The sequence below is a fragment of the Populus alba genome, chromosome 5 (genome assembly GCF_005239225.2).
Source record: "Populus alba chromosome 5, ASM523922v2, whole genome shotgun sequence".
NCBI classification, from domain to species: domain Eukaryota; kingdom Viridiplantae; phylum Streptophyta; class Magnoliopsida; order Malpighiales; family Salicaceae; genus Populus; species Populus alba.
Window position 1 is genome coordinate 13,378,533 of NC_133288.1, and position 70,237 is coordinate 13,448,769.

General features: G+C 34.0%; 2 protein-coding genes and 2 pseudogenes across 2 annotated transcripts; 3 read left to right on the forward strand and 1 right to left on the reverse strand.

Annotated features, from left to right (window-relative positions):
- Positions 1–18,017: 18,017 nt before the first annotated feature.
- On the forward strand, positions 18,018–23,817 carry LOC118042938 (GATA transcription factor 25). Its single transcript, XM_035050709.2, has 7 exons — positions 18,018–18,605; positions 18,814–18,888; positions 18,968–19,101; positions 21,068–21,175; positions 21,269–21,374; positions 23,095–23,151; positions 23,239–23,817. The coding sequence occupies exons 1-7, from the start codon at positions 18,327–18,329 to the stop codon at positions 23,344–23,346; spliced, it is 867 nt and encodes a 288-aa protein (XP_034906600.1). The 5' UTR covers positions 18,018–18,326; the 3' UTR covers positions 23,347–23,817.
- A 13,518-nt stretch (positions 23,818–37,335) lies between these two features.
- LOC140955630 (uncharacterized) lies at positions 37,336–49,196 on the forward strand (annotated as a pseudogene).
- Positions 49,197–55,187: 5,991 nt separating this feature from the next.
- Positions 55,188–70,237, forward strand: part of LOC140955631 (uncharacterized) — a 51,296-nt pseudogene continuing 36,246 nt past the window's right edge.
- LOC140955578 (uncharacterized) lies at positions 60,583–64,482 on the reverse strand. Its single transcript, XM_073409161.1, has 2 exons — positions 61,543–64,482; positions 60,583–60,633 (listed from the first exon to the last, which is right to left on the reverse strand). The coding sequence occupies exons 1-2, from the start codon at positions 64,060–64,062 to the stop codon at positions 60,583–60,585; spliced, it is 2,571 nt and encodes an 856-aa protein (XP_073265262.1). The 5' UTR covers positions 64,063–64,482.

The window sequence follows — 70,237 nt, forward strand, 5'->3', positions numbered from 1 at the left end:
ATCTGACATCGAGTATGAAAGATGTTCTCGCGTTGCTCATCAACAGTAGTGTTAGTGAAAAAGACATACCACTATTGGAGACTTTATGTGGATTATAGGGCATTTAACCAACTCACTATTAAAGACAAATACCTTATACCTTTAATAGTGAACTGAAAAAAAGAGTTAGGTCAGTCGGCCCAGTAAAAGAACAAGTTATCAAATAAGGATAATATATATGTGTGTGTGTGTGTGTGTTTTTGTGTGTGTGTGTGTGTGTGTGTGTAATATTGAATATCTAAAAAGCAAGCCTAGTAAATATCCTTGTGAGTTAGTTGCAGGTCTTAGGCCAAGTAAACATATCCATAAAAAAAGGAAGGGTAAAAGCAAATGAGTTGAAGAAACTTTACTTTATAAGTATGAGTGTCTGTAAGGGTCAATACAGGCCATCTAGTTTGAGTGTAAGTTCCCATAAGAGTGTCCTTTCCAATGGTGGCATTCCATATTTATTGGAGTTAGCTTTGTATGACTTCTCTTTTGTTTCATGTCGAATGAAAAAGCTTAATAAAAAAATAAGTCTTGAATGAAGAAGTAGTGGGCCTTTCACCCTCTTTCTTTCGTCTGACTCGGGGAGCTGATTTGATAAATGCACTTCAAAAGAAGGGAAGCTAGGTTTCCTATATTGGTATGGTGAAGCATAAAAGATTTGGAAGTTAGGTAAAAAAAAAAGTAAAGAGAGAAGAGAATTAGAAGAGTTAGTTGGTGCTACTATCTTCTCAAAGATAGACCTGAGGTCAGGCTCTCATCAAATCAGAATGGTACCAGAAGACATCTACAAGACAACCTTTGAAACCCATGATGGTCATTATGAGTTTATAGTGATGCCTTTTAGCCTAACAAATGCACCAACCACATTTCAAAGCTTAATGAATGAGGTTTTTAAACCTAATCTCAAAAGATTCATCTAGTTTTCTTTTATGATATACTGGTATATAGTCAATCAATAGATGACCATTTAAAACATCTCAAGGTAGTGTTTGCATTATTACTAAGCCATCAACTAGTTGCTAAAATTAGTAATTATGTTTTCTACAGTAATAAGATGGAATACCCAGGTCATATAATTTATGGGGAAGGAATGGTCATAAATCCATAGAAAAGAATGGGCTTCTTAGGATTAATGGGGTATTACAGGAAGTTTGTTCAGGGTATGGTTCGATCTATAAATCATTATCATAGTTGCTTAAGAAGGATGCTTATCAATGAAATGAAATAACCACAACAACTTTTTATCACCTCAAGAAGGCTATGTCATAATCACTAGTATTAGCATTGCCTAACCTTAACAAATTATTTGTTGTTGAAACAGATGCTTTTGGTGTAAGAATTGAGGTAGTCTTAATGTAGAAGGGTCATCCAATTGTATTTATTAGTAGAACCTTAGGTCTTAAACATTAAGCCCCATCCACTTATGAAAGAGAAATGCTGATAGCACTACATGCAGTGAGTAAATGGCGTTACTACTTATAGGGTAGACATTTCAAAATCAAAATAGGTCATATTGGCCTCAAATATTTACTCGATTAGAAAGTAGGTTATCTATCCCATCACTTATGGCTAAATAAATTGTTAGGGTTTGATTATGAAATTGATTATAAAAAGAGGAAGGAAATTGTTGTTGATGATGTTTTATCAAGGGTTACTAGTGGTTAGATTTGTGCCTTAGCCATGTCCATTGTTTCAACTAACATCATGAATAAGATCAGAGACTTTTGAAAGAAAGATCTTCCCTTGCAAATTATCATACAAAACTTAAAGACAAACCTTACATCCCAATCACATTACAAGTGGGTGAATGAACTCATAAAAAAGAAAGGCAGGATAGTGGTGGGATAGAATCCAAACCTATATGCTAAACTAATTGTCATTCATCATGCCTCTGCAATAAGGGGTCATTCAGTTACAATAATTGCTTCTAAAAGAATTGGTATCCTTTTTATTGGAAGAGAAAACAAAAACACTTTAGATAATTTGTGTAAGAATGTCAAGTTTATCAAAAAAATAAGCCAGAGAGTATCCCTACTTTAGGTTTGCTACAACCCTTACCAATCCCTAAAGATCCTTTTACTAACATAAGCATAGATTTCATTTGTTGTAACCCCATTTTGGCCTATTGGCTTTTAATTTAATTTTACAGGGTTTAAAATGTAAAATTAAAATATCAAAGATTTATTTCGATGAAAAGTGTGATTTGTCAACTTGCGCGAAAACTAGGGATTGCAATGTGCTTTTTTCATTGTATCCTTATTTTCAAGATAATGATAGTTATCTGCTTTCGAATTTGATTTTTAATCAAATTCAATATTCAAAGAAGAGAATGAGTTTGATTGAAACTTTATTTTCCACATGCGATGAGACTCTTGCATTACAAATATAGATCTCAGTTCATGCAAAAAGGAGGGTAAAACCATTACAAGAAACCCTAAAGGGGGAGAAAAAGAAGGGGAAAGAAAAGAAAAACTAGAAACGATACTCGGTTAATCTCAACCTCCTTTAGCAGCCTCGGTTGGTACTCAAACCAACAACCCGCAGTCACACGATCCCTCCAAAGCCATTACCACCATCTCCCAAACCAACCATTTTTCAGCCTCTCCCTATTAGCAACTCTCTTTCTTCCTCAATCGTTTACCAAGAGCAACGGAGAAGTAGCACTTGAAGACCCAATGGTTCCAGCCACAAAACATAGACAAGTTTTCATCTGAACTCAGTTGCAACATCAACCCCTTCTTTTTGGTCCAGCATTTAAAGCAACACCAATATCGCAATGCAATAATAATAAACAGCATCGCCTCCAAAGTCTTGTGGTGTAGTTTCTTCTCCTCCAGCGGTGCAACTTTTTATTCCATAGGCACAATGAGCTATAGAAAGTAATAGCAACACCTCCTTCTGTATCAGCGCGTCCTCACTAGTAGACCAGCGGTGTAACTTCTTTTTTGCTAGAAGGAACCTCACATCTTTGTCTCCAGTAGGTAAGCCTTCGCTCCCATTCCTGCATTATAGTTATGAATTATAATTCACGCTACAATAGCCGTGGATTATAATTCACTTACTATTGTGAAGAAAGGTCATCTTTGTTATTCCTTTCCCATTCTAAAATAAATATATCCCTTGCAGTTCCTTTTTGAGCCTGAATTATTTTTCTTTCATGAAAATATCTCGACTAGGATCATACCTCATATTGGGGGCAAAAGAAAATTTCAACGAGAAAAGATGAAAAAGTCATGAGAAAACCAAAAGGCATAAGAGCCCAAGACACTCAAAGGCTAAGGGGCATGCCCAAATCTCAAGTAAGAGTGATAACCAAGATAAAGTGAGTATGCCCTAGAAAAGTAGTAGAAAAAGGGTGAATAAAAGAAAAATGACAAAATAAAAGATGAAAGACATAAAGAGTTGAACTAATAGTGATCCTAGTTTTTGAAATCTTGAAACACTTTTTGAGCCTTACAAATCCTTTTCTTTCATAGCCAAAAACCTCAACTTATGTTACGTGCCTATAGAAGTCCTTTCTAATCAAGCAAGCAAGCAACAAATCTAGAATAATAAGTAATGCTCTCAAAATATAAATAGTACTTTTTCATAGGAGTTATGACATTGAGAACAAGCTACTCATTATTATTCATGCTAATAAAATAAGTATTCAAAAATAGACAATTTTTTCCGAAACAAAAACCTCAAGCTTTTTCTCGAGCCTTTCACTTTAAAAACCATAAAAATAGAAGGTCACCTCATGACTTACCTTCACCAATGACAATATCACCAACACAAGAAAAAATTATCTCTTTTCCAAGAAAGAAATAATCAAGGAGTTGCAAGATTTTAAAAGCAAATTGTTTTAAACCCACATTGAAAACAAATCTTGTTTTCAAGATGCAAGATCAAGATTTCAAGATTCAAACTGAAAAGAAGAGAAATGAGAGAATGGTCTCTTAAAACCATTATTTGTCTAAGTCACTGACAAAGTACATTTAAGGGCAATGACCAGTACAAAGGGGCAACATTGTGTTTAGAAGGAAAATCGATCCTTTCTAGAAAAAAAAAAAAAAAAAAGAGAGTGACATTTCCTCCAACAAGACAAGGGGGCATTTTGGTTTACAAAAGACAGCTTGATCCTTTTAGCAAGTGACACTGAATGTTTTTAACTGTGAGACGGGGGTAATGAATGATCCTCTCAAATTATATAACAAGACATAAAATCTCTAGCAAGCAAGTGGGTCATGATGAGAACCATTAAGGTTGAGTTGTGTAAACAAATCTAGGAAAAGACTTATATAGGCCAACTCGAGTGGGCTGGAAGCCAAATGATAAAGATAACTCAAATCAGAGATAACAGTGCTCATCAATAAAACAACAAGAAGATTAAGAAGAAATAGGGGCCTATATTTCAAATCAGGAAAAGATTCATGCATATCATCTAGACTGAGACATTGGACAATGAGTTTTGCAAATTTCAAAATAGAAATTTCTGACGGGATCCATCAAATTGAAGGTCATCTTGAAATGGCCAAGATTGAAATTGTTTTTGAAAATTTTTCACTTTTAAAAAAATTTCAACCTGGACAGGTTGCCCATAAGAATTAGGCCACCCAAAAAATCTATGTATTTTTCCACCACCTTTCATTTTCCATCCCTAAGAGAGTGTGTTTTCTAACCTTATCTCCTTTTGAGCGCACCTTGGAGCCCTCGACCATCCAAGGAAGTACGTTTCCTAACCCAACCTCCTTTTGAACATGCCTTCAAGCCTTCACCTTCTTTTGAGTGCGCCTTTGAGTCCTTATTTTCCTTTTAAGTGCTCATTTGAGCTACCATCTTAGGGATAGGGCACTTTTTAGCCCTATCATGTCAACCCTTTCTTTGTTTTCTTCCACTTGGATAGGTCACCCATTACAATGAGCAATTTTATTTGTATTTTCCCACTTGGGTAGGTCACCCTTTATAATGAGACCACTTCTAAAAACAATGAGATATTTCTCTGTATTTTTTACCATCAGGTACGTCACTTGGAATAATGAGACCACTCGTAACATCCTTCACGTTTCTTCTTACCATTGGATAGGTCGCCTAAAAAAATTAGACCACTCGCGAAATCCTTATCGTGTTTTATTCTTCATTGGGCAAGTCACTTGAAAAAATAAGAACACTCGCGAAATCCCTACACGTTTCTTCTTCCTATCAGGCAGGTCGCCTGGAACAATTAGATCACTTACAAAACCCTTTTTGCATTTTATTCTTCATCGGGCAGGTCGCCTGGAAAAATGAGACCACTCGTGTAATCCTTCGCATTTCTTCTTCCTATCGAGTAGGTTGCCTTAAACAATTAGACCACTTGCGAAATCCTGTTCTCGTATTATTTTTCATCGGGCAGGTCGCCTAGAACAATTAGACCACTCACAAAATGCTTATCGTGTTTTATTCTTCATCGGGCAAGTCACTTGGGAAAATGGGACCACTTGCGAAATCCTTCGTGTTTCTTCTTCCTATCGGGCAGGTTGCCTAGAACAATTGGACCACTCATAAAATCCTCTTCGCGTTTTATTCTTTATCAGGCAGGTCGCCTGGAAAAATAAGACTACTCGCGAAATCCTTTGCGGTACTTCTTCCTATCAGACAGGTCACCTAGAACAATTAGACCACTTGCGAAATCCTCTTCGTGTTTTATTCTTTATCGGGTAGGTCGCCTAGAACAATTAGATCATTTAAAAAAACAAAAAAATCAAGGAAAAAAAAAGAAAGAAAGAAAAAAGAGGAAGGGTTTTCACAATTATTATTCCTTACAAAACTTACTATACAAAGTCAAAAGAAAATAAATTTTCTAATGCCTTTGCACCGTAAGCATTGTAAAGAGGGGGAAACGGTTGTAACCCAATTTTGTCCTATTGGCTTTTAATTTAATTTTATGAGGTTTAAAATGAAAATTAAAAGATCAAAGATTTATTTTGATGAAAAGTGTGATTTGTTAGCTTGCGCGAAAACTAGAATTGCAATGTGCTTTTATCATTTTATTCTTATCTTTAAGATAATGATAGTTATCTGCTTTCGAATTTGATTTTTAATCATTCAAAATTCAAAGAAGAGAATGAGTTTGATTGAAACTTTATTTTCCACGTGCGATGAGACTCTTGCATTAGAAATATAGATCTCAGTTCATGCAAAAGAGGTGGCGGGACCATTACAAGAAACCCTAGAGGGGGAGAAAAAGAAGGGGAAAGAAAAGAAAAACTAGAAACGATTCTCGATTCATCTCAGCCTCCCCCAGCAACCCAAGTTGGTACTCAAACCAGCAACCCACCTTCACATGATCTCTCCGAAGCCATTACCACCATCTCCTAAATCAACCCTCTCTTTGCCTCCCCCTATCAATAGCTCTTTTTCTTCCTTAATTGTTTGCCAAGAGCAACAGAGAAGCAACACCCGAAGACCCAATGGTTCCAGCCACAAGCAACCGCAAAACATAGACAAGTTTTCCTCTAAACTTAACTGCAACATCAACCCCTTCTCTTCGGTCCAACATTTAAAGGAGCACCAATATCGCAATGCAATAATAATAAACAGGGTCGCCTCCTCCTCTCATCATTTAGCTTTCCCCTCACGACCAGCCACCACACCAAAGTCTTGTGGTGTAGTTTCTTCTCCTCCAACGGTGCAGCTTTTTCTTCCATAGGCACGATGAGCTCTATAAAGTAATAACAACACCTCCTCCTTATGTATTAGGGGCATCCTCACTACTAAACCAACGGTGCAACTTCTTCTTTACTAGAAGGAACCTCACAGCTTTGTCTCTAGTAGGTAAGCCTTCGTTCTCCCTCATGCATTATAGCTATGAATTATAATTCACGCTATAGTAGCTATGAATTATAATTCACTTATTTATGTAGCAGGTGTGTGTTGTCACGCAAGCGTGCTACTCAACTAGGTTGCTAGATAAGGCCAGTGACCAGAACGAGGAAAATAAATAATGAATTAAAAAATTAAAAATTAAAAAATTCAATTTTTACGGATTTATTTATTGGCGTCAGAGTTAGGAATACTGTACTTTATAGGTTACACAATATTTACCAATACTAGAGTTGGAAATACTCGTAGGCGAATATTCACTGACGATAGAGTCGGGAATATGGTAGGATGGCCAATAAAAATGGAACACATAGACACCTTTAGCAATTTAAAACAAAACCAGCAATGCAACTCGCCTCTGGTAGGACACTTAAGGGGTGATAGTATCTTCCCTTTCACGTAACCAATCTTGTACCATAGAATCTGTGTTGACCAATTAGGGTTCTTAGTGACCATAATATTAGGCAATGACTCCTTGAACTAGACCTTTTCCCATCAAAGAAGAAGATGTCAAATATTTGTTCTTTTTCCCACAAGATTAAAATTTTTAAATGGTCATCGTGATGTCCAGGTGTGACTGATGCAACCATATTATTCGATAGTTTCACCCACATTTAACTAGTGTTTTGCCTATGTTTTATATATAAAATGCCTTGATATTCTTTGTTTTTATGTTTTGAAGGCACTTTTGGATGAAAGATGCAAAAAGGAGTAAATTGAAGGTAATTGGCAGATTTGACGTTTAGTCGATGTTTTGTGCAGAACGTGAGGTCTAAAGGTCGAAATGAAGTAATTCCAGTGGCATTAAAAATCTAACATCCATACCTTTCTGGACATCTTAGGCAAGACAATAAAATAAGGAAGAGCATGGAAATCGCAGCTTTCAAAGTCAAATCTCGCAATCTGCCAATGTTGACCTTCAGTCATTCCGACTTGAATATCTAGAGCTAAAAAAGTCCAATTGATGCAAACTCAATTTTTTTGGATTCCTGACTCAAAGGCCTATAAACCCTCCAAATTTCAGCCAAAAAAGATGTCATATAAGGGAGATACGATTTTTCAAAGATGACAACTAAATTCTGCCAGCAAACAGGTTTCGTGAAGAAACGAGTCCAGATTACGTTCCGAAGCATCTAAACTGACATCCAAGTTTTTATTTCAGCAATGTAGCTCCTCTAAGTCAAAGCTTGAAGATTTCATGTAAAGCTATTTCTCTTTTTTTAGGAAAATAGTTATTGAACTACTTAAATGTAAATTGTCTACTTAAGGGAGGACTATTTTGTAAAATAGAGATTAGGGTTTCCTAGCATATAAAAAGAATAAGAGAAGAGAAGGGGGGTAGCCACCCAAGAGGAGAAAAACGCCCCCCTACTCTAAGAAACCCTAAATCATGCATTCTTCCATCTTTTTGATTAGTTGTTCAACAAACATGCAAGGCTAAACTTATTTTCTTGGTTGCAAGGACACGAAAACCTTCAGATTTCAAGAACTGTGAGATCTATTTTACCTTTTCTTTTCAGTTTATATGATGAATATGTTTGTTCTCCTATGCTTATTTTTCCTATGATTGTTTATTTTAATTGCTAGAGCGGACTCTAAGTTATTATTATAGACAATTTATTGCTAAGTTTGATATCAAGACCGGAGTTGTGGTATATGAACTTGTGAAGCAACTGAGTTTAATAATTGTAGCGGATCTATGTTATTAATCTTAGGGAGAACATTCGATCAAAGCAACATAAGCAAACAACTTAGTTGTTAAGATAATGAATTTATCTAGATTTTAAGGCTGCCATTGGATTAAATCATTAGTGCGGACACTGTGATTATTTGTTGGTTAGGGTTAGTTATACGGCGGATCCGTTAATTAACCAACGTTAAGAAAAGATAAAAATTCAGAATATAAACTGGAATTTCGTTTCAAGGATCAGTTCTGATTTCTATAGGTGGATGTGTGATTGCGACCAAGGTTTGTTCTCTTGATAATTTTCTGATTTTATTAAATTTTGTTTGATAGTTTTCTGTTTTATTTTTCTTTAGCCTATATAACATCCAACCCCCCCCCCAAATTGCATAACGTATAGCATAAAAATCTGAACTAAATCTTCCTCGTGGGATCGACCCCTTGCTTGCTTTATACTATCTTGTGTGTTGTGTTTGAAGCTAGGGTAATTAATTTGTGCGACCGCGACATCGTAACAGTGACATCATTGATGGGTTACCTAAAGTTGAGGGAAAAGATGTTATTTTTGTAGTGGTAGACCATTTCAGTAAATATGCACATTTCCTAGCATTATCACACCTTTACACAGCTTCCTCAGTAACTAAAACATTCATGGATAACATATATAAGTCACATGACATGCCAATAATTGTAGTCAATGACAGGGATCTTGTCTTTCTCAATCAATTTTGGAAACATTTATTCTCTCATCAAGAGGTGGATCTTCATTACTCTACAACTTACCACCCTCAATCAGATGGCCAAACATAAGTGGTCAATAAGTGTGTAGAGAATTATCTCACATGCATGACTGAACATTCTCCAAACCAGTAGGTGAAATGGTTGTCACTTCTAGAATAATGGTATAACATCAATTTCCATTCCTCTACTAAAACTACCCCCACTAGGCTTGTTTAGTTCACCATTTCATATTCCTTATTTCCTTAGAGATTCTATAGTAGAGGCTATAGATCAATTACCATCTAAAAAGGAAGTAATGTTTAAGCTAATTTAGAGTAATCTTCTAACAGCTCAACACATAATAATGTAATTAGCTAATAAAAAGAGAATTGAGAGAAAATTTGAGTTAGTTTATCTCACGCTATAACCTTACAAGTAACAGTCAATAGCAAAACGACAATCCCAAAAGTTAGTAACAAGGTTTTATAGCCCGCCCATGTCTAATTTTGAAGAAAATAGGCACAATGGCTTATCATTTAGACCTTTCTTCCTTAGCCATAACCCACCATGTATTTCATGTTTCTCAACTGAAAAAACATATTGACAACAAGGTGATGCAAACTCAGTAGCCCAATCTTTCTATGAAACCTTTATTATAACCTCAAGAGGTACTGGACAGAAGGATTGCAAAAAGGGAAACACAATTACTGCATAGGTACTGATTCACCAATAAAATATGTCACCTTTTAAAGCTACATGGGAGTTTACAAATAAGGTGGGGTTGAGGAATCAAACTTTTCCCATTGTTGTCATACTACAACCATGAGGAAAACGGAGACAACAATGTTGATTAAAGAAATGACCATTGGAAGATTGAATCCAATAAGTTATTGTTTTATAAAACGTCGTGTTTCATTTAGTATGTCTTGCAACTAATTAAAAAACTGCATTTCAAAAATTATTTTAATGCATTTTCAAGTGAAAAGCACTTTGAAAAGCAAATGTTACCACATTTTTAAAACCCCCACCTAAGTACACATGATTTTGCGAGCGAGGCATATGTAATGGACTCTATAAATTCACTTGAGCATTTCTATAAATTCACTTGAGCATTTCTATAAATTCACTTATACATGTCTACCAATCTGTACATGCATGTGTAAACTCTCATAACATAATTGTGATGCCTATAATTGTGCTGTCATTTTTATTTTTTTTGGTAATCCAAGTTATATTGTTTAAATTTGGAGTAAAGAGGTATACTTGACTTAGTGATTTCCATTTTCATGGAAACATAATATCGAGCTTGTAAGAAGGGAAAGCCTGGATTGACCATCTCAATCTTTTTTTTTTTTAATTATGAAGTTTTGATTTTTTTTTTTTTTATATATGTATATTAGGAAGCATGAACATCATTAAGGGTGTGGCTGATCTCATTCGAAGGACATCCAATGGTCAAACTAGAGAATCCATTCAGCCAGGAGGTTTTCTCTTCCTTCTTCAAAGATCTGCTTTAGGTACTTACAACTAGTCTAAATCTTTCCAAGCTTATCATGATTTCCATTTTTCTTTTTCTTCTACCATTGTTAAAGTCTGGAAATTAGTTAATGAAAGAACCAAGGGAATACTACAGATTTATGAAGCAGGCTACCAATCACCCCTTATTTAATATGCACATCGTATAAATTAAATTTAGAACAATAAGAGAACTTCATTAGCAAAAACTCTCTACTATCCCATAAGTATACCAAAAAATAGTTTGAAGCTTTGAGACATAGATTCTTTGCCCTAAAATACTTTTTGTTTCTATTCTTTTCCTAAAATATTGAGGTATGCAATTTTGTGTCTTCATGATTATAACAATTGTTCTTGTATAAAATTCATTACCTCTACAGGCATAAAGCTCTAAAACTATTAAATCTTCCATAACCTAGGGGATACCTGCAATTATGTACATCATCATCCACAAGCTTCTATTCTTTTTAATATTATTTAAACATGTATCACGTTGAAATTATAACTGATTGTGATAGGTTAATATGCTAATTGAATGATTTAGATCTCAATAAAGTAGTTTCGCAATGACTTAAAGTCTTGGACAAAGGGAGAAGAAGCATCTAAATGCCTATTTCTCTGCATGATAATAAAAGTTTGCTAGAGAATACTGAGAAGTCAACAAAAAAAGGTGAAAATTGGTAGAGGTTTTATGTTAGTCAAGAAATGAGACATTAAGCTTCAATTAGGGTTGTTTTCATAATATGGGTGAAACCATTATTGCAAGTAGAGAATGTGGAATTGTCAAGATATATTATGAAGTTGAATGAGGAGTTCTTAGATGTATTGCCAATAAAGTTACCTATGAGCTTACCCCCTATTTATGGAATTGAGCATTGATAAGTGCAAAATATACATATAATTTTATTTCTTTTAAATTGTGTTTTTTAATTTGTTTTAAGCTTATTTGAGCTTATTGGAAGTTATTTTATAAGTTTGACATACCTAAAAGACTTTGTGAATTAATTGCTAAAAGATAAAAAAAATTTGTATTTTATGTTTTGGACCTTACTTCTTGTGACAGGTTTTTCACCAAGTTAGAGTTTCAGAATATAAACATGGGCTTAATTTGAGTTGAATTACACATATTAAGCTTTCCAGTAAGGTGTTATGAGTATAAATATGAGTTTGTTTAGACCTCTAAATAAACTTGCAAAAATGGGCTAGAACCATACTTGTAGTTGGATTCTCTATTTTTCACACTTAACATTCAAATAGGCATATCTTAAGGCTCAGATATTGAAATTAAACAATTAAAAAGCCCAAATCCATTTACACATTCAGGATTACAACCTTTATAAAGGATTCAAGTAAAAAAAAATCGTTTTCAAGATGAAACTCCTTATGCAAAATGGATGATGGGGTTTATTTCTTTATTTGATGGGAAACTAAAAGTTGGAGTCTTATCATTAAGAAGAAATCTAATGGGATTAGATAGATTTTCTCTACAACTTGTAACCTTCTAGTCTTTAAACTTAATATCTTATCATGAGGGTTGCCTATTGGGATACAATAATACAGGAGATCAACGTGGCAGGGTTTTTTTTAAATGTCTTGGTTGCTAGAATTTTCCTATAGGACTTCGTTGCTGGAATTTCCTAGACCATGAGAACTAATTCTTAAGTTCAATTCAAGAGGAATAGACTCCATATCCATTAGCAGTTGTGAGAAGTAATGTTGTCATTATAATTCTTTTATATTCAAGTACTTATTTATCTTTATTTTTGAATTATGCTATTGATTTATGTTCATGTTTGTTGAATTATTTTGAGATTATATATATATGCTTTCTAGTTTTTTCAATCTGTAATTGGTGTTAGGGACTAGAATAGGAAGCAAAGTAATTAACTTGATTACTACAACTATCACTTTAATCTGTTAGGGAGGAATAAACTAAGTTAAATTACTCAAGCTTTTGAAAGGTTTCTTAAAATAGATTTTACAGACTTTGCTCCTAAGATTACTGCCAAGTAAATAAAAATTGCTTTTCGATATTAAATTCACTTAATGGTAAGAAATTAATTAGAAATCTTTGTCTAATTAATTTACTTATAATCTCCTCAATTTCCCTTAGCTTTAAAAGATATCGAATTTATTTGCTTGACTTGTAAGGATATTTATTTTACTTCAATGATTAACAAATTTTTAGAAATGGATGTATAGACCCTTAAACTAAATTAATGACATATTGATTTATCATTTTTATTTTCAAAACTATATTTCTTTAATTTTTTTTATTCAAATCACACCCTGTTCTTCTTAATTTTGGTATATTGTAGGAAGATTAAACAAAATTTTCTTTGGGTTCAACCTGATCTTTATGATTATACTACAAAATTATTTTATTTGTGATAGTAAAGTCAAAATTATATTTTGAAGGTTCCAACGACCGATCAAATTTTGGTGTCGTTGTTAGGGAGGTTTTATCTAATTTTTCTTTAATAGTGAACTGATTTATGCAAAGATCTTCTTGTACATGTGGACTAGTTTTTTATCTGAAAGTTGAGAAAACCACATGAGCAAATAAAAAGGCAAAGGGACGAGAAGAAAGCCTATAAAATTTAATGCTTTCCACCAGCAATTCTGAAAGCAAAAAAAAAAAAAAAAAGATGAAGTTTTCAAAAACATGGCAAAAAAGAGGACATTGAGCAAATGAGGACCCCCATAAGGATTTAAAGAAATTTCATGTGGTTTGCTCAACCATGAAGCCGCAATGAGTAATAAAGGAACAAATTAAATTGAGAGCTTTCCCATTCTCTTTGGTAGACAAAGCAAAGGATTGGCTCTATTACCTTCCTTTAAGGTCAATAATAACATGGAATGATTTGAAGAGAAAGTTCTTAGAAAAATTCTTTTCGGCCTTAAGGGTTGGAACAATTTATAAAGAAATTCGTGGAATTCTCCAAAACAATGGGGAAACTTTATATGAGTATTGGGAACATTTTGATTAATTGTGCGTGACTTGCCCACATTACCAAATTTCTAACCAATTATTGTTGTAATATCTTTATGAAGGATTGTTTCCCATGGATCGAAGCATAATAGACATTACAAGTAGAGGTGTACTTGTAGAAAAGATTCATATGAAAAAAAGAGATTTAATCTCTAAAATGGCAACAAACTCATAGTAGTTTGGAATCAGAGCATACCACTCCCCTAAAAAGGTAAATGAGGTTATGCATTTTAATATTGAGGCACAACTTTCAAAACTAACTTTTCTTGTCATATAGGTAATGTTGGGCAGGTTAGACAATTTATAGTGTGTGGAATTTATACAGTCCTATAACATTCTACTAATATGTGCCTAGAACTTTAAAAAGATGCAACCCCTTAGGTGAATACGATAGGTGGGTTTGGTAGTCAATCAAGAAAATATAACCCATATTCAAACCATTACAACCTTGGTTAGAGGGACCACCCGAACATGAGATATAAACAACCAAGTAATCAACCATAATATCAAGCTTTTTGCTATAATAAACCAGCTACTCTAACTAACCAAACATTAAGCTCAGGTATGTCCTTAGAAGAAATTGTGAAATCTTTAGCCACTAAACACTTAAATGTTCCAACAGGAAACAAGAGTTAACATCTAGAATCTAGAAACTTAAACTTAACAACTTGCATCGTTTGTGAAGGGTATTGAGTCTAATAAAAAGAAGTTGCCATCACAAACAGAGATTAACCCAAGAGAGAATGCTAGTGTTATAACTTTTAGAAGTGGAAAGGAGGTACAAACCTTCCTATCAGATTCAATAATAATCGAAAACAACAAGTAACCAAGAACAATGATTGATAACAACAAGAAAGGAAAAAAAAAACAAATATTATTAGATGCATCAGCTAGTGAGGTAAGTAGTAAACCCTTTTTTTTCATTACTAAAAATCTTGTTGCACATTCATTTCCTAGAAGATTATCGAAAGCAAAGAAAAAAGAGAAAAAGGAAGAGATTTTGGAAGATTGAAGTTAATATTTCACTATTGGATGCGATCAAGCAAATTTTATGATATGCAAAATTTCTCAGGGAGTTGTGCGCTAATAACAAAAAGTTGAACACTGATGAGAAAATAAGGGTTGGAGAGAATGTGTTTGCAATCATACAAAAGAAATTGCCTCAGAAATGCAAGGATCCAGGTATGTTTACTATATCATGTGTGATTAAAAATCATAAGGTAGAAAGAGTTATGCTTGATTTAGAAGCATCGATCAAAGTTATGTCACTTTCAATTTATAAGGTTTTGAATCCAAGGCCTTTAAAGGAGACAAGGGTAATAATTCAATTAGTAGATATGTTTAATTCATACCCTGAAGACGTTGTTGAGGAAGTTTTAATTAGAGTACATGAATTGATTTTTCCCATGGATTTTTACATCATCGACATGGATGATGAATTTGCTTCAAACTCAACTCATATATTGTTAGGTAAGCCATTTATGAAAACAACAAGAACTAAGATTGATGTGCATAAGGGAATTTTATCTTTTGAGTTTGATGGAAAAATGGTAACATATAATATTTTTATTGCTATGAAATATCCTGACAACTCTGAATCTATTTTTCATGTTGATACGATTGACCCTATTATGCAAAATGATTTTAAGTAGAATTTCTTGCAAGATGAGTTGAACTTTGTAGTACAGTATAGCAAGACAGATAAGGATGCAAGGCTAAAGAATAATGAAGACATAGAAGAAGCAATTGTGTCTTTGCATTTACTTTTAAAAATGTCAAACAATTTGGTTAACTCTCCTTTACAACTCTCTAATTCTTATGAAAGAGTTTTACCTTCTGTTAAATAGGCCTAGAAGTTAGAATTGAGTCTTTGCCCAAACATTTGAAGTATGTGTACTTAGGAAAGGATGAAACCCTTCTGGTAATTATTGTAAATGATTTGATCGAAGTCTGAAAATAAAAGCTATTGAGAGTATTGTGGACATTGGCGGACATAAAAAATATTAGCCCTGCAATTTGTATACACCAGATTTTGCTAAAAAAATGACCCAAAACCAGTGAGAGTGCCTTAACACAAATTAAATATAGCCATGAAGGAGGTTGTTATGAATGAGATTTTGAAGTTATTGGACCAAGGGATCATCTATCCCATATCCAACCATCAATGGGTAAGTTCGATGCATGTGGTTCTCAAGAAGACAAGTTTGACTTTTGCTCTCAATGAAAAAAAAATGAACTTGTTCCTATGAGAGTTCAGAATGGGTAGAGGATGTGCATCGACTTCAGGAAGTTGAATGTTACCACAAGAAAAGATCATTTCTCAATCTTTTTCATCAATGAAATGCCAGAAAGACTGATAGGCAATTCATTTTTTTTAGATGGGTGTTCTGGTTATTATCAAATTATTATAGCTTAAATTTATCAAGAAAAAACAACTTTCACCTTTCCATTTGGAACTCTCGTTTACAAAACTATGCCTTTTAGGTTGTGTAATGCCCCATGTACGTTCAGAGATATATGATGAGCATTTTTTTTTAACTTGAAAATTGCATTGAGATTTACTAAGATTGCTAATATGTTTTCTAATATTGATTTGATGAGTGGTTATTATTGGATTAGGGTGAAAAAGAAGGATGAGTGGAAAATAACATTTTAAACTAAACACAAGTTATATGAACAAATGATAATGCCATTTAGGCTATCCAACGCACCTACTACATTTATACGACTTACGAATCATGTCTCAAGGAAGCATATTGGATTGTTTGTTGTTGTATTTTTTGAGGATTTTTTGGTGTATAATAGAATTTTTGATGATCATGTGGAGCATTTTAGGGCTTTATTTAAAACTTTGTGTAATACTAAATTGTATGAGAAACTAAAGAAGTGTCATTTTTTTCAAGAAAGTGTGTTTCTTGGTTATATCATTTCTAGTAATGGGATTAAGGTTGACGAAGCAAAGAGAAAAGTAATTAAAGATTGGTCAAAACCTACTAGTATTGTTGATGTGAGGAGTTTCCATGGTTTAGCTTCATTTTATTGGCGATTTGTAAAGAACTTCAGCTTTATAGTTGAACCTTTGATCGAATGTTTGAAAAAAAAAAAAAAGGTTGGAATTGGGGCTGTGTTATTGTAAGAAAGAAGACTTATTACATACTTTAATGAAAAGTTAAATGGTATACAATCGAACCATTTAATTTATGACAAAGAGTTCTTTGTTTTAATTCTAGCTCTAAGGGTATGACAACACTACTTATTACCAAAGGAGTTTGTTGTACATACTAACCATGGATATTTGAAGTATATTAAGGGTCAAAACAAGCTAAACCAAAGACATGTTAATGTAGTTGAATGCAAGGTTGATGGGTTTATGGAGTCATTTCCATGTGTTATCAAGTATAAGAAAGGACAAGTTAATATAGTTGCTGATGCTCTTTTTAGGAGGTATGCAATGATTTTTATATTGAATGCAAGGTTGATAGGTTTTGAACAAGTGAATGGTCAATATGTTAATGATTCTTACTTTGCTAATGTAGTTGCTGAATGTACTAAGAGAGTTTGTGATGGGTTCTTTATGCATGAAGGTTTCTTGTTCAAGATGGGCATAATATGTATTCCTTCAAATTCTTTTATGAGATTTGCTTGTGCGAGCAGCTCATGATGGTGGGTTTCATGGTTATTTAAGTGAAATAGAAGACTTATGAGCAACTAGAAGAACATTTCTTTTGACTTAGTATGTTGAAGAATGTTCGCAAAATGATTAAGAGATGTATTGTGTGTAAAAAGGCTAAGGGCAAAGAGAATGCATAAAGATTGTATATGTCATTGTTTATTCTAGAGCAGCTGTGAATGGACATTAGCATGGATTTTATACTTGGATTGACTAGAACACAACATAGAAATGATTTAATTATAGTTATGGTTGATAGATTATCTAAAATATCATATTTTATATAAACAAATTATAAATTGCATGGAGTTATAAAATTTAATTTAGTTGGACATGATAAGTTTTTTATTTTTAATTCGTATTGTACAATTCCCTTTCATAACTTATTAAAAAGATATTGTTTTACAAAGAATGCTGAATTATTATTATTTATTATTGGAAAAAAAAATGTTTTGAAAATGGAAACTTCAAATCACAAAGATATAAGGTGGGCTTCAAGTTCAATATAAGATAAGTGCTCATCCTGAAGGCCCTGGCCATGGTCCACTTATAGCAGTTTAACCCTTTTCCCTATCTTGAGTTGGTCTTTGCCCTATAACTTGCTCACCCGCACCGTCCCGTCTCGCGTTGCCCTTCACTCTCCGGTCTCTCTCTCTCCCCTCCCTTCTCGAACGCGCGAAGAAAGAAAACTCTTCCCTGAACAATAACCTGACTCTCTAGCTTACCATTCATTAAACAAAACTATCTCTCTCCGAAGAAGACTAAATTCTTTTCTTCTTTCACTCAGTGACTCATTGACTTAGGGTTAGGGTCTCGTAAATTGCCTGCCCAATTCACTTCTCTGTAATGCTTCAAAGTCCACTCGATATTCGCCAATGTACACTCACTCACAACCTATGAACGTTCACAATCAGATCGCCTCTCCTGGCGTCGACGACGACCGGGCCCCCGCCGATACCATCGACCATCATCATCACATTCACTACGAAGACGGCACCCCAACCGTCGTCGACGATGTCTCTCCCGAATCCGTCTACGTCACCGCCGGTGTCGCTGCGTCGGAACTCGGGATTCAGCCTAGTGATTGCTCCAGTCAGCTCACCTTGACGTTTCGCGGACAAGTTTATGTTTTTGATTCCGTTACTCCCGATAAGGTACGGTTTTTGTTCCTTATTTGTGAAAACAAATTATTTACGTTTTTTATCATGTGAATCCGACACAGTCTAAATTCTGGGGTACAGGGAAATGAGAACAACGTCATCTCTGTGTATCCGAAACTGTGTATCTGAAAAGGACAATTAGGGTTTGGCTTATTGGCTTTTGGGAGATTTTTTGATGTGGTATATTTTATAATCTTTACAGGTTCAAGCGGTGTTATTATTACTGGGAGGATGTGAATTAACTCCTGGTCTGGAAATGACGCCTCAAAACCAAAGGGTATTTTCTCAATCATGAGAGTATTGGATGTTGATAGATTATGAATTGATCTGTTTTATCTGCATTTGTTTTAATCTAGGGTGTGGTGGACTACCCGTCACGGTGTACTCAACCTCAACGAGCAGCTTCATTAAGTAGGTTCAGGCAGAAGAGAAAAGAGCGATGCTTTGATAAGAAAGTTAGATATGGTGTCCGTCAGGAGGTTGCACTCAGGTGTGGCTATTTTCTTATATTCTGCCTTTATGATTGCTTAGTACACTAGCTGCTGCTAAGGATACTGGTTATAACAAAGTGTCAAATTCTCTTCTTGTTTAGAATCAAATCCAAAAAGAAAAAATGTTCACTTTTTGGGCTGTTGGCATTTTTGTAATCTCTTAACATTTCTCAGATGAGTGACAGATTGAGATTTATTCTTTTAACTAGTAGAATGTAATATTGTTGTGTTAGTTATGATTTTCACTTTGGAATATCATCATATTACTTCCATTGCATTAGAATTTACATCTACTGGTTTTTAATGTTTAAATAACTTTGAAAAGAGAAAGGTTCCTGTAATTTCATTAGTAACTATAAAGACTAAATAATATTCAGTTATGATCCAAATGCTGGACATAAGCATCTATTGTTATTGGTCTGATAACAACAAACTGTGTTTGAGTTATTGAAACAACCAAGGTTGATGGACTTAGTGGTCTAAATCTTGCTAAAACACTAGACTTCATATGATATTGTTGCATTCATATATATAGTAAATAGAAGAATGAAAAATGATTTGTTTTTGTAATTTCAAATTTCAAATTTCAAAAAAAAAAAAAAAAGCACCTAACTGTGCATCAATGATTTTTATCCTCTTTTTTAGGTATCTATATGTGTTTGCATTGGCACACTCAAATCATATTTTAGTTATTCATCATAAGCTTTCCTAAATATTTGTGTTCCTCTTTTATGTTTATGCGTAAATTGTAGAAAGTATGATTCAGTGCTCAATCACCACCACTCCTGAGCAACTTATTAAAATTATTAAAAAAAAACTAAGAGCGCTCAGTAAAATATTGTGCCATCTGAGAGGAAACACTTGGATTCACACAATGTTTTTTTGTTTTGTTTTGTTTTTTTTCTGGTTAATTTTGTTCAATGTGATCCTTCCAAATTTAGTTAATTTCAAGGTTATAATTGGTGATTTGTCTTGGCTAACTTCTAACTTCTTGAGGGCTTATCACACATTAAATTCAATATTCTTGATTAAACATAAATAAGGCTTTAAGGACCAAAATTGATTTTTAGAAGATCAGAATGCAGTGGACCAAAATTTATGGAGTTTGATTATTCAGGAAACCTGAACTGTTATCTGGAAATACAATCTGAGAGGAAAAGTTGCAATAGCCTTTGCATGACCACTGCATTCTGATCTTCTAAAAATCTACTTTTGGTGATTTGAGGGGAAACCTGAACTGTTGCTTTTATGGAGTTCGACTTTTCAGGAAACCTGAACTGTCATCTGGAAATACAATCTAAGATGCAAAGTTGCAATAGCCTTTGCAGGACCACTGCATTCTGACCTTCTAAAAATCTATATTTGGAGGTTCTCTTTTGTGATACTTGATAATAGCATGCGCAAATGCAGTTATCATTTCGGTAACCAGCAGGTCCTGGAAATTCCTAAACCATTGATGTAGACTAGCACCTAAAAAGTTGTGTACACTTGGTACACAGTTTAAGATGAAACAATTATTCATCCCTCATGTAAATGGTTGATTAAGGTTGGGTCTATAAGTGTTATTCTGTGCATTGCCAGTATGCCAGGAAGATGACCAGCACACATTGATTGTAGCTTTTTGGCCATCTTCATCTGCTTGCCTTTTTAAATTCAACAGCACAATCAATTTTTTTGGATGATAGATTATCTAGACAATGCTGAACAAAGTGCTTTCATCAATTAATTGTTTCTTTCTTTCTTCCTTTTTTCCTTGGTAATTCGCTTGCCTGATTAACAACTTAAAAAGAAAAAGGTTTCCTGCTTCTTATCTGATTAACTATGGTGGTAAAGAATTCATAATTTTATAGACTGTCTGCTGCTGTTGATGCCTACATGTTAAGGATCTCTCTCTCTCTCTCTCTCTCTCTCTCTCTCTCTCTCTCTCTCGCTCATTTTCTTACTGTATATGTATGACTACATCAGGATGCAACGAAATAAGGGTCAATTTACTTCTGCCAAGAAGTCTGAGGGAGGATATGGCTGGGATGGTGTTCAGGATTCAGGACTAGATGATAGCCAACAAGAAACCTCGTAAGTTGCTATATCCTTAATTAGTCAAATATATACTGGAATGACTTTTATTGCTTACTTGGTTGAGTAATCGTATCTTGTGTCCTCATCTAGGTGTACGCATTGTGGCACTAATTCAAAATCCACCCCAATGATGCGGCGTGGTCCATCTGGTCCAAGGTCACTTTGCAATGCCTGTGGGCTTTTTTGGGCAAACAGGGTATCTATTCTATTGAACTTTATAAAATGTGGACATACGCATGCTTTCATAACTCGTCCCTTTTTATATTGTTATTGCTTTCGTGTAAAGTGTGTTTGTATATTCTCAGTGCAGAGATAAGGGCCAGGCATTTACTATTGTTATGTTTGTCATTTATTATCAAGTCAGTAAAATAGCTTTCAGTTCTGTACATACTGTGTGAAAACTTGCATGTGATTTTTTGATGGATATTGTGTTTGCTTGTTCCTCCCCTCCCTTTCAAATATAGCTTGTCACTGTTGATTATGGTTGGAAGTTTAGGTATATGTTGACACATTGCCATTGATATAAGTGTCAAAACTTTTATTTTTGTGCACATCCTCTTAATTGCATATGATGCAGAATTACAGGAAGGTGTTCAGTTTGATAAATGATGGATTGATAACAATGTCAAGATAATACTTTCATTGTGTAAATCGTGTGTCAAAAAGGAATAGACTTAGAAATGCAAATGGAATGAGTGGAGGAAAGAAAATTTAGAAAGAAAAAAAGAAGATTTAATAACCCAGGAGGAAAAAATCTAGATGTTATAATTCATGAAGTAATATTGGACTATGTAGTAGGTGGAATTAGGGACGAAAAGAAGCCCAGTGGCTGCAAGCTTGCTGTTCAAGACTCTGAGCATGGCAGTGTCGGGCAAATAAAATTTTATGAGCTCAAACTCATTTGAGCTTCCAAAAGCAATGAGATTGTCTGGTGTGACTACCTGGCAAGCTCATGAATCAAGATACAGTGAAGCAAACAAGCCCTCTGATATGAGGCTTTAAAATAAGCTTGTGTTAAAGCCCATGCCATGCTTTAATGTATCTGTAAGGTGGAGGGTGGGAACACTTACAATTGGCTCTTGAATTTGGATTATGTCTAGATCTTCTAGGGTCATCAGCTGGTTTCTGTCAATTCATGGAGGTGGTCATTTTTATGAATTGATGAGGGTTTTATTTTTTTGGTGGGATTTATGCTTAAAAAGAATTTGGTCTACTGAGATTGTTTTTTGGCTTCTCAAGAACTTTGAATTCTAGCCATTGCAATGAAGCATAGTACCAGATAATGGAGATGGTGTAGGTATAGCTTATTGAAGAAGGATAAGGGCATCCTGTTGGGTGATTGGGAAAGTGTGTGGAATATATGAAGCTGGGTTAGTGAGACAAGAAGTATGATCTATGATAGCATGTAAGAGTAAGAGGGGGTCTAGGGCTAGATTAATATCTAGAAATAAGATTCACTGTACTCGCAACAAGGTTTGTCAATTTGGAGTTTGGATACACATTTTGTTATGATGATGAGGATAGAGTGTGGACTATGGAAGTGCATCACTTGTGTGGATATGCATTATTTTGGAATTAGACTCAATTAGATTCCTGATTCAATGGTATTTGGCATTTATGCTTCACTGTTTTAAACCATCTGATTTTAACCATTGCTTTTTGTGTGGAAGTCTGTTCTTGTTTGCTGCACTTTAACTTTTATCTGCATGCTACAATTCACTGGAAATTAGTCTCCGCTGTAATGCTTTCTCAAATAATGTTCACCTCACCAAAGTGCAATCCTTAACTTCATTTCATGCATCCAATTGACTGATGCATCCGTTAGTTGTTGACCTTGAATAAACAGAACATTATGCAACCCGCCATATTTAAACAACAGACATTGAATTCTGTATTTGACTTATAAAACTCTGCAGGGAACTTTGAGAGACCTCTCCAAGAAAACAGATCATTCTGCGACTCTGATTGAGCAGGTATACTCCGTATCTGCATAAAGTTGTATAAGTATCTTCATGCAATGTAAATGCGGTACTTGTCCTCTTCCTTTTCAATTTATTTAGGGTGAAGCTGAAGCCAATGATTCGGACTCTGGAACTGCCATTGATACAGACAACAATCATGTTACTTACGCAAATGGTGGTGATACAGCCTTAATAACAGAGCATTGACTGTGTTTCTGAGTTGCATTTGAAGAATGGCTATAGCAGTCGGCATCAATTAAAGTTGAAGGTTTTCTAGTAATTAATTCCAGCTTGTCCAGTGGAATGTACAGATGTTATAGTGCCATCATCAATACATGAAGTTATATCGTCCTTACCTTTGTAGTGCATGAGATTTACCTCTATAGGATTCTACTCTGGATGTATCACATAGAAGTTTCGATGATCTAGCTTGGTGGTTATATATAGTACCAAATGCTTTAATCAATATGCAAATAACTTCACGGGATCATATGTGGGGCTTTTCCCTTTTCTGGAAATGAAGAAGACCCTCGGGGAAAGAATGAACGAAGGTTTTCATCAATATCCGAGCCCATTCGTATGTCCTCGGAAGAAGTTGTCACCTTAAAAAACAATGTCAGCTTCCACTTTACATGCCATTTCTAAGGTTATGGTTGGTATGAATTTTTAATTTTTGTATTCTAGTTTTTTTATTTTATTTTTACTATTAAAATACGTGAATTTTTTTTTATTTTTTTTTAAGTTCAAGCTTTTAATTATTTATTTGAGAATATTTCAATTGATTTATGCCCCTTACCTTTACTTTCTTTGTTAATCTAAAATCTATTTATTTTTATTTTTTAATTTATTCAATTAAGATTAAAATTAGTATTCCTTAAAAAATAGATTTTAGATTCATTCAATTTCTTTAAGTTGAAAAATTAACAATAGAAGTATAAATCTAGAATATGGTTTATTGTGGTACTCCATCACTATTTAACAGTTTTTTTTTTTTTTAATTCCCATATAAAGTCAGAAAGTGGAAACATCAAATATTAATTAAAAAAAATAAATTATGCGAAGGTAATTTAATTACCTTCAGACTGTTCATGCATGCGTGAAATCACTTCATGCGTGCTTTCTTTGATTTTTGCCCAGCCGGGTCATTGGCTTGAAATCTAGAGATAGATAAATGGTTGAATTGATCTGCAATGAAATTTTTGAAGATAAAGACTTTAATGAAGCAATAAAGTATCTAGAGTCTCTAGCCGAAAATATTTAAAATTAGGACACCACAAGTACTTATGAGACACCAAGTAAAACTCAACCTCGTACATCTAGTGGAGGAATGCATAACCTTAGGGAATATCATGATTTCCAAGCCAAGTTTGCATTTTTAGCTAGAAAAGTTGAAGCACTTGAATTGAAAAAGAGTAGTCAATTAAAATCTGTTCAAGACATTGTGTGTCAAATTTATGAAACCAAGGAACACTCAACAAATGATTGTCCAACTTTGCCTTCTTTTAGGGAATGCCTCCATGAACAAGCTCATGCTTTAAACAGTTTCCAAAGGCCCAATCATAACCCATACTCACAAACGTATAATCCTGGTTAGAGAAATTACCCAAATTTCAGTTGGAAGAGTGATAGCAACAATGCACAAACTTCATAGCCACTGTTTTAAACACACCATGATTTCCAAAATTCTTATGGACATGCACCTTCTTATGCTCCCCCTCCTAAAAGAAATCTTAAAGAAACATTGCATGCATTCATTGAAAATCAGGAGACAATCAACACTCAACTTGCTCAAAGCATGACATATTTTAAAGATACTTCTGTAAAATTAACATTTTCTCTTAGTTTTCAAGAGAAATGTAAGTTTCTATCTCAACCACAGCAACATCCAAAGGGGCAATACAATGCAAATGCAAGTAGTTCTGGAAGCCAACACAAGGATCAAGTCAAATCAGTCATCACTCTTCGTAGTGGTAAGGTTATTGAAAAACCCACTCTTGAACCTTATGAGAAAGATGAAGAGTCTATCTCTGAGGGTAAGGAAGATGTTGAACCTGAACATTGCAAAGAAAAGGTTGATTCCCCGCCAGCACTCCTATTTTCTCATGCCATAACCAAACAAAGGAAAGTCAATCACAACTCTGCAATCTTTGAAACTTTCAAACAGGTATGGATCAATATTCCTTTGTTGGATGCTATTAAACAAGTTCCTTCTTATGCTAAATTTTTGAAAGATTTGTACACCGTGAAGAGAAAACTGAATGTGAAAAAAGAAAGCCTTTTTAGCTGAACAAGTAAGTGTCATTCTTCAAAACAATAATGCTTTGAAATATAAAGACCCTGGTTGTCCTACGATTTCTTGCTTTATTGGAGAACAGAAAATTGAAAGAGCCTTACTTGATCTTGGAGCTAGTGTGAATTTACTTCCATATTCAGTCTTTCAAAGTCTCAATCTAGGTGAGTTAAAACCAACCTCTATAACTCTTTTACTTGCTGATAGATCTGTAAAAGTGCCTAGAGGAATAGTTGAGGATGTGTTAGTACAAGTTGATAAATTCATTTATCTTGTAGATTTTGTTGTCTTGGATACACAACCTGTTGAAGCATGTAATTCAATTCTTGTCATTTTAGGACGTCCATTTCTTGCCACTTTTAATGCATTGATTAGTCGCAGGAATGGACTGATGAAGCTATCATTTGAAAACATGACATTAGAGATGAATATGTTCAACATTTACAAGCAGCCTGGAGATGATAATGATTTACAGGAAATGGACTTTATTGAAAAATTAGTTTAAGATTAATTTCAAACCACTTCTAGTGAAATTGAGATTGATGAATTTGATGATTTGCAAATGGTCTATTTTAAGGAAGAATCAAAGACATGTAATTGGAGACCACAAATTGAAGAATTGCCATCACAATCAATTGAGTCCATAACTTCAAGTGTTCAACCACCAAAACCTGATTTAAAGTCGTTACCATTTAATCTCAAATACTCATTTTTGGGAGAAAATGAAACTTTTCCGGTAATAATCTCTTCCAAACTTAATGCACATCAAGAAGGTAAGTTATTACAGACTCTGAAAATGCACAAAAATGTATTAGGATGGAGCATAGCTGACATATAAGGAATTAGCCCTTTGATTTGTGCACGTAGGATTTATTTGGAGGAAAATGCTAAACCCTCGAGAGAAATGCAATGAAGGCTTAATCCTAATATGAAAGAAGTAGAGAAAAATGAAGTTATTAAGCTTCTAGATAATGGAATCATTTATCCTATTTCTGACAGCAAATGGGTAAGTCCTACCCAAGTTGTACCCAAAAAGTCCGGAGTCACTGTGATAACAAATGAGAAAAATAAGTTAATTCCAACTAGGACTATTATTGGTTAGCGCATGTGCATTGACTATAAAAAACTTAATTCAATGACTAGAAAAGATAATTTCCCTTTACCTTTCATGGATCAAATCCTAGAAAGAGTTGCAGGTCATGAATTTTATTGTTTCCTAGATAGCTATTCAGGTTACAATCAAATTGAAATTGCATTGGAAGATCAAGAGAAGACTACTTTCACATGTCCATTTGGTACTTTTGCATATCGAAGGATGCCTTTTGGATTATGTAGTGCACCAGCCACGTTTCAAAGATGCATGCTTAGCATATTCAGTGATATGATTGAATGTTATGTAGTGCACCAGCCACGTTTCAAAGATGCATGCTTAGCATATTAAGTGATATGGTTGAATGTTTTCTTGAGATTTTTATGGATGATTTTTTTGTTTTTGGTGATTTATTTGATGATTGTTTGACTAACTTAGAAAAGGTTTTGAGCAGGTGTGAAGAGAAAAATCTTGTACTGAATTGGGAAAAATGTCACTTTAGGGTAATAAATGACATTGTACTTGGTCACATTGTTTCATAAAAAAGAATTGAGGTTGACAAATCTAAAATCGAGTTAATTGACAACTTACCAACACCAAAATCTATTAAAGATGTTAGATCATTCTTAGAACATGCTAGTTTTTACAGAAGGTTCATCAAAGATTTTAGTGTAATATCTAAGCCCTTGAGTAACCTTCTAACAAAGGATAATATTTTTGAATGGACTGAACATTGTGAAGAAGCCTTTGTTAAACTTAAGAACTTGCTTATTTTTGCACCTATCATTTAACCTTCTGATTGGTTATTACCTTTTGAAATAATGTGTGACGCTAGTGATTATGTTGTGGGTGTTGTCTTGGGATAAAGAAAAGATAAGAAACCCTATGTGATTTACTATGCAAGTAAAAATTTAAATAATGCTCAAATGAATTACACCACCACTGAAAAAGAATTACTTTCAGTAGTATTTGCATGTGATAAATTTAGGTTTTATCTTGTTGGCTCACCTGTTGTTGTTTTTAGTGATCATGCAACATTGAAATATCTTCTTTCTAAGAAAGATTCTAAGGCTAGATTGGTGCGGTGGATTTTGTTACTTCAAGAATTTGATATCACAATCAAAGACAAGAAAGGCACCGAAAATGTTGTCGCAGATCATTTGTCAAGATTGACAACATATTCAAAATTTGACATTACACCAATCGATGACTACTTTCCTGATGAATCTTTATTTTCTATTTCTACGATGCCTTGGTTTGCTAATATTATTAATTTTCTTGTCTCAGGACAATTGCCAGCTCATTTGAGTACCCAGGACAAAAGAAAGTTCTTGAACGAAGTGAAGAGCTTTTATTGGGATGACCCATATTTATTTAAATATTGTCCTGATCAAATATTTCAAAGACGCATTCCTGACAATGAGGTAAGCAGTGTCATTAGATTTTGTCATTCTGAGGTATGTGGTCATTTCTCGTCAAAAAAGACAACTGCAAAAATCTTACGAAGTGGATTTTACTGGCCCACCATGTTCAAGGACTCACATGCATTCTGCAAGACTTGTGAAAATTGTCAAAAGTTGGGATCTATTTCAAAACGTCACATGATGCCTTTAATGCCTTGTCATTGAGATCTTTGACTGTTGGGGTATAGATTTCATGGGTCCATTTCCTCCATCTTTTGGTTTCGTGTACATATTAGTCACGGTAGATTATGTTTCAAAATGGATAGAGGCAATTCCAAGTCGAAAAAATGATCACAAAATAGTGATAAAGTTTTTAAACGACAATATTTTGAGTCAATTTGGAATCCCTCGAGCCATGATAAGTGATGGTGGAACACATTTCTGCAACAATCCATTTGATTCTTTAATGAAGAAATATGGAATCACAGACAAAGTTGCCACCCCTTATCACCCTCAGACAAGTGGACAAGTAGACCTTGCTAATAGGGAGATCAAACAGATCTTGGAGAAAATAGTGAACCCTAATAGGAAAGACTGGTCTTTAAGACTTAATGATACACTTTGGGCTTATCAAACTGCTTATAAAACACCATTAGGTATGTCACCTTATAGACTAGTCTATGAAAAACCTTGTCACTTGCCTGTGGAAATTGAACATAAAGCTTATTGGACTATTAAAGCTTTCAATTCAAACCTTGATGATGCTAGTCAGTTGCGAAAATTGCAAATAAATGAGCTTGAGGAAATAAGAAATGATGCATATGAAAATTCAAGAATTCATAAAGCAAGAATCAAAGAGTTTCATGACAAGAAAATACTAAGAAAAACATTTAATGTTGGTAAAAAAGTCTTCTTTAATAATTATCGACTCCATTTATTTCCTAGAAAACTAAGATCAAGATGGAGCGGTCCTTTTATTGTGAAACATGTGTATCCATATGGGGCTTGTGATATCGAGAATCCAAAGAATGACAATGCTTTCAAGGTAAATGGGCATCATTTGAAAGTTTATTTTGACAATTTTTTAGTTGAAAATGACTATTGAATTAAGTAATCCTGTATATAAAGATTGATTCTTGTTCTCACATTGTTTTGTGTTTTGTTTTGGTGTAACTTTTGTTTTGCTAGTCTCTCTCTCACCCTGGTCAAATGGCGGATAACGGTACTCCGTAACTTAAGTCGGTTCTTTCAGTTTCTCATAATAATTGATATCGGTGTATATATTTGTACAATTCTTTGCTCTTTCTCCCTTCTTTGAATCTTTTCCCCAATTCTCGTTTGAAAATGAACATCACTCTTGAAAAATTGAAAAGGTATTTTCCCGCTATGCCTCCAAATACGATTATAAAAATTTATCGTGCTAGATGTGCAAGATTGAGGTTGTTAATTCATCATAGAAATCTTGAAGATATTCGCTGGTTAATTGAAGCAAAGGTTCGATTATCAGGTGAGTCCTCTAATTCTTTCATTTCACACATGCATGGAATAGGTAAAAGCACTTTTGCAAAGAAACATCGTGCAAAACAATTGAAAGTCTGTCACAAATGTGCTAGATGGACTTGTAATTCAACATGTTGTTCTTTAGGAATGGTATCTGTAAACCGTAAAGATAAAATACAATTCATTAAGGATGGCCTGAGGAAAGGGTCTTTAGATAATCTTTTGTTGACCCTTGAGACTCATCCTAGTGGAGATGTGCATTGTGCAATTCATGATTTATGGCCACAATTCCATAAAGAACATGCTTGACTTAGTCTTAGGAATCTGACTAAAAAAGACCCTACCCATAGAGGGCGTTTAAGCTGTTTTTGGACATAAAATCAAGGAAAGATGTGAGCCACAATCACAACTACCTGTACATACATCCTTTTTTCAAAATAAATAAATAAAGAGAGAGAGTGTGAGACTACAGTTGTCTTACATATAGGTGGTATGATTGCATTTTCAATTTCTTATCTATAAATTCTTCTCTTCCTTCCCTTATTTCTACTCAACCCATACATTCATCAAATATAGAAGTGTGTAGAAATGGCAAGTTCCTCAAGTCATCATATAAGAAATATTTGTGTTTTTGTGCATCCAGTCTTGGGAAAGAAAAAGAGTTTAAAAGTGTCGAAGTAATTATTATTGTTGTTGTTGTTGTTATTTATAATTTATATAGTTAACCTCCCAATGGTTCAACCCCGGTCTTACCGGGTTATTTATTACTTCGACACTCCTGCACTTGGAAGAAGACATTAATCTTTTGGTCGTGTCAATGTACAAGAAACCAAATGATGAAGGAAATAGACCCATGAAATCTATACCTTAATAGTTAAAGATCTCAATGAAAAAAATAGGATTTAAAGGTATCATGTGACATTTTGAAATAGATCCCAACTTTTGATAATTTTCACAAGTCTTACAGAATGCATGTGAGTCCTTGAACATGTAGGCTAGTAAAATCCACCTTGTAAGATTTTTGCAGTTGTCTTTCTTGATGAGAAATGACCCTTACATACCTCATAATGAAAAAATTTAATGACACTACTTACCTCATTGTCAGGAATGCATCTTTGAAATATTTGAATAAATGAGGGTCATCCTAATAAAAGTTATTCACTTCGTTCAAGAACTTCATTTTTGTCTTGGGTACTCCAATGAGCTGGCAATTATCCTGAAACAAGAAAATTAACAATATTAGTAAATTGACACAATCAAAAGATTGATGTCTTCTCCCAAGTGTAAAAGTGTCGAAGTAATAAATAACTTGACAAGACTGGGATCGAACCATAGGGAGGTTAATTGTATAAATTATAGACAACAATAATACAACAACAATAACAACAACAACAACGACGACAACAATAATAGTAGTTAATAATAATAATAATAATAATAATAAAGATGAAGAAGAAAATGAGAACTTTGAGATGGAAGATTAATGTAAGGATTAAACAATGATAAAAACAAATGTCAAGGTTATAATTTCCACTAATAGTATTTCAAATAAGTATAGTATAAACTCTTATTATTCAACTGGAAACCACACACAAAGAAGGTTCCAATCGGATGATTTGTCATTAATAGCTCATTATAAATTGTTAACATGATCATATTAATTATCTTATTTAAGTAACACCAAACTTTTAAATATTGTCAGGAATTCATGATGCTAACTTATGGTAACAACAAATCAAGTTCATTTCATAGCACAAGTGTAGTTAATACCATACGGTTGGGCTATGAGAGTGCCAACCATTTGTTGTACCAAGTGTTATACAACACAAATCTAGATTAAGCATTTAATAAGCAAGGTATTACGAATTAGTAAGATAAAAAGATAAGACATGTTAATATTAAACATTAAGGTTCATGTTGAGTTTACACCATACTTATTCTTACACCATTAGTGTAGCCTTTTCACTTTGATATAATAGACTTAGCTAAACATAATAAAGAAATGAAACATAAATAAACAAAATAAGAACATAAATAAGATATAAGTTAACTAAGTAAAGGAAAGGAAATGAAAAGCATAAACAAGATATTAATGAAAGCAAAACTTAAGAATTACAAAAAAATATATATAAAGAGAGAGAGCAAGAGCAAGTTCTTGATCTGAACAACCAAGCCCCTAAATACATGGCAAATGCCTCCTTTTATAGGACAACATTTGGAACTATTGATTTGATGACTAATTGTTGAGTGGGTAACCAACTCTTGACTTGGTGAAAATTCTTATCTTCTTGTCTGAATAAAATATCATTTCTAGCATCAGAACTGGAACCACCTGTATGTATGAAAGTTATAGGAAATTGTCTTATCTTTCCAGGAAAAAAAATTCAGGTCATTTGGATTTCTAGAATTCGAGATATGGGCTGAACACTGAACACTGTCTAGGCAGCATGACAGATTCAGACTTTTCCGTTGTTGCTATAATTTGGACTTGAAAAAAATATTTTTAAATCTTGGACTCCACATGAAAGTTGTAGGCCTATGTCTTATCAAATCTTTCCTAAAAACTGAAGTCATTTGGACATCTAGAACTCTAGATATGACCTAATTATTGAATAGTGTTCAAGTTTGGACTGCACCAACATCTCTTTTCTAAGTTTGGTCCTCTCTTTGTCCTTTGAATTTCAATACTGAAACTCATGAATCAATCCTTTCATTTATGTGATAGGCCTGCATTTAAGATTAACATTTATCATAAATTAAAGGTATCTTATATTATTAGGTATGTTATTATAAAACATGCTTTAGTTAAGGAGTTATCGATACTTTGCAAAATGATGATATATAACCTTGATAAAAATGCACTTTTAAGTACTAATCACACCCCCGACCAGATTATTATTAGTCCCTAGTAATCAATGCATTAAAATATAATTTTTTTTTGCAAATTCCACAAAGCAAGGCATTCATCATTTAACTTCCATTAATTTATCCGGATAAACAAACTCTCATTAAATTCATATATCTGCTCAATACCTCTTAAACAAGATATTAGTAAACCTTTTTTTTGTGCTTAAAATATCAACATATAGTTATGGGGCTTTACTTGAAAGAAAGCAAAATTTTTGTTCTAATGTTTAAAGTTAACTTCCTTGGGTTGAGATTATTATCTTTTTTTTTTTAATATATGTACATATAACTTAAAACACAATGCATCTTTAACTCATGTAACGAGTTTTCAGCTAATAACTCCCAAACCAGTTGGTCTTAGGGCATTAGGTGTTGAGACACCCTTACGAGCTTAGTAACTCGGGTTGCAGATACTGATAAGTAGATAGTGCAATGTTTGATTTCCTTAAGCATTTGTCCTTAACACATGTAGCAAGTGTTGGGCCAATAGCTCCCAAGTTAGTTGACTTTAGGGTATTAAGTGTTAAAACACCCCTTCGGGCTTAATTGCTTAGGTTGGGGAGGCCATGAAACTAAAATTATCTACGTTTTTATTTTTATTTTTTTGTTTTTTTTCAAATTATATACTATCCCTTTCCCTTTAGTTGTTACCTTTAACAAAAGAACATAAATAATATAATAATTCAGTGTGCAACCCACAATCATATGTTAAAGTGTGTGTGTGTGTGTGTGAAAATAAAGATTTAAGAATACTTGTTAAATGAGCATATGAGCAGGATCAAGTGATAACAATACGAGAGTTTTATAAACTTGAATATTTAAAGAAGTATTATGATAGACCTTGTTAAGAATGTTTACTAAGATGCGTCTCAAGAGTCACTTTAACAAAAAAAACTCCTGCCATCTTAGTAATAACAATTTTGCAAATAGTTTATGAAATAGAAAACATAGTTTTTTTTTTTTAAAAATATCAACTACTACCCTTTCCCCCCAAACTCAAGATATGGGCTGAACACTGAATAATGTCTAGGCTGCAGGATAGATTCAGACTTCTCCGTTGTTGCTAGAATTTGGACTTGAAAACGGCCTTTTTAAATCTTAAACTGCACATGAAAGTTTTAGGCCTATGTTTTATCTTTCCATCCATATAAAGCAGACCTAAATCCAAGATCTACAGCTCTAGATATGACCCAATTACTAAACAATGTTTCAGTTTGGACTCAACCAACATCACTTTTCTAAGCTTCCTCTCTCTTTATCTTCTCAATTTCAGTAGTTGAATTCATCAATCAATCCTTTGATTTATGTGATAGGCCTGCATTTAAGATGAACATTTACCATACATTAATGTATCTTATAGTATCAGACATGTTATTATAAAACATGTTTTAGTTAAGGAGTTATTGATACTTCAAGTGCAAAATATTGATCTAAAACCTTCATAAGAATGCACTTTTAAGAACTAATCAATTTGTTTTTAAGAATTAACATAGTAAACTCAAAATTTTAACAAATTAAAACATTTTGAAAAATAATTGGTGAAATAGCACAGTTTGTACATGTCATCTATTGAATATTGCAATTTAAAAACACGATAACTTATGATGTTGTGATTGTGAATCGTGACAGGTCATGCAATTTAACCCAACCTCTTTTTCTCCCCCTTACAATTGCAACCCCCCCTTATATATATATATATATATATATATATATATATATATATATATATATAAACCTATCATTTACACCATCTTTCTCTCTTAGAAAACCAGTCAAAATTGCCTCATAGCCTAAAAACACACCAAAAAATCATTGTTTTTAGTGTTAGAATCACCACCTAAAGCATCACCACCACTCCTAAGATATGAGTACCAAACTACCACCACTCTCCAATTGAAAAAAGCAAGGTAAACAACCTACACTTATATTTTGTGTATTTCATATTTAATTTATGTTTAATTTGTGTTTGCTTGAATTAGGGTTTAATTTGAAAATTAGGTTTGTTTGAAATTAGAGTTTCATTGAATTGTGTTAAATTAGCCATTAATTTTTACAATTAGGGTTGATTTCATGCAATTAAACATGAAAATAACATGAATTAAGTTAAATTGTGATCAATTTTCTTTGCATTGATTTTTTTGGTAAGTTGCTGAAATTGAGGATTTTGATTGAATTTTGTTAAATTAGTTATGAATTTATGCAATTATAATTGATTTCAGGCAATTGAGCATGAAAATAACATGAATTAGGTTAAATTTTGATTATTTATGTTTTGCTTTGAGTTTTTAGGTAAGTTGCTAAAATTAAAGATTTTGATTGATTTGTGTTAAATTGACCGGAATTGGTTTTTATTTTTTTTCTACAGAATGTCTTATAATATTTTTATGTTATGTTATTACGGTGTTACTGTTTCTCTTTATATGAACAATAACATCACTTACAATGACGGAAGCAATGTGTTGTTGAATGGTAATTTAGGCATGTCTTTTATGGATGTTAAACAAGATATATGTCACGAACTTGAGTGAAATTATAAAAATATTGAAGTTGATATGACTTGGAGGTGTAAAGTTAGAGAACATTAGTAATATTCTTTACCAATTGCATATGATGTTAGTATTAAGACTGATTGATTTTCTTATATTTAATATGAATTGAACATGATGAAATTGTATATGGGTAGTGAATTTATTGAGGATGGGGATGATGTTACGAAAGATGATGATTTTAAGCATAAAACTATTGGTCATGGAGATGTTTTTTAGCAGTCTAGGATGGGTAGTGAATTTATGGAAATTTTCTTATATTTAATATGAATTGAACATGATGAAATTGTATGTGGGTAGTGAATTTATTGAGGATGGGGATGATGTTACGGGAGATGATGATTTTAAGCATGAAACTATAGGTCATGAAGATGTTTTTTAGCAGTTTAGAGGTTGAAGGAATGATGAGTTTAAATATAGGGGCCAATTCAACTAAAAAGAGGATTTTCCAAATTCTCAAAACTGTGACGATGTGGATGGTGATTTGGACTATATTAAACAAAAATTTATAGTTTTCAAGTTAAAAATGATCTTGAAGCTTATTTGGAGTGGGAAAAGAAGGTGAATGATATTTTTTAATGCCATAATTATTTTGAGAAGAAAAAAGGTGAAGTTTATGGTGATTGAATTTGTTGATTACATAATTATTTGGTGGGATCAACTTGTGACTTCTAGGAGGAGGAACATGGAGAGACCTATTGATTCATAGGATGATATGAAGGCTTTGATGAGAAAACAATTTGTTCCTAATTGTTATTATAAGAAGCTTTATCATAAACCACATGGTTTGAGTCGATGTTCTAAATTTATGGATAGGAAGGCCACCATGACTAGGTTTCTGATTAGTATTTAAAAGTGCAGGTTTATCAAGGTTTTATATCATCATTTTGCACTTGAAGTATCAATAACTCCTTAACTAAAGCATGTTTTATAATAACAAGTTTGATATTATAAGATACCTTAATTTATGGTAAATGCTCATCTTAAATGCAGGCCTATCACATAAATAAAAGGATTGATTGATGAGTTTAAGTATTGAAAGTGAAAGGACAAAGAGATGGTCAAACTTAGAAAAGAGATGCCGGTGCAGTCCAAACCGGAACATTGCTCGGTAATTGGATCATATCTGGAGCTCTAGATCTCGGATTTAGGTCCATTTTATATGGATGGAAAGGTAAGACAAAGGCCTACAACTTTCATGGGAGCCCAAGATTTAAAAAGGTCGTTTTGAAGTCCAAACTGAAGGAACAACAAAGAAGTCCGAAGCTGTCCTGCAGCCCAGACACTATTTAGTGTTCAGCCCATATCTTGAGTTCTAGAAGTCCAAATGACCTCATCTGTTTTTTGTTGGAAAGCTGAGACAATTTCCTAGAACATTCCTGAGGATTTTGGGCAAATTATGATGTTAGCAATGACGTCTTGTTCAGACAAGAAGATAAGGATTGTCACCAAGTCAAGATGTGGCCACCCACTCATCAATTAATTAACAAACCAATAGTTCCAAATTTTGGCCTATAAAAGGAGGCACTTACCATGTATTGAGGCATCTTGGTTTCCAGATCAAGATCATGCTCTTGCTTTCTCTCTTTGTATTGCTTATGTTTTGCTTTCATTAATATCAAGTTTATGCACTTCATTTCCTTTCCTTTACTTAGTTAACTTCTTTCTCATTTATGTTCTTATCTTGTTCATCTATGTTTCTTTCTTTCATTATGTTTAGCTAAGTTAATTATGTCAAGGTGAAAAGGGTACACTAATGGTGTAAGAATAAGTATAATATAAACTTAACATGGACCTTAACGTTGGATACTAACATGTTTATATTTTGTTATCTTGTTCACTTTTAATACTTTGCTTGTTAAATGGTTAATCTAGATTTATGTTGTATAACACTTGGTACAAAAAATACTTGGTACTTTCATAGCCCATACTGTATGGTATAACCGACACTTGAGCTATGAAAGGAACTTGATTTGTTGTTAACATAAGTTATAATCATGAATGCCTGCCAACATTTACAAGTATTAGCTTTATTCAAATAAGATAACTAATGTAATCATGTTAATAATTTATAATCTAATTGGAACCTCCTTTATGTGTGGTTTCCAATTGAGTAATAAGAGTTTATACTATACTTGTTTGAAGTACCATTAGTGGATCCTCTAACCTTGACATTTATTTTTATCGTTGTTTAATCCTTACATTAATCTTTCAACTCAAAGTTCTCATTAATTTCTTCCTTCTCTTCTTTGTTATTGTTATTATTATTATTATTATTATATGTTCATAAACTCAAATATATAGGCTGGAAACCTGTGACCCGATCTTTTAGATCATTCTCATGTATAACAACGCCACATACTGAGTATTATTATTACTATTACTATTACTATTAATACTATTGTTATTATTATCGTTATTATAATTATTGTTGCGTTGTTATTTATAATTTATACAATTAACCTCTCTGTGGTTCGACTCCGGTCTTGCCGGGTTATTTATTACTTCGACACTCCTTCACTTGGGAGAAGACATCAAACTTTTGGTCGTGTCATGTTTTTGGCGCCGTTGCCGGGGAGGTAAATTCTTGTATAAATTATAATATTTAATTTATTTTCTCTTTTCACTTTTCATTTTATCTAACTTTTGTTTTCTTTGTTTTGTTTTGTTTCTTTTTCTTCTATTTTCTTTTCTTCCTTTTCTTCTCTTTTTACACGTGCATGCGAGTTTGGTCACGTACATTAAGTGGTCGACTTTGTAGGGTATCCTCATCATTTTCAGAAAATATGGCCGAAGAAGATAATCAATCGCTTCATAATGAGAATAATGAGAATAACCGTATGAGAACACTTAGAGACCACATGAATCCCACAAGAACAAGTGCACCCTCATGCATAGTTTTCCCTCCAGATGCATCTCATTTTAATTTTAAGCCAGGCATTATTCAACTTTTACCATCTTTTCATGGTTTAGACCTAGAAAATCCATACTTGCATTTAAGGGAATTTGAGGAGGTCTGTAATACATATAATGACTCAAATTGTAGCATGAACACCATTCGATTAAAGCTTTTTCCTTTTTCATTAAAAGATAAAGCTAAAACATGGCTACAAAATTTGAGACCAGGATCCATTCGTGCTTGGGATGAAATGCAACAACAATTTTTAAAGAAGTTTTTTCCGTCTCACAGAACAAACTCTTTCAAAAGACAAATCATTACTTTCACTCAAAAACCAGGAGAAACATTTTACCAATATTGAGATAGGTATCGAGATTTGCTTAATACTTGCCCTCATCATGATTTTGAAACATGGAGATTGATTTCACATTTTTATGAAGGTTTAACACCTAGAGATAGGCAAATGGTTGAATTGATGTGCAATGGAACTTTCAAAGATAAAGACCTTAATGAAGCATTTGCTAGCCGAAAATGCTCAAAATTGGGACACCCAGGTACTTATGAGGCACCAAGTAAAACTCAAGCTCATACATCTAGTGGAGGTACGCACAACCTTAGGGAAGATCATGACCTCCAAGCCAAGTTTGCATCTTTAGCTAGAAAAGTTGAAGCACTTGAATTGAAAAAGAATGGTCAATTAAAATCTATTCAAGACATTGTGTGTCAAATCTGTGAAGCCAAGGAACACTCAACAAATTATTGTCCAACTTTGCCTTCTTTTAGGGAATGCCTCCATGAACAAGCCCATGTTTTAAACAGTTTTCAAAGACCCAACCATAACCCATACTCCCAAACGTATAACCCTGGTTGGAGAAATCACCCAAATTTTAGTTGGAAGAGTGATAGTAACAATGCACAAACTTCACAGCCACCATTTCAAGCACACCATAATTTCCAAAATTCTCATGGATATGCACCTCCTTATGCTCCACCTCCTAGAAGAAATCTTGAGGAAACATTGCATGCATTCATTGAAAAGCAGGAGACAATCAACACTTAACTTGCTCAAAGCATGACAGATTTTAAAGATGCTTTTGCAAAATTAACATCGGCTCTCAGTTTTCAAGAGAAAGGTAAGTTTCCATCTCAACCACAACAAAATCCAAAAGGGCAATACAATGCAAATGCGAGTAGTTCTGGAAGCCAACACATGGATCAAGTCAAATCAGTCATCACTCTTTTTAGTGGTAAGGTTATTGAAAAACCCATTCTTGAACCTTATGACAAAGATGATGAGTCTATCTCTGAGGGTAAGGAAAGGGTTGAACCTGAACATTGCAAAGAAAAGGCTGATTCCCCGCCAGCACTTCCATTTCCTCATATCATGACCAAACAAAGGAAAGTCAATCACAACTCTGAAATCTTTGAAACTTTCAAACAGGTAAGGATCAATATACCTTTGTTGGATGCTATTAAACAGGTTCCTTCCTATGCTAAATTTTTGAAAGATTTGTGCACTGTGAAGAGAAAACTGAATGTGAAAAAGAAAGCCTTTTTGTGGATTTTGTTGTATTGGATACACAACCTGTTAAAGCATGTAATTCAATTCCTGTCATTTTAGGACGTCCATTTCTTGTCACTTCTAATGCATTGATTAATTGTAGGAATGGACTGATGAAGCTATCATTTGGAAACATGACATTGGAGATGAATATTTTCAACATTTACAAGCAACCTGGAGATGATAATGATTTACAGGAAGTGGACTTTATTGAAAAATTAGTTCATGATCAATTTCAAACCACTTCTAGTGAAACTGAGATTGATGAATCTGATGATTTGCAAATAATCTACTTTCAGGAATCAAAGGCATGCAATTGGAGACCACAAATTGAAGAATTGCCACCACGATCAATTGAGCCCATACCTTCAAGTGTTCAACCACCAAAACTTGAATTAAAGTCGTTACCATTTAATCTCAAATACTCATTTTTGGGAGAAAATGAAACTTTTCCGGTAATAATCTCTTCCAAACTTAATGCACATTAAGAAGGTAAGTTATTACAGACTCTGAAAATGCATAAAAATGCATTAGGATGGACCATAGCTGACATAAAAGGAATTAGCCCTTTGATTTGCACACACAGGATTTATTTGGAGAAATCCAACGAAGGCTTAATCCTAATATGAAAGAAGTAGTGAAAAATGAAGTCATTAAGCTTCTAGATAATGGAATCATTTATTCTATTTCTGACAGCAAATGGGTAAGTCCTACCCAAGTTGTACCCAAAAAGTCTAGAGTCACTGTGATAACGAATGAGAAAAATGAGTTAATTCCAACTAGGACTGTTACTAGTTGGTGCATGTGCATTGACTATAGGAAACTTAATTCAATGACTAGGAAAGATCATTTCCCTTTACCTTTCATGGACCAAATCCTAGAAAGAGTTGCAGGTCATGAATTTTATTGTTTCTTAGATGGCTATTCAGGTTACAATCAAATTGAAATTGCATTGGAAGATCAAGAGAAGACTACTTTCACATGTCCATTTGGTACTTTTGCATATCGAAGGATGCCTTTTGGATTATGTAATGCACCAGCCACGTTTCAAAGATGCATGCTTAGCATATTCAGTGATATGGTTGAACGTTTTCTTGAAATTTTTATGGATGATTTTTCTGTTTTTGGTGATTCATTTGATGATTGTTTGACTAACTTAGAAAAGGTTTTGAGTAGGTGTGAAGACAAGAATCTTGTACTAAATTGGAAAAAATGTCACTTTATGGTAACAAACGGCATTGTACTTGGTCACATTGTTTCATCGAAAGGAATTGAGGTTGACAAATCTAAAATCGAGTTAATTGCCAACTTACCAACACCAAAATCTGTTAAAAATGATAGATCATTCTTAGGACATGCTGGTTTTTACAGAAGGTTCATCAAAGATTTTAGTGTAATATCTAAGCCCTTGAGTAACCTTCTAACAAAGGATAATATTTTTGAATGGACTGAACATTGTGAAGAAGCCTTTGTTAAACTTAAAAACTTGCTTACTTCTGCTCCTGTCATTCAACCTCCTGATTGGTCATTACCTTTTGAAATAATGTGTGACCATGGTTGTTAAAAATGCATTTTGACTCGTAAAATCGTACGATTTTACGAGTCAAAATACAAAAAACGTGTAGAATCGGGGTTAAGACTCGAAAACCAGTAAAATCAGGTTGACTCGGTCAAACTTGTAGAAAAACCGGTTGACTCATAAAAAACATTAAAAACGTTACGATTGCCCGAGTTTAGGCAAATGTCCTGCGAAGGCCGAAGTGCAAAATTGCGAATTGTAATCTCTTTTCCACTTAGCCACCAAATAAAGTCAGGGCAGTGAGTAGTACTGTAGTAGTCTCTTTTCTTTCCTAAATTCGCAAATCCCACCCGAGTGCCCGACCAACCGACCTCGTCTTCTTCGTCTTTGTCTTCGTCTTCATCTCCGTCTTCGTCACTGTCTCGCGACTTTGTCACTGTCTCGCGACTTCGTCCCTGTCTCAAGGTCACCCCCTGTGACTTCATTGTCCCTGTCTCAGTCTCACACAGTCACATGGTGTGACTCACACCCTCCCTGACTCCAGAGTCATCCCCTTCGTCCAATCATCCCATCTCTGTCTCACACTCCAGAGCGAGATGAAGGTACGAATTGGGAACCCAAGCTTTGTTTTTTTCTGTCTAATGGTGGTGAATCGGGTGATTAGAGACAAAAAATGATCTGGGTTTGCTGTGAATCTATGTTCATCTTCTGGGTTTGCTGTGAATCGGTGATTAGAGATAAAAAATGATTGGGAATCGAATGCCTTTTGTTGTAAAGATGTACCTATTTGGAATGCCTTTTGAGCTTGAATGTTCAATTGAATCAATTGTATTATCAGTGATGTGGATGGAAAATAAATTGAATTATCTTTTTGCCCATTGATCAGTTCTGCTGAATGTATTTTGTGAATGTATTGACGATTAAGGAGTCAGGGAGGGTGTGAGTCAATTGTATTATCAATGTTCATCTGCTGAATGTATTTTGTGAAAATAAATCTATGTTCATTTTGATCGAAGACTGCGTAGATAGATTAAGGAAGACTTATTGACGATTGATGATAATGGAATGGAAGACTTATTCTGTGAAAGAAACAGACTTCGAATTGATAAAGCTAAAGGAATTAAAAATGGTTGTAAACTTGTAATAATGATTCGTTTTAAGACTTATTAGTTTTAGCATGGATGATTGGATGGTAAAAAAATGGAGGTTGCTTATTCTGTGAACTCTCAAGTTTATTTTCAGAATTGCTAATTAAAAAACAATTATTGGAGCAAAAAATGCTGAGTAATCAAAATTACTAAATAGAAAAACTATGTTTAAATAAAAGTATTTTATAAAAAAACAATTCACGTTTAAACTATCATGATTTACCCATCTAGGATTACAGTTCCAATAAAAAAAATGATGCTGAGTAAACTAGCAAGTTTTGAAAGGCAATGACCTAAAGTGACTCTTCTTTGTTAACATGTGAATGTATTTTTATAGGATACAACATGCATATTTGTAAATTGTAATTCTTAAACAAATGATTGAATTACTTTTATTTGAATTATGTAATTTAATATGTTTGGATATTTGTATTGTTTATAATATTTTACTTGCGATTTTACGATTTTAGTTTAAAAAAATTTACTTCCGATTTTACGATTTTAGTTTAAAAAAATTTACTTCCGATTTTACGATTTTTAGTTAAAAAATTTTACTTCTGATTTTACGATTTTACGATTCGAGTTTACGAGTCGATTTTAAATTGAATGTTCCGTGTCGTGTCAAAAAAGCGTTTTTGACAACCTTGTGTGTGACGCTAGTGATTATGCCGTGGGTGCTGTCTTGGGACAAAGAAAAGATAAGAAGCCTTATGTGATTTACTATGCAAGTAAAACTTTAAATAGTGCTGAAATGAATTACACCACCACTGAAAAAAAATTACTTGCAGTAGTATTTGCTTGTGATAAATTCAGATCTTATCTTGTTGACTCACCTGTTGTTGTTTTTAGTGATCATGCAGCATTGAAATATCTTCTTTCTAAGAAAGATTCTAAGGCTAGATTGGTGCGGTGGATTTTGTTACTTCAAGAATTTGATATCACAATCAAAGACAAGAAAGGCACCGAAAATGTTGTCGCAGATCATTTGTCAAGATTGACAACATATTCAAAATTTGACATCACACCAATCAATGACTACTTTCCTGATGAATCTTTATTTTCTATTTCTACGATGCCTTGGTTTGCTAATATTATTAATTTTCTTGTCTCAGGACAATTGCCAGCTCATTTGAGTACCCAGGACAAAAGAAAGTTCTTGAACGAAGTGAAGAGCTTTTATTGGGATGACCCATATTTATTTAAATATTGTCCTGATCAAATATTTCAAAGACGCATTCCTGACAATGAGGTAAGCAGTGTCATTAGATTTTGTCATTCTGAGGTATGTGGTCATTTCTCGTCAAAAAAGACAACTGCAAAAATCTTACAAAGTGGATTTTACTGGCCCACCATGTTCAAGGACTCACATGCATTCTGCAAGACTTGTGAAAATTGTCAAAAGTTGGGATCTATTTCAAAACGTCACATGATGCCTTTAATGCCTTGTCATTGAGATCTTTGACTGTTGGGGTATAGATTTCATGGGTCCATTTCCTCCATCTTTTGGTTTCGTGTACATATTAGTCACGGTAGATTATGTTTCAAAATGGATAGAGGCAATTCCAAGTCGAAAAAATGATCACAAAATAGTGATAAAGTTTTTAAACGACAATATTTTGAGTCAATTTGGAATCCCTCGAGCCATGATAAGTGATGGTGGAACACATTTCTGCAACAATCCATTTGATTCTTTAATGAAGAAATATGGAATCACATACAAAGTTGCCAGCCCTTATCACCCTCAAACAAGTGGACAAGTAGACCTTGCTAATAGGGAGATCAAACAGATCTTGGAGAAAATAGTGAACCCTAATCGGAAAGACTGGTCTTTAAGACTTAATGATGCACTTTGGGCTTATCGAACTGCATATAAAACATCATTAAGTATGTCATCTTATAGACTAGTCTATGGAAAACCTTGTCACTTGCCTGTGGAAATTGAACATAAAGCTTATTGGGCTATTAAAGCTTTCAATTCAAACATTGATGGTGCTAGTCAGCTGCGAAAATTGCAAATAAATGAGCTTGAGGAAATTAGAAATGATGCATATGACAATTCAAGAATTCATAAAGCAAGAATCAAAGAGTTTCATGACAAGAAAATACTGAGAAAAACATTCAATGTTGGTCAAAAAGTCTTGCTTTATAATTCTCGACTCCATTTATTTCTAGTAAAACTAAGATCAAGATGGAGCGGTCCTTTTATTGTGAAACATGTGTATCCATATGGGGCCTGTGATATTGAGAATCCAAAGAATGGCAATGTTTTCAAGTTTCTCTCACCCGGGTCAAATGGCGGATAACGGTACTCTGTGACTCTTCAGTCGGTTCTTTCAATTTCCCATGATAACTGATATTTGTGTATATAATTGTGCAATTCTCTGCTCTTTCTTCTTTCTTTGAATCTCCCATCAAATTCTCATTTGAAAATGGACACCACTCTTGAAAAAATGAAAAAGTATTTTCCCGCTCTGCCTCAGAATGCGATTACAAAAATTTACCGTGCTAAGTGTGAAAGATTGAGGTTGTTAATGAACCATGGAATTCCTGAAGATATTCGTTGGCTGATTGAAGCAAAGGTCCAATTATCAGGTGAGTCCTCCAATTCTTTCATTTCACACATGCCTGGAACAGGTAAAAGCACTTTTGCAAAGAAACGTCGTGCAAAACGACTGAAAGTCTGTCACAGATGTGCCAGATGGACTTGTAATGCGACATGTCGTTCTTTAGGAATGGTATCTGTAAACCGTGAAGATAAAATACAATTCATTAAGGATGGCCTGAGTAAAGGGTCTTTAGATAATCTTTTGTTAACCCTTGAGACGCATCCTAGTGGAGATGTGCATCGTGTAATTCATGATTTATGGCCACAATTCCATAAAGAACATGATCGACTTAGTCTTGGGAATCTGACTAAAAAGACCCTGTTTGCTAGTTTTTAAGAAAACTGGATAGAAAGCCTATCCCCGACCCATAGAGGGCATTTAAGCCGTTCTTGGACTTAAAACCAAGGGAAGATGTGAGCCACAATCACAACTACTTGTACATACATGCTTTTTCAAAATAAATAAATAAAGAGAAAGAGTGTGAGACTACAGCTGGCCTACATATAGGTGGTATGATTGCATTTTCACTTTTTCATCTATAAATTCTTCTCTTCCTTCCCTTCATTTCTACTCATCCCATACATTCATCAAATATAGAAGTGTGTAGAAATGGCAGGTTCCTCAAGTCATCATATAAGAAATATTTGTGTTTTCGGTGGATTCAGCCCTGGGAAAGAAAAAGAGTTTTTAGAATCAGCAAATCATCTTGGTCACGTACTAGTTGAGAGAAAGATTCATTTAGTGTATGGGGGAGGCAGCCTTTGGTTAATGGGAGGTGTGTCAATGGCTGCATTTTTAGGAGGCAGTCAAGTTTTGGGGGTTGTCCCCAAAGCTTTAGCAAATGGAGACTCATTGGAAAAACAATTGGAGAGGAACTACAGGTCCCAATAATGTCTGATCGACTGAATGCCATGTTTAGCCATGCTGATGCCTACATTGCCTTACCAGGTGGTCTGGGCACATTGGAAGAGATCTTTCATATTTCATCTTGGGCCCAACTGCACATTCACCATAAACCTATAGGTTTGTTAAATGTTAATGGTTTTTATGATAACTTGTTGTCTTTCCTTGATCAAGCTGTGGAACAGGAATTTCTAACATCTTCAGCACGACAAATCATAATCTCTACTGCTACTGCTGAACAATTGATTGACCAACTACAATCTTTCATCCCTGTCATTGATCCTTGCATGAGTCTCCTAGATTGGTCAGCTAAGGAAAGCCGTAAAAAGCTTAGATTAGATTTGAGCCTTCATCTATGAAACCTTGTGTCTTTTGATTTTATTAATAGCATATTATTTTGTTTTGTTACTTCTTATATTTGTTTAAGTGTGTTTCAGGTTTATCATTGTTCGTTGTTTCAGGTGATGTCTTCTATACTCTATCTTTCTACCTTAGGACGTTGAGGACAATGTCTCGTTTTGGTTGGGGGAGAGGGTAGTAGTTTTTTTTTTTAAAAAAAAAAAACTAACCAGCTAACTGTTTTTGTTTTTAAAAAACCATTTGGCAAAACTGTTATTACTAGGATGGCAGAGTAAAGAGGAATTATTCTTGAGACGCATCTTAGTAAAAATTTTCTAATGGTTATTTGCAATATTCATAACAAGGCCTATTAGAATACTTCTTGAAATATTCAAGTTTACAAACTCTCGCATTGTTATCACTTGATTCTACTCATTTACTCATTTAACAAGTATTATTAAACCTTTATTTTCACACACACACTTTAACATATGATTGTGGGTTACACATTGGATTATTACATTATGTTCTTTTATTGAAGGTAACAACTAAGGGAAAGGGATAGTATATAATTTGCAAAAAAAAAAAAATATTGATAATATTGATGATAATAAAAACGTAGATAAGTTTGGTTTCGTAGCCTCTCTAACCTAAGCAATTAAGCCCGAAGGGGTGTTTTAACACCTAATACCCTAAAGTCAACTGACTTGGGAGCTATTGGCCCAAAGCTTGTTACATGGGTTAAGGAGAAAAGCTTAAGGGAATCAAACATTGCACTATCTATGTATTAGTATCTGCAACCCGAGTTGTTAAGCTCGTAGGGGTGTCTCAACACCTAATGCCCTAAGATCAACTGGTCTGGGAGTCATTAGCCTAAAACACGTTACATGGGTTAAAGATACATTGTGTTTTAAGTTGTATGTGTATATAAATATATATAAAAAAAAAGAGAAAAAAAAAGTAATAATAATAATAATCCCAACCCAAGGAAGTTCACCTTAAACATTTGAACATAATATTGTTTTCTTCCAATAAAAGCCCCATCATTTATGTTTTCATATATTGAGCACATAAAAAGAAGGTTTATTAATATCTTGTTTAAGAAGTATGAAGTAGTAATATAAATTTAATGAGAGTTTGTTTATCTGGATAGATTAATAAAAGTTGAATGATGAATGCCTTGCTTTGTGATACTTGCAAATTTTTTCTCTATTTTAACGCTTTAGATTACTAAGGACTAGTAATAAACTGGTTGGGGGGTGTGATTAGTACTTAAAAGTGCATGTTTATCAAGGTTTTATGTCATCATTTTGCACTTGAAGTATCAATAACTCCTTAACTAAAGCATGTTTTATAATAACAAGTTTGATACTATAAGATACCTTAATTTATGGTAAATGCTCATCTTAAATGCAGGCCTATCATATAAATAAAAGGAACTTGATTTGTTGTTAACATAAGTTATAATCATGAATGCCTGCCAACATTTACAAGTATTAGCTTTATTCGAATAAGATAACTAATGTAATCATGTTAATAATTTATAATCTAATTGGAACCTCCTTTATGTGTGGTTTCCAATTGAATAATAAGAGTTTATACTATACTTGTTTGAAGTACCATTAGTGGATCCTCTAACCTTGACATTTATTTTTATCGTTGTTTAATCCTTACATTAATCTTTCAACTCAAAGTTTTCATTAATTTCTTCCTTCTCTTCTTTATTGTTGTTGTTGTTGTTGTTGTTATTGTTGTTGTTGTTGTTATTCTTATTATTATTATATGTTCATAAACTCAATATATAGGCTGGAAACCTGTGACCCGATCTTTTAGATCATTCTCAGGTATAACAATGCCACGTACTGAGTATTATTATTATTATTACTATTACTAGTACTATTATTATTATTATTATCGTTATTATTGTTATTGTTGCGCTGTTATTTATAATTTATACAATTAACCTCTCTGTGGTTCGACCCCGGTCTTGCCGGGTTATTTATTACTTCGACACTCCTGTACTTGGGAGAAGACATCAAGCTTTTGGTCGTGTCAGTTTCTTAATGGGCCAAATATGGATATTGCTAATGTAGTAGAGTTATAGCATTATATGGATTTGGAGGACTTGGTTCATATGACGGCGAGGATGGAGAGATAAATTAAAAGGAGCGCTAACTCATGACCACTATTCAATTTGGCTTCATCTTCCTTTGCTTGAAGGATGAATGTGAAGACAGATGATGTTGCTCAATCTAAGCCCTTTATGCATTCTAAGGTTGAACCATTTAAGGCTAAAAAGGAGATTTATATGGATGCTGAAGGTAAACTCAAAACTTAACCTACTCATAACTGTGATATAAAATGTCTTAGGTGTTTAGGGGTTAGAAACTGATGTGAACCTTATGATCACGTGGTCACGCAACCTATAATAAAATTGAAAATCAACCCAAGAAAGTTGAATACCAGGTTTGAAACCCTGACCTAGAGGTAACCCTGTACATAAGAATCAAATGTATTGGAAAAAAAAACTTGGACCTAAAGATAATCATGTACCAAAAATCCTAAAGTATACCAATGTGATGCTTTTATTAATTCCATGTCTAGGCTCTCTTTTGCTAAGGTGTTGATTGAGGTGGACTTGCTTACCAACTTGCCCAACTCAATCACCATTATCTTGCCTAATAGGGTCCCTTTATTGCAATGGTTGTGTATGAGACCCTCCCGAAGTTCCAAAGCTCTACACATATTGTCATCTTCTTGAGCATCCTACCCTATAGCATGCTCCAAAACTTCTACTACTAAGGGCAAGAAAGTTTCTCAACTAGCTAACCTCCCTGCGAAGGCCTATTAGAGTCGTCATCCCTCTAGTTCTGGTTCTCCTGTGGAGATAGGTGCTGTGGATAGCTAGCAGGGTGATAGGGTAATGTCTCATGGTGAGCAGCCTCCAAGTCCCCAGGGTGCTAATGTTAAGGCTGTGGCTGGGAGAACGGTAGCAATAGGTGGCAGGAAAAAGACCAGAATCACCTTTATCGTTATGGACAAAGATCAAGCTATTGATCCTCTTGCCCCAATTACTATTGTGCAGGCACTTGATGATACTGTACCATTTAAGGATATCACTTCAGCAGAGGGGAAGAAACTTGTCACAGTTAGGAGGCAGTACATTACGCGAAGTAGGAGCCTGCTGGTATATGATACTCTAGCACTGCCTGGTAATCCAAAAGGAAAAGCCTCAATTATAGATACTATTGTTGTTTCCCTTAGAAGACCGAGTCAACCTCGACTGGGCGTGGATAATACCAGTGCTTCAGATAGGGATAAACCCCTTAGGCTTTCCCCTACTTAATGGTTTCTTGTTGGTCTATCAGGCGAACTTGTAACATTCCTTGTTCCGGATAAAAACAACAATCTCTTGTTAACCAAAAAATAGAGTAATTAATTTTTTCTATATATATATATATATATATATATATATATATATATATATATTCATGGTGTTCATATTAAAGTCTATCAAAATTTTGAAGAAGTCTTCCTTATACTAGAAGGTCCCAAGTTATCAACATTTAACATGTTTACACTTCTAATAACCTGCATCTCCTAACTCAATCCCAACCCAATCATCCTGGGTCTCAATCCTAGAAACATCATCATACATATCAACCACAACATTTATGATATACATTATATAACAAATATCATTATGGATAGATAAAAATATAAATACGCATACATGAAACATGGTTTTATGAACTATAAAGGTAAGTTCATTTAATCAAGTTTAAACATTAAGTATACAAATTAAGTTATACAAACATTTATATGTTTACAAAATACAAGAGTATACTCCATAGAACCTATATTACAAGAAGTGAACATAAGCTAGGATCAACTCTTGTCGTGCATGTGATGGTCTTGAAACAAAATACATATTATTGAAACATGAATATCACAATAAATATAACAACACAAAAATTTAATAATAACGGGTAACATGCATTCATATTTTGTTCACTTCTCCCTTCTAGTTTTCATTAAAATATCTTTCTTATTCAACTACTAAAAACCGTTTCCCCTCTCATTATCAACCTTTATTCCCGATTTTATAAGATCAATCATGATTATTTCTACTTAACACATTACCGATACCAATTTCACTAGTATAATCATCACTCCATAAGAGTTAATGCAAGGTGATCCCCTTACCTAGGATCCTGACATACGCTAAATGTATGCTAGCCAAACATGGTGATCCCCTTACCTAGGATCCTAACATACACTAAATGTATGCTAGTTCATGCCCCAAATCACACTTCTCATATTTCCTTTGTCAGCGTAATTTCATCACATGGCAATTTATATAACAACCTTTCATCTTGAATACATATACATTCAGAATACTATCCAAAATATCAACATCATTACGCAAATTTTCCTCCTTTCACCTAATATCCAACATTTAGTAATTAACATTTCACATCGGTAACATATTAAATCATGGAATTTAACAAGAAAGTATAGGTATGATTCACCTACCTGCAATAAAAGCTCTATTTGTGCTCCCTTCCTGCTATTGTTGCACCATGCATGTGGTCCCTCCTGCAAATCACAGATTCTTCTCATAATTTTTTCCTTATTTAAGAATATGTTTTATAATAACCATATCAATAACCAATAAGTCTTTCTTTCAGTCATTTCTTTATATTTTATGTTTTTCTCAATACACCCATTAATATTGTCGTTCTTTGTCCAACCATAGTTATCATTCCTTTCTTTATACTTGAATTGTTACTATTTAAATCTCAAATTATTACTATCTAGACATTGGATTGTTACTGTCTTGACATTAAACTATTAGTGTCTGACATCTCCTAAGATTTTTAACTATATCTAGAGTTATAAAACTTTGTTTCAAGTGAGATTGGTCTCGTTGGAAAGATAAGACACGAGGCTATAAGTTTATGAAGGAAAACCTAATTCTACCCCCAAGACAGTTAACATTGTTCATCAACAAACATTGGACTGTTATTGTCCAACTGTTACTGTTTTGATATCGAGTTGTTATTGTCCAACCTCTTCTCAGATTATTAACTACATCTAGAGTTATAGAACTCCATTTTAAGTGAGATTGGTCTCGTTGGAAAGTTAAGCCACAAGGCTACAAGTTCTTTGAAGGAAGGAGAACCCCCCAAGACAGTCAAAATGGCTTATCAATGAACCAGACCTACTGCCCTATAGGGTCTATCATGACCCAGTCTTAGTTGGTGATCCATAGCTGGAGTTCTATAACTCCAAATTAAGCAAGACTAATTTCTTTAGTTAGTCAACATCCAAAACTATAATTTCTATGAAAGAACATGATCCTAATTCCAATTTCTTTAGTTAGTCAACATCTAAAACTATAATTTCTATGAAAGAACATGATCCTAATTCCTTCATCCTCTTACCCGAAATCTCTTTGAAAGTCATGAGATGAAACTGTCCAGATTCGTCAACCTTTCCATTTAGCAACTAATACTTTTTCCTCAATTCAAGTCTAAGAACCATAATCTATAATTCAACATCCAAGCATCAATTCATAATCAACTTTGAAAAAACTCATAAGACCATGTTTAGAACACCTTACCCGGTAAGAATCAAGGTTTCGATCTTCAACTCCTTTCTTTTGTTTCTAATGACAATTGACCCTCCCCTCTCATCTTCTTGTTAATTGATTAGTACTTAAAAGTGCATGTTTATCAAGGTTTTATATCATCATTTTACACTTGAAGTATCAATAACTCCTTAACTAAAGCATGTTTTATAATAACAAGTCTGATACTATAAAATGCCTTAATATATGGAAAATGTTCATCTTAAATGCAGGCCTATCATATAAATTAAAGGATTGATTGATGAATTCAACTACTGAAATTTTGAAGATAAAGAAGGGTGAAGCTTAGAAAAGAGATGTTGGTGTAGTCCAAACTGGAACATTGTTCGGTAATTGGGTCATATCTCGAGTTCTAGATGTCCAAATGATCTCAACGTTTTACACATATTTGGTAAGACATAGGCCTACAACTTTTATGTGGACACCAAGATCTAAGAAGACCGTTTTCAAGTCCAAATTATAGCAACAACGGAGAAGTTCGAATATGTCCTCCAGCTCAGACACTGTTCAGTGTTCAGCCCATATCTTGAGTGCTAGAAGTCCAAATGACCTCAATTTTTTTTTCCTAGAAAGCTAAGAGAATTTCCTAGAACTTTCATGAGTACATATGGTTCTAATTCTGATGTTAGCAATGACATTTTATTCAGACAAGAAGATAAGGATTTTCACCAAGTCAAGATGTGGCCACCCACTCAATAATTATTCATCAAATCAATAGTTCCAAATTTTGGCTTATAAAAGGAGGCATTTGCCATGCATTTAGGCATCTTGGTGTTCAGATCAAGATCATGCTTTTGCTCTTTTTCTTTGTATTTTGTAATGTTTAAGTTTTATTTGATGTTATATTAATCTCTTGTTTATGCTTTTCATTTCCTTTCCTTTATTTGTATAATTATGTTCTTATCTTGTTTATTTATGTTTCTTTCTTTCATTATGTTTAGCTAAATATATTATGTCAAGGTGAAAAGGTTACACTAATGGTGTAAGAATAAGTATAATATAAACTCAATATGGACTTTAATGCTTGATACTAACATGTTTTATATTTATTATCTTGCTCACTTTTAATACATTGGTTGTTAAATGGTTAATCTAGATTTATGTTGAACAACCCTTGGTACAATAAATGCTTGGCACTTTCATAGCCCAACCGTATGGTATATAACCTACACATGTGCTATGAAAGGAACTTGATTTGTTGTTAACATAAGTTATTACCATGAATATCTGATAATATTTACAAGTATTGGCATTACTTGAACAAGATAATTAATGTAATCATGTTAACAATTATAATCTAATTGGAACCTCCTTTGTGTGTGGTTTCCAGTTGAATAACAAAAGTTTATACTATACTTGTTTGAAATACCATTAGTGGATCCTCTAACCTTGACATTTGTTTTTATCATTTTTTAATCCTTACAGTAATCTTTCATCTCAAAGTTCTCATTAATTTCTTCCTCTTCTCTTTTTTTTTTACTACTACTACTACTACTACTACTACTACTACTATTATTGTTATTTACATTCTTATTATATTTTATGTATGCTAAGTATGCTCTATGTTTGATCAAGGATCCTGACATTGTTGGTCTTCCTTTGTTCATTCGCATCAGAAATCTGTTTATATTATATAATATATCTCTTTGATCTTTTCATAAACTCAGTATTTAGGCTGCAAACCTGTGACCCGATCTTTTAGATCATTCTCAGGTATAACAACATCACGTACTGAGTATTATTATTATTATTACTATTACTATTATTGTTGTTGTTGTTGTTGTTGTATTCTTATTTATAATTTATACAATTAACCTTTTTTTGGTTCAACCTCGGTCTTGCCGGGTTATTTATTACTTCGACACTCCTACACTTAGGAGAAGACATCAATCTTTTGGTCGTGTCAAGTTTTTGGCGCCGTTGTCGGGGAGGTAAATTCTTGTATAAATTTATAATATTATATTTTATTTTCTCTTTTCACTTTTCATTTTATCTAACTTTTGTTTCATATTTGTTTTGTTTCTTTTTTCTTCTCTTTTCTTTTCTTCCTTTTATTCTCTTTTTATAGGTGCATGAGAGTTTGGTTACGTACATTAAGTGGCCGACTTTGTAGGGTATCCTCATCATTTTCAGAAAATATGGCCGAAGAAGATAATCAATCGCTTCATAATTAATGTAATCATGTTAACAATTATAATCTAATTGGAACCTCCTTTGTGTGTGGTTTCCAGTTGAATAACAAGAGTTTATACTATACTTGTTTGAAATACCATTAGTGGATCCTCTAACCTTGACATTTGTTTTTATCATTGTTTAATCCTTACAGTAATCTTTCATCTCAAAGTTCTCATTAATTTCTTCCTCTTCTCTTTTTTTTTTTTTACTACTACTACTACTACTATTAATATTGTTATTTACATTCTTATTATATTTTATGTACGCTAAGTATGCTCTATGTTTGATCAAGGATCCTGACATTATTGGTCTTCCTTTGTTCATTCGCATCAGAAATCTGTTTATATTATATAATATATCTCTTGATCTTTTTCATAAACTCAGTATTTAGGCTGCAAACCTGTGACCCGATCTTTTAGATCATTCTCAGGTATAACAACATCACGTACTGAGTATTATTATTATTATTACTATTACTATTATTGTTGTTGTTGTTGTTGTTGTATTCTTATTATAATTTATACAATTAACCTTTTTTTGGTTCAACCTCGGTCTTGCCGGGTTATTTATTACTTCGACACTCCTGCACTTGGGAGAAGACATCAATCTTTTGGTCGTGTCAAGTTTTTGGCGCCGTTGTCGGGGAGGTAAATTCTTGTATAAATTATAATATTTATTTTATTTTGTCTTTTCACTTTTCATTTTATCTAACTTTTGTTTCCTTTTTGTTTTGTTTCTTTTTTCTTCTCTTTTCTTTTCTTCCTTTTATTCTCTTCTTATAGGTGCATGAGAGTTTGGTTACGTACATTAAGTGGCCGACTTTGTAGGGTATCCTCATCATTTTCAGAAAATATGGCCGAAGAAGATAATCAATCGCTTCATAATGAGAATAATGAGAATAACCGTATGAGAACACTTGAGACCACATGAATCCCATAAGAAAAAGTGCACCCTCATGCATAATTTTCCCTCCTGATGCATCTCATTTTAATTTTAAGCCAGGCATTATTCAACTTTTACCTTCTTTTCATGGCTTTGACCTAGAAAATCCATACTTGCATTTAAGGGAATTTGAGGAGGTCTGTAATACCTATAATGACTCAAATTGTAGCATGAACACCATTAGATTAAAGCTTTTTCCTTTTTCATTAAAAGATAAAGCTAAAACATGGCTATAAAATTTAAGACCAGGATCTATTTGTGCTTGGGATGAAATGTAACAACAATTTTTAAATAAGTTTTTTCCGTCTCACAGAACAAACTCTTTCAAAAGACAAATCATCACTTTCACTTAAAAGTCAGGAGAAACATTTTACCAATGTTGGGATAGGTATCGAGACTTCCTTAATACTTGCCCTCATCATGGTTTTGAAACATGGAGATTGGTTTCACATTTTTATGAAGGTTTAACACCTAGAGATAGGCAAATGGTTGAATTGATGTGCAATGAAACTTTTGAAGATAAAGACCCTAATGAAGCAATGAAGTACCTAGACTTACTAGTCGAAAATGCTCAAAATTAGGACACACAGGTACATATGAGGCACCAAGTAAAACTCAACCTCATACATCTAATGGAGGTATGTATAACCTTAGGGAAGATCGTGACCTCCAAGCCAAGTTTGCAACTTTAGCTAGAAAAGTCGAAGCACTTGAATTGAAAAGGAGTGATCAATTAAAATTTGTTCAAGACATTGTGTGTCAAATCTATGAAACCAAGGATCAATCAACAAATAATTGTCCAACTTTGCCTTCTTTTAGGGAATGCCTCCATGAACAAGCCCATGCTTTAAATAGTTTCCAAAGGCCCAGCCATAACCCATACTCACAAACGTATAACCCTGGTTGGAGAAATCACCAAAATTTTAGTTGGAAGAGTGATAGCAATAATACACAAACTTCACAACCACTGTTTCAGGCACAGCATAATTTCCAAAATTCTCATGGATATGCACCTCCTTATGCTCCACCTTCTAGAAGAAATCTTGACGAAACATTGCATGCATTCATTGAAAAGCAGGAGACAATCAACACTCAACTTGCTTAAAGCATGACAGATTTTAAAGATCCTCTTGAAAAATTAACATCTGCTCTCAGTTTTCAAGAGAAAGGTAAGTTTCCTTCTCAACCACAACAAAATCCAAATGGGCAATACAATGCAAATGCAAGTAGTTCTGAAAGCCAACACAAGGATCAAGTCAAATCAGTCATCACTCTTCATAGTGGTAAGGTTATTGAAAAACCCACTCTTGAACCTTGTGAGAAATATGAAGAGTCTATCTCTGAGGGTAAGGAAGAGGTTGAACCTGAACATTGCAAAGAAAAGGTTGATTCCCCGCCAGCACTCCTATTTCCTCATGCCATGACCAAACAAAGGAAAGTCAATCACAACTCTGAAATCTTTGAAACTTTCAAACAGGTAAGGATCAATATTCCTTTGTTGGATGCTATTAAACAAGTACCTTCCTATGCTAAATTTTTAAAAGATCTATGCACCGTGAAGAGAAAACTGAATGTGAAAAAGAAAGCCTTTTTAGCCGAACAAGTAAGTGCCATTCTTCAAAACAATAATGCTTTGAAATATAAAGACCCTGGTTGTCCTACAATTTCTTGCTTTATTGGAGAACATAAAATTGAAAGAGCCTTACTTGATCTTGGAGCTAGTGTGAATTTACTTCCATATTCAGTCTTTCAAAGTCTCAATCTAGGTGAGTTAAAACCAACCTCTGTAACTCTTTTACTTGATGATAGATTTGTAAAAGTGCCTAGAGGAATAGTTGAAGATGTGTTAGTACAAGTCGATAAATTCATTTACCCTGTAGATTTTGTTGTATTGGATACACAACCTGTTGAAGCATGTAATTCAATTCCTGTCATTTTAGGACGTCCATTTCTTGCCACTTCTAATGCATTGATTAATTATAGGAATGGACTGATGAAGCTATCATTTGGAAACATGACATTGGAGATGAATATTTTCAACATTTACAAGCAACCTGGAGATGATAATGATTTACAGGAAGTGGACTTTATTGAAAAATTAGTTCATGATCAATGTCAAACCACTTCTAGTGAAACTGAGATTGATGAATCTGATGATTTGCAAATGGTCTACTTTCAGGAATCAAAGGCATGCAATTGGAGACCACAAATTGAAGAATTGCCACCACGATCAATTGAGCCCATACCTTCAAGTGTTCAACCACCAAAACCAGAATTGAAGCCGTTACCATTTAATCTCAAATACTCATTTTTGGGAGAAAATGAAACTTGTCCGGTAATAATCTCTTCCAAACTTAATGCACATCAAGAAGGTAAGTTATTACAAATTTTGAAAATGCATAAAAATGCATTAGGATGGACCATAGCTGACATAAAAGGAATTAGCCCTTTGATTTGCACACACAGGATTTATTTCGAGGAAAATGCTAAACCCTCTAGAGAAATGCAACGAAGGCTTAATCCTAATATGAAAGAAGTAGTGAAAAATGAAGTCATTAAGCTTCTAGATAATGGAATCATTTATCCTATTTCTGACAGCAAATGGGTAAGTCCTACCCAAGTTGTACCCAAAAAGTCTGGAGTCACTGTGATAACGAATGAGAAAAATGAGTTAATTCCAACTAGGACTGTTAGTGGTTGGCGCATGTGAATTGACTATAGGAAACTTAATTCAATGACTAGAAAAGATCATTTCCCTTTACCTTTCATGGACCAAATCCTAGAAAGAGTTGCAGGTCATGAATTTTATTGTTTCATAGATGGCTATTCAGGTTACAATCAAATTGAAATTGCATTGGAAGATCAAGAGAAGACTACTTTCACATGTCCATTTGGTACTTTTGCATATCGAAGGATGCCTTTTGGATTATGTAATGCACCAGCCACGTTTCAAAGATGCATGCTTAGCATATTCAGTGATATGGTTGAACGTTTTCTTGAAATTTTTATGGATGATTTTTATGTTTTTGGTGATTCATTTGATGATTGTTTGACTAACTTAGAAAAGGTTTTGAATAGGTGTGAAGAGAAGAATCTTGTATTGAATTGGGAAAAATATCACTTTATGGTAACAAACGGCATTGTACTTGGTCACATTGTTTCATCGAAAGGAATTGAGGTTGACAAATCTAAAATCGAGTTAATTGCCAACTTACCAACACCAAAATCTGTTAAAGATGTTAGATCATTCTTAGGACATGCTGGTTTTTACAGAAGGTTCATCAAAGATTTTAGTGTAATATCTAAGCCCTTGAGTAACCTTCTAACAAAGGATAATATTTTTGAATGGACTAAACATTGTGAAGAAGCCTTTATTAAACTTAAAAACTTGCTTACTTCTGCTCCTGTCATTCAACCTCCTGATTGGTCATTACCTTTTGAAATAATGTATGTGTTGCGATGTCGCGGTCGCACAAATTAATTACCCTAGCTTAAAACACAACACACAAGATAGTATAGAGCAAGCAAGGGGTCGATCCCACGAGGAAGTTTGAAGTCAGATTTTTATGTTGTACGTTATGTAATTGGGGGGGATTTGATTTATGATGATCTAAAATATAGAAGAAATTAAACTAGCAAACAAAATCAATTGAAACTAAAATATATCAAGAAAACAAACCTTGGTTGCAAGCACACGTCCACCAACGGAAATTAGAACCGATCCTTGAAACGAAACTCCAGTTTATATTATGAATTTTATCTTTTCTTAATATTGGTTAATTAACGGATCCGCCGTATAACTAGCCCTAACCAACAAACAATCACAGTGTCCGCACTAATGATTTAATCCAATGGCAGCCTTAAGATCTAGATAAATTCATTAATCTTAACAAACAAGTTGTCAATTTGTGTTGCTATGATCGAATGTTCTCCCTAAGTTTAATAACGTAGTTCCGCTACAATTATCAAGCTTAGTTGCTTCACAAGTTTATATACCACAACTCCGGTTTTGATATCAAACTTAGCAATAGATTGTTCACAATAATAACTTAGAGTCCGCTCTAGCAATTAAGATAAACAATCATAAGAAATATGCATAGGAAAACAATCATACTCATTCATAACATAAACTGAAAATAAAAGGAAGAATAAATCTCACGGTTCTTGAAATCCGAAGGTTTGTTGTGTCCTTGCAACCAAGAAAACGAGCTTAGCCTTGCATATCTATTGAACAACTACTCCTAAAGATTAAAGAATACATAATTTCTGATTTGTAGAGAGGAGAGTTTGTGTTTCCTCCTTCTTCTTTCTCTTCCTCTTCTTCCTTCTACTCACCCTCTATTTATACACAAATTGTAAGTAAGAAAATATCAAAGCTCAAGTGTGAACATCAATAGATGGTGGTAGTGTGAAGGCTGCTGGCTGCTGGGTTGAGGTTGGTGGCTGCCTTGAGGTTGGTGGCTGCCTTCCTTGAGGTTGGTGGCTGCCTTCCTTGACCTTCTAGAATATTTACTAGAGGAGCTAAATTGCTGGTCGGTTTGGATGCTTCTGGATGAAATTTTGATTCGTTTCTTCACGCAACCTGCTTGCTGGCAGAATTCAGCTGTCATCTTTGAAAAATCATATCTCCCTCATATGACATCGTTTTTGGCTGAAATTTGGAGCGTTTATAGATCTTTGAGTAAGGAATCCAAAAAAATTGAGTTTTCATCAATTGGACTTCTGAAGCTCCAGATATTGAATTTTTAATGGGCAAAGGTCAACATTGGCAGACTGCGAGATTTGACTTTGAAGGATGTGATTTCCATGATTTTTCTCTTTTTATTTTTCTTGCATTACATTTCCAAAAAGGTATGGATGTTAGCTTTTTAATGCCACTGGAATCACTTCATTTCGATCTCTGGAACTCACGCTCTGCACAAAATACCGACTGAACGTCAAATCTGCCAATTACCTCCAATTTACTCCTTTTTGCATCTTTCATCCAAAAATGCCTTCAAAACATAAAACAAAGAATATCAAGGCATTTTATATAAATAACATATGCAAAACACTAGTTAAATGCGGGTGAAACTATCAAATAATATGGTTACATCAAATACCCCCACACTTAGCTCTTGCTCGTCCTCGAGAAAGGATAAATAAAATTAAATTGAAAATAACTATGATCAATTTCTTAATCTCCCATCAATGTCTAAGAGTACAAGCATTATAAACAAGAATACAATCATGAAGGATAAATAATATAATTCTCATGAATTTATTTACATGCAAACTTCAAAACTCAATCAATCGTCTGGATTTAAATGAAATCTATGCCATGCCAAAGTGATAGGTCCTCTCATTGATATACACTCCAACACTCATGTGTTTAGGGTTTATGTGTTTAAATCTCTCAAATTCAATCAAAGAGTATGTTCTACCATAAGCTTGCTTTTCAATCTCATCTCCATTAGCAACTTATTACAATTACTACATGAATCAAAAGGTCTTATTTTCCAGATGTAATGGGGCTGAGGTTAAGGTAAGGTAAAAGAAAGTAAAAGGAAAGGTTCAAACCAAAGAAAGTAGAGCATTTTGACAAATGATACTTCAAACAAGATATTCCATCAAAGCTCAAAAATTTTTTTCATCTTTAATCACCAATGCTTAACTCCTTTTGATTTCAAGCTCTTTCAACATAAAACCTTAAGAACATAAAGGAATACTTTTTTTTTTATTATTATTCTGTTTTTTTTTTTTTTTTTTTTTTTTGGCAACTTTGCCCATCTTTTCATCAAGCATCACCTCTTTCTTTTCACATAATTTCCAACCATAATTCCATTAAATATTACAAGTATATGCTCTACTAATCCTTGGCCAGGGGGAAAAGAAAAAACATATATAAAGTTAAGGCTTATACATGGATAAAGCAAAGAAAAGATAAACAAGCTCAAAACGGGCTCACTAAGGATAATATGCTTTAAGTTGGCTTTTTGGCTCGAGGGGTAAAAATTCCTAATGCCTTTATCATCTTCATGTATATTTGTAAATAATCTTAATAAGATATGAAGCAAGTTCTAGAGATACTTATCATTGAAAGAATGCACACTCAAAGAATATAATGTTGAAGGCTCAAAAGCTTGCATTGGTATAACACTATAAAGTCAACATGGCATATTCTCAAAGTCAATCCCTAAACCAATTAAACCTTAAAATTTGCATGCATACTCCTTCATTTGATTTATATCTTCATCTATCTCAATTAATTCTCATATATAATACTGATATTCTAAAAAACCAATAGGAGTTAAAAAGATCAAACACAATGTTTTTTTTTTTTTAAAAAAAAAAACAACAAAGAAAATGAAAATAAGAAAACCAAAATTCTCCCAATACCCCCACACTTTTATTTCAACATTGTCCTCAATGTTGAAATAAAAGTGTGGGGGTATTGGAGAATTCAATGTTGAAATAAAAGCAAAGGAACATAAGAGAATGACAAAGATAAAGTAAAATACGAAAAATAAAAGATAAGGAAAAAGAAAGCAAATCTGATTTTTTTTTCTTTTTGTGCTGGGTTGCCTCCCAGTAAGCACTTTTGTTTTATGTCATTGGCTCGACATGTTGCATGCTCATTCTTCATAGATTGGTTCAGCTAACTCTGCAGAAGCGGTGAGTTCTGCCGTCCAACCTTCATAGAAAGGTTTCAAACGATGCCCATTGACTTTGAGTATGTTGTTCGTTTCTAAACTTGTAATTTCAACGCACCATAAGGAAAAACATTAGAAACAACAAATGGTCCAATCCAACGAGAGCGTAACTTTCCAGGAAAAAGTTTTAAACGCGAATGATAAAGAAGGACTTTGTCTCCAACATGAAACTCCTTTCTTGTAAGCATTCGGTCATGAAGATTCTTAGTCTTTTCTTTGTAAATCCTTGCATTCTCGTAAACATCATTTCGAATCTCTTCCACCGTAATTCCAATCTTTTTGGGCACCAAAAGGATAGGCGCCACCCATTCACTGTTCGTGATGGGGTAAATGACACCTGCATCATGAAGGACAATTTGCAAAGCTTGCAAATCCAATGTTGATTCATGCATGTTTTGGGGAACACATATATGCCTTTCCATCTCTTCTATCTTGGTAAAATCATAGTCATTGCTCAAAGCCATGCTTAATCCATACTCATCATCAAAATCACAAACTTGCTGCACACACTTATCAACTTGGTCATAACATGTGATAGAATAAACATTGCTATAAGGATATGTCATTGCATCATGAAAATTAAATTCAATTTTTTCATCTCCTACCTCCATAGACAAGGTATCCTTACCACAATCAATCTTTGTGTTGGCAGTTTTCAAGAATGGTCTCCCAAACAATACAGGAGTGCTGGTTGATGAATCACAAGAATCATGTTCCATATCAAGAATATAAAAGTCACATGGAATAACCAAACTATCAATCTTGACTAGGACATCTTCTATCACACCAAGTGGGTAAACAAAACTACGATCCGCAAGTTGCATTACAATACTAGTTTTATTCAAAGGCTCTAGACTAAGAGAATCATAAACATGTTTAGGCATAACACTAATGGATGCACCTAAATCGCATAAAGCACTTTTAAAACTAGTATTACCAATAACACATGGGATAGTAAACGCACCTGGGTCTTTTTGTTTCAAAGGCAAATTCTTTTGAACAACAGCAGATATAACTTCACCCATACTTACCGTTTCATGACCTTTCAGTTTGAAAGTTCTCTTGGTAGTACACAACTCCTTCAAGAATTTTGCATACTTGGGAATTTGCTTAATAGCATCAAGCAAAGGAATGTTGAGTTCTACTTTCTTAAAAACCTCTAAAATCTCTTTTTCTTTGTCCTCTTTCTTTGACTTAGAAGAACTCACGGGAAAGGGTGGAATTGTTTTAAAACTGGAATTCATTGAGTGAGGATTTACCTTTGGAGTGTTGGTCTTTGTTTCAGTTTGTGGAGGAGGAGGATGATGTTCCTTCTTTGTACTCAATTTAGTTTCTATCTCTTCTTCTTCCTCCATCTCAATTTGTTTTGACCTTTTCTCTTCAAGTTCTTTCCCACTTCGCAGCATGATTGCACTAACATTCTCTATTGGATTTAATGCTTGGGAGGGCAACTTTCCATTCATTTGTGCTTCCAATTTCCCCACACTTGAAGCTACTTGCCCCATTTGCTTTTCCAAGTTGTGAATACTTGACCTTGTTTCCTGTTGAAAAGACATGACATTTTGTTGCAAAGTAACAGTATTAGAAGCCAAAGTTTTCATCATCTCACGAAGATCATCATTGGATGATGATTGTCTTGCTTGATAATTCTGTTGGGGTTGAAATCCATTGGGATGGAATTGTTGGCCTTGATTGCCTTGTTGAGGTTGGTTCCCATATCGTAGGTTAGGATGATCTCTCCATCCAGGATTGTACATGTGGGAAAAAGGATCATACTTACGCTGAGGTTGTCCGTTGAATGCTCCATCTATTGCATGAGCTTGTTCAATGTAATCTTCTTGCATTGTTGGGCACATATTTGAAGCATGTCCTTGTGAGGAGCATATGCTACAAACTTTCACCTGCTGCACATTTCCACAAGCCAAAGAACGCACAAGAGAAGTAAGATCATTAACTTTATTTTCAAGGTTAGAAATACTTACCTCATTTACTCGTTTGTTGGAGAAGTCTCCACGAGTGCCAAATTGTTTCGAGTTGGCTGCCATGTTTGAGATCAATTGGCGTGCAGCCTCAGGTGTCTTATCTACCAATGCGCCTCCACTTGCAGCATCAATGATACTACGGTCAGTAGGCATCAATCCTTCATAGAAATATTGAATGAGCAGTTGATCGGGTATTTGATGATGAGGGCATTGAATACACAGTTGCTCAAATCTTTCCCAATACTCTGAGAGAGTCTCTCCATGAGATTGCCGAATCCCACATATTTCTTTCCTTATGTTGGCAACTCGAGATGCTGGGAAATACTTCTCAAGGAAAATCTTCTTCATGGCATTCCAAGTTCCAATAGATCCTGGGAGAATAGAGAAAAGCCATGCCTTTGCTGCCCCTTTTAAAGAGAAAGGGAAAGCTTTCAACTTAACTTGTTCTTCATCAACTCCATTCGGTTTCATGCCAACACAAACCATATGGAACTCCTTGAGATGAGTATGAGGATCTTCTCCTGCAAGACCATTAAATGTTGGTAACAAATGTATAAAACCAGATTTGAGCTCAAAGTTTACATTATTGTCAATGTTTATGCACAATGGTTGATTTTCCACGTTAGGAGCAGCAAGCTCCTTGAGTGTTTGTTGTCGTGCAATCGCCATGGTGTTGAGGTGAACTTCCTTTCTTAACTTGCGTAAAGTGTTTTCTATTTCAAGATCAACCTGCACTAGACTCTGATTAGTAGAACGGGTTACTGGCATCAATCGCTAAGAAAACTCAAAAGAAAGCAACCACACAAGAGAAAAAAAAAATGAAAATTATATGAAAATCCTATGCTAAAAAAAACTAAAACTACCTAAAAACCTTAGAAAACAGCAGAATTTGGCCTCGATGGGGTGGGGCTAGTGGTATACCACTAGTCTTGTTCAGAACGTCGTTTCACTTCAGAAAATGAAGGTTAGAAACCTAATTCCACAAACAATTCTGTCTTCAACAGTACCGCTGCGGCAAGTGAACAGTAACACCGCAAGCAAAAATTCTGTTTTTGTTTTTTTTTTTTCAGAAATGTAAATAACAATCACAGAAACTAAAAATAACAGTACAAGCACAAGAATCAACTAAAATTACCTCCCCGGCAACGGCGCCAAAATTTGTTGCGATGTCGCGGTCGCACAAATTAATTACCCTAGCTTAAAACACAACACACAAGATAGTATAGAGCAAGCAAGGGGTCGATCCCACGAGGAAGTTTGAAGTCAGATTTTTATGTTGTACGTTATGTAATTGGGGGGGATTTGATTTATGATGATCTAAAATATAGAAGAAATTAAACTAGCAAACAAAATCAATTGAAACTGAAATATATCAAGAAAACAAACCTTGGTTGCAAGCACACGTCCACCAACGGAAATTAGAACCGATCCTTGAAACGAAACTCCAGTTTATATTATGAATTTTATCTTTTCTTAATATTGGTTAATTAACGGATCCGCCGTATAACTAGCCCTAACCAACAAACAATCACAGTGTCCGCACTAATGATTTAATCCAATGGCAGCCTTAAGATCTAGATAAATTCATTAATCTTAACAAACAAGTTGTCAATTTGTGTTGCTATGATCGAATGTTCTCCCTAAGTTTAATAACGTAGTTCCGCTACAATTATCAAGCTTAGTTGCTTCACAAGTTTATATACCACAACTCCGGTTTTGATATCAAACTTAGCAATAGATTGTTCACAATAATAACTTAGAGTCCGCTCTAGCAATTAAGATAAACAATCATAAGAAATATGCATAGGAAAACAATCATACTCATTCATAACATAAACTGAAAATAAAAGGAAGAATAAATCTCACGGTTCTTGAAATCCGAAGGTTTGTTGTGTCCTTGCAACCAAGAAAACGAGCTTAGCCTTGCATATCTATTGAACAACTACTCCTAAAGATTAAAGAATACATAATTTCTAATTTGTAGAGAGGAGAGTTTGTGTTTCCTCCTTCTTCTTTCTCTTCCTCTTCTTCCTTCTACTCACCCTCTATTTATACACAAATTGTAAGTAAGAAAATATCAAAGCTCAAGTGTGAACATCAATAGACGGTGGTAGTGTGAAGGCTGCTGGCTGCTGGGTTGAGGTTGGTGGCTGCCATGAGGTTGGTGGCTGCCTTGAGGTTGGTGGCTGCCTTCCTTGAGGTTGGTGGCTGCCTTCCTTGACCTTCTAGAATATTTACTAGAGGAGCTAAATTGCTGGTCGGTTTGGATGCTTCTGGATGAAATTTTGATTCGTTTCTTCACGCAACCTGCTTGCTGGCAGAATTCAGCTATCATCTTTGAAAAATCATATCTCCCTCATATGACATCTTTTTTGGCTGAAATTTGGAGCGTTTATAGATCTTTGAGTAAGGAATCCAACAAAATTGAGTTTTCATCAATTGGACTTCTGAAGCTCCAGATATTGAATTTTTAATGGGCAAAGGTCAACATTGGCAGACTGCGAGATTTGACTTTGAAGGATGTGATTTCCATGATCTTTCTCTTTTTATTTTTCTTGCATTACATTTCCAAAAAGGTATGGATGTTAGCTTTTTAATGCCACTGGAATCACTTCATTTCGATCTCTGGAACTCACGCTCTGCATAAAATACCGACTGAACGTCAAATCTGCCAATTACCTCCAATTTACTCCTTTTTGCATCTTTCATCCAAAAATGCCTTCAAAACATAAAACAAAGAATATCAAGGCATTTTATATAAATAACATATGCAAAACACTAGTTAAATGCGGGTGAAACTATCAAATAATATGGTTACATCAGTATGACGCTAGTGATTATGCCGTGGGTGCTGTCTTGGGACAAAGAAAAGATAAGAAACCTTATGTGATTTACTATGCAAGTAAAACTTTAAATAGTGCTCAAATGAATTACACCACCACTGAAAAAGAATTACTTGCAGTAGTATTTGCTTGTGATAAATTCAGATCTTATCTTGTTGGCTCACCTGTTGTTGTTTTTAGTGATCATGCAGCATTGAAATATCTTCTTTCTAAGAAAGATTCTAAGGCTAGATTGGTGCGGTGGATTTTGTTACTTCAAGAATTTGATATCACAATCAAAGACAAGAAAGGCACCGAAAATGTTGTTGCAGATCATTTGTCAAGATTGACAACAGATTCGACATCTGACATCACACCAACCGATGACTACTTTCCCGATGAATCTTTATTTTCCATTTCTACGATGCCTTGGTTTGCTAATATTGTTAATTTTCATGTTTCAGGACAATTGCCAGCTCATTGGAGTACCCAAGACAAAAGAAAGTTCTTGAACAAAGTGAAGAACTTTTATTGGGATGACCCTTATTTATTCAAATATTGTCCTGATCAAATATTTCGAAGATGCATTCCTGACAATGAGGTAAGTAGTGTTATTAAATTTTGTCATTCTGAGGCATGTGGGGGTCATTTCTCATCAAGAAAGACAATTGCAAAAATCTTACAAAGTGGATTTTATTGGCCCACCATGTTCAAAGACTCACATGCATTCTGCAAGACTTGTGAAAATTGTCAAAAGTTGGGATCTATTTCAAAACGTCACATGATGCCTTTAAATCCTATTCTTGTCATTGAGATCTTTGACTGTTGGGGTATAGATTTCATGGGTCCATTTCCTCCATCATTTGGTTTCGTGTACATATTAGTCGCAGTAGATTATGTTTCAAAATGGATACAGGCAATTCCAAGTCGAAACAATGATCACAAAACAGTGATAAAGTTTTTGAAAGACAATATTTTGAGTCGATTTGGAATCCCTCGAGCCATAATAAGTGATGGTGGAACACATTTCTGCAACAAGCCATTTGCTTCTTTAATGAAGAAATATGGAATCACACACAAAGTTGCCACCCCTTATCACCCTCAGACAAGTGGACAAGTAGAGCTTGCTAATAGGGAGATCAAACAAATCTTGGAGAAAATAGTGAACCCTAATCGGAAAGACTGGTCTTTAAGACTTAATGATGCACTTTGGGCTTATCGAACTGCATATAAAACACCATTAGGTATGTCACCTTATAGACTAGTCTATGAAAAACCTTGTCACTTGCCTGTGGAAATTGAACATAAAGCTTATTGGGCTATTATCCTATAGGTTTGTTAAATGTTAATGGTTTTTATGATAAGTTGTTGTCTTTCCATGATCAAGTTGTGGAACAGGAATTTCTAACATCTTCGGCACGACAAATCATAATCTCTGCTGCTACTGCTGAACAATTGATTGACCAACTACAATCTTTCATCCCTGTCATTGATCCTTGCATGAGTTGCCTAGATTGGTCAGTTAAGGAAAGCCGTAAAAAGCTTAGATTAGATTTGAGCCTTCATCTGTGAAACCTTGTGTCTTTTGGTTTTATTAATAGCATATTATTTTGTTTTGTTACTTCTTATATTTATTTAAGTGTGTTTCAGGTTTATCATTGTTCGTTGTTTCAGGTGATGTCTTCTATACTATATCTTTCTACCTTAGGACATTGAGGACAATGTCTCGTTTTGGTTGGGGGGAGAGGGTAGTAGTTTTAAAAAAAAAAAACTAACCAATTAACTGTTTTTGTTTTTAAAAAACCATTTGGCAAAACTGTTATTACTAGGATGGCAGTGTAAAGAGGAATTATTCTTGAGACGCATCTTAGTAAAAATTTTCTAATGGTTATTTGCAATATTCATAACAAGGCCTATTAGAATACTTCTTGAAATATTCAGGTTTACAAACTCTCGCATTGTTATCACTTAATTCTGCTCCTATACTCATTTAACAAGTATTATTAAACCTTCATTTTCACACACACACTTTAACATATGATTTTGGGTTGCACATTGGATTATTACATTATTTATGTTCTTTTGTTGAAGGTAACAACTAAGGGTAAGGGATAGTATATAATTTGCAAAAAAAAAAAAAATTGATAATATTGATGATAATAAAAATGTAGATAAGTTTGGTTTCGTAGCCTCCCTAACCTAAGTAATTAAGCCCGAAGGGGTGTTTTAACACCTAATACCCTAAAGTCAACTGACTTGGGAGCTATTGGCCCAAAGCTTGTTACATGGGTTAAGGAGAAAAGCTTAAGGGAATCAAACATTGCACTATCTACGTATCAGTATCTGCAACCCGAGTTGTTAAGCTCGTAGGGGTGTCTCAACACCTAATGCCCTAAGACCAACTGGTCTGAGAGTCATTAGCCTAAAACTCGTTACATGGGTTAAAGATACATTGTGTTTTAAGTTGTATGTGTATATAAAAAAAAAGAAAAAAAAAAGAAAAAAAAGTAATAATAATAATAATCCCAACCCAAGGAAGTTCACCTTAAACATTTGAACATAATATTGTTTTCTTCCAACCAAAGCCCCATCATCTATGTTTTCATATATTGAGCACATAAAAATAAGGTTTATTAATATCTTGTTTAAGAAGTATGAAGCAGTAATATAAATTTAATGAGAGTTTGTTTATCTGGATAGATTAATGGAAGTTGAATGATGAATGCCTTGCTTTGTGGAACTTGCAAATTGTTTCTCTATTTTAACGCTTTAGATTACTAGGGACTAGTAATAAGCTGGTTGGGGGGTGTGATTAGTACTTAAAAGTGCATGTTTATCAAGGTTTTATATCATCATTTTGCACTTGAAGTATCAATAACTCCTTAACTAAAGCATGTTTTATAATAACAAGTTTGATATTATAAGATACCTTAATTTATGGTAAATGCTCATTTTAAATGCAGGCCTATCACATAAATAAAAGGATTGATTGATGAGTTTAAGTATTGAAAGTGAAAGGACAAAGAGATGGCCAAACTTAGAAAAGAGATGCAGATGCAGTCCAAACCGGAACATTGCTCGGTAATTGGATCATATCTGGAGCTCTAGATCTTGGATTTAGGTCCATTTTATATGGATGGAAAGGTAAGACAAAGGCCTACAACTTTCATGCGGAGCCCAAGATTTAAAAAGGCCGTTTTGAAGTCCAAACTGAAGGAACAACGAAGAAGTCCGAAGTTGTCCTGCAGCCCAGACACTATTTAGTGTTTGGCCCATATCTTGAGTTCTAGAAGTCCAAATGACCTCATCTTTTTTTTGTTGGAAAGCTGAGAAAATTTCCTAGAACATTCCTGAGGATTCTGGGCAAATTATGATGTTAGCAATGATGTCTTGTTCAGACAAGAAGATATTGAGGCACTTACCATGTATTGAGGCATCTTGGTTTCCAGATCAAGATCATGCTCTTGCTTTCTCTCTTTGTATTGCTTATGTTTTTCTCTCATTAATATCAATTTTATGCACTTCATTTCCTTTCCTTTACTTAGTTAACTTCTTTCTCATTTATGTTCTTATCTTGTTCATCTATGTTTCTTTCTTTCATTATGTTTAGCTAAGTTAATTATGTCAAGGTGAAAAGGGTACACTAATGGTGTAAGAATAAGTATAATATAAACTTAACATGGACCTTAACGTTGGATACTAACATGTTTTATATTTGTTATCTTGTTCACTTTTAATACTTTGCTTGTTAAATGGTTAATCTAGATTTATGTTGTATAACAGTTGGTACAACAAATACTTGGCACTTTCATAGCCCATACTGTATGGTATAACCGACACCTGAGCTATGAAAGGAACTTGATTTGTTGTTAACATAATTTATAATCATGAATGTCTGCCAACATTTACAAGTATTAGCTTTATTCGAATAAGATAACTAATGTAATCATGTTACTAGTTTATAATCTGATTGGAACCTCCTTTATGTGTGGTTTCCAATTGAGTAATAAGAGTTTATATTATATACTTGTTTGAAGTACCATTAGTGGATCCTCTAACCTTGACATTTATTTTTATCGTTGTTTAATCCTTACATTAATCTTTCAACTCAAAGTTCTTAT

Coding starts and splice junctions, on each gene's coding strand:
- LOC118042938 (XM_035050709.2), top strand. CDS start 18,327: ATGTACACTCACTCACAACCTATGAACGTTCACAATCAGATCGCCTCT. Junction 21,375..23,094: donor GGCTTTTTTGGGCAAACAGG/GTATCTATTCTA, acceptor AAAACTCTGCAG/GGAACTTTGAGAGACCTCTC. Junction 23,152..23,238: donor CTGCGACTCTGATTGAGCAG/GTATACTCCGTA, acceptor CAATTTATTTAG/GGTGAAGCTGAAGCCAATGA.
- LOC140955578 (XM_073409161.1), bottom strand. CDS start 64,062: ATGCCAGTAACCCGTTCTACTAATCAGAGTCTAGTGCAGGTTGATCTT. Junction 60,634..61,542: donor GAAATGATGTTTACGAGAAT/GCAAGGATTTAC, acceptor ATATACATGAAG/ATGATAAAGGCATTAGGAAT.